Genomic DNA, 72,089 nt, shown 5'->3' on the forward strand with positions numbered 1-72,089 from the left:
AGAGAGAGAGAGAGAGAGAGAGAGAGAGAGAGAGAGAGAGAGAGGGGGGGGGGAGGTCGGGAGGTCTTTGGAATATATTTTTTTCTACAACTATATGTATCTCCAACATGTTTACAAATATATTGAGTTAGGAAATGAGTCCAGAGACATTAGGTTTTAGCAAATGAACGGACAATGTTACAAATTGAAAGTTGTGCTAATGCTTTCCTATAATTTGATGCAATATAATGAGACAACACACGTTATCTTGGATGCAATATATTGAGGCATGTGTAATAATGCTTTCCTCTTTTCATCGATTATTATGCCTTAGTACCTACACATGCTTATATCAGTGTAATAATCTATTAGCACCAGATTTTCTTTCACTTCCCCTTTATCTGTATGCATTGCATTATCAAATAATAATTTTTTTGTGTGTTGTTATGCAGTGTAGCTAACTCGTTATGCAAGTTCAGATTTTCATATTGGTGTAATTGTTTTGGTGTTATTAGAGTGAATGTTACAGTATGCAATTAAGATAGTGAATGTTACAGTTTTAATTAACATTTACTTTTGTATAAGTTTGTAGTACTAACTACTATCCTCTTATTATTTTGTGCATAATGATGTGAACATGTATCTTTCCGATTCTAATGAAGGAGAAGAAGAGGAGAACCTTGATATATTGAATTGGTGGAGGGTGAATGGGGTTTCTAAGTACCCTTTTTTGGCACGTGTTGCAAAAGAGATCTTAGCTATTCCCGTATCAACCATTGCTTCGGAATCCTCCTTTAGCACAAGTGGACATATAATTGATCCATATCGTAGTTCTTTAAGTTCAAAAATGGTGGAGGCTTTGATATGTACTCAAAATTGGCTTAGGTCTATCCATATTGCATTACATCATGAGCTAACCATTGAGGAGATTGAGTTCTGTGAAGAAGTTGAGAAAGGTAATTTTATTTATTGCACTTGATTTTGTAAGATTATTTTAAATAACATTTTAATTAGTATCCTTTCTTTAATTATTTGTATGCATAAATGGCAAGTGAAAGTTCAGAAAAAGGTGCTAGCTTGCCCCCTAGGCCGCCCAAGCGTTAGCAAGCAAATTGTCATTCAAACTTGAAATGGTTGAGCATTGATCTTGAGAACTTGAAGAAGTATGTGCAAAGCATGGAACTTTGGATGTTTAAGAAGTATGTGCAAAGCATGGAACTTTGGATGTTTACTTGAATTTATGATTTTAGTTGTAATGTTTATTTTAAATCAAATATTTATTTAAAGTTCAGACTTTGGAATGTTTATTTTAGATGTGGAAGACTTGAACTTTGATGTTTATTTTAAGTTTGGACTTTTGGAAGATTTGAACTTTGATGTTTATTTAACTTTGGACTTTGGAAGACTTGATTGTAATTGAAATTTGAATGTGTCTTTGATTCTATTGGAAATTTGGAATGCTTATTTTATCGATTATATTGAAATGGGACTTTGAATTTATTTATACTCATCTGGAATATGTATTACAAAATGGTTGCAAGCTTTGTTTTCTTAAGAATTTTTATTTCTATTGGGAAAAAAGAAAAATAATAATTGAACCAGGCTGAAACCAAACCAAATACAAACCGAACTGAACACAAACTGACAAAAAATCGAACCGAAACGAATTGAACAGTAATTTTGGTTCGATTTCCGGTTTTGGCAAAAAACTTATTGAGAATGAATCACACATTAATGGGAGGAAAAACCTTGCAAAGGCTTATAAGAGGTTGGACTACTCCCTATACTGCCAACTGGTTTTATGGTAGAACTTCAACTTCTTCATGGTATCAGAGCAGTTTGTCACACCTATGAAGTCAAATGGTCACACACGCTCCATGTCATCCCGTTGTATTGTCCACATATTAGGCTTAAATATTCTCCACACGTGAGGGGACATATTGAGAATGAATCCCACATTGATGGGAGGAAAAACCTTGCAAAGGCTTATAAGAGGTTGGGTTACTTCCTATATTGCCAATTGGTTTTATGGTGGAACCTCAACTTCTTCAAAACCGAACCGAACAGAACCGAACCCACCCCTACCCACTTTATAGTTGATGGCTAATTATCAAGACCTTGATCCTTTCTGACCGTCTTATACTGGTGTAGAAAATAAGACTACCATGGTAACCTAATAACCAAGTCTTATGTGTTAGATCGACTCGCCTAATCTTAATCTTCCTTTTCTTAAAAAATAGTGACGATCCTTCATGATTGACTTAAAAATCAATTATGCCTGGAAGTGCAAACATTCACATTTCACAAAGTGTCATATGCGCTTTCTGCATTAACTAAAACGAAGTTAATATTGAAAGGACTAAATAGAACAAGAAAAAAAGGACTAAATAGTTAATTGAAAATTATTTATAAAAAAAAAAAAAAAATGTTGGATAACCTTCTTAGATCCAATTTCTGTATTTTAAAAATAATGAAAGTACTACTTAGTTTCAAAAACAAAGTTTTATATCCAAACAGCCAAACAGCCCATAAAGTTCTTCTCTGTTTTACCAACTGATACATCAAAACTAAAATTAAAAATCTTTTAATGTTAGAGCAGAGCACAAAAGGATTAACATTTGATACATATATCACCCTCCTATTCGTAATCAGTGCTTAATTAGTGCTGTAAATCGGCCCGATACAACTCGTTTTCAAGTCGAAATAGACTCAAATTTACATTGGAGGAGCTTGGCTTGCAACAGAAACAAACCAAGCTTCGAAGGATCAATTTGAATAATAATTATAAAGTATGTATGCATTCATGATATATATGCATTCATGAAATTAATGTCGCCTACGTCCTTGTAACAATAAACTTAAAATCTATTAACAAAAAAGAAATTAAGTTTCATCCAATTCTCAACCTTAAATATATGAAATCCTCAGTGTCCAATAATGCTGTCACTTTTGTCATTGAGAAAACAGCTTACAACTGAGTATAATTTTCTGTATTAATGTTTTGTATGTATGGATAATTAGTAGCCTTTTATGAAGCTTACATTACACTTACACTGGCATTAACGTAACCCAAGATATATGCTTGATCACCACCAGAACTCACCAGAAATCATCAAAATTGACATCATGGAACTGCTGAGTCGTGCCTTTTGCAATGTCGAATAAGTCATCCATATCTCCTCTTTCAATCCCAAACATATCAGTTTCCTTCTGCTCCTGTGTTGCTGGTGTTGGTGCCAGTGAAGGCAATTTCCATTGTGGTGACAGTAGCACATCATTTGTTTGCAACTGCTTTCCAAGCCCAAAAATGTCATCATGGTTCTCTTGCTCCTCTGCTGGTGGTGGTAGTGATGGCGGTGCCAGTAGAACCTGTGGTTGAAGTTGATTTTCGCTCCCAAAAATGTTATTTCCTTGTTTCCCTTCTGGCGGAGGCAGCGGTGAAGGCATTTGCGATGGTGGTGAAAACAAAACCTGTGGTTGAATAAGTTGCTGCTGATGCTCTTCTTGTTGTATATAATTATGCAGCAATATTGGGAAATCGAAGTTCATATAACTTGCAACCTTTCCAAAGTGATTGCTTAGGGTTGGTTGCCCATTTTTGTAATTTGATGAAAAATGGTTTGATGCAAAAGTTGATTCGTTGCTTGATTGAGCACTAGGAAGACATACAAAAGTAGAACCAAGGGAAGGTCTAGTCATGTTACTACTTGGGTTCCGACATAGGCTTCTGATTTCTGGTTGATATGCTGTTGATGTGAAGGGTGATCGGTTTGGATACTGACTTGAAGAACCTCCTGGAAAGTTTAATGGTGATGCAGGAAAACTTGATTCTGTAGTTTCTCTGGCCTTCCTCATCATGATTTCTTCTTGTTCCCGCTTCAAGGAGAGGCGATACTTCTGCGGAAAATAACGCTTAATCAAGGATTACAGAGCAAAGAATCTGTTGATGTTTCTTGTTATATGAATTTGCGAAGAAACAAACCTGCAAATGGCTTGAAACATTTTCTTTCCTCAGGACAGGGACATTCATGTGCTGAAGTATTTTCTTTGGATGAGCACCTAAGTCAAGAAATAAATTAGCTACCATAATTCTGAATGGCACCAAAGCAAGAATAAAATTCAGCACAAAAAATAATATGAAGAGAATCTGCATACGTAGGTGCAACCTTATTGGCTAGAGTGGATGTGCTCTCCCCTATGAACCCAAGCTCGAATCCCCATCCCCGCAGCTTAGATTGCTTGTATTAAAAAAATAAGAAGAGACTCTTACTATCAACTCCCAGCAACGTAACAGCTTGCACGAATTTCTTATGAAGCTCGTTAGTCCAAAGCATCTTTGGCTTCTTTTGGGTACAAGTTGAATCAGAATTATCTCCTCCCTTATCTTTGTTCATCCCTTCTGGATTTTTCCGTTTCAGCAATTTTTGATGGCTGATCTGCTTCTCTTTCTTCATAATCGATTCAATCTCCAAACCCTCATTTGATGTGTACTCCTGTTGGAACTCACCACTGCTGTCATCTGCAGTGAGATCTATCACTGCATCTCTATTGTTGTTGGTGGTGACTGCATCTCTATTGCTGATGAATGCAAATTGCCATAGGTTTTTTAGGCTGTCCATTGTGAGTGGTTTAACAATGTAATATACTGCCCCTTTGAACAGCCCACCTAGCATGGCATTCTCATCATCATCATCAGACATAACTGCATAAAAATTAAGAAAGTTAAAATATAAAAAAATTCAAAAATTAGAATAGAAAGTCCAGCAACATATGCTATCAGAGAGGCCTAACTCTATGGATAGAATGTTGACAAACCTGGCTTGTTACATGTAAGAAGTAATTTTCTTCTTTAATGACAATGTGACATCATTTCATCGGATCAAAGTCACAGTCAAAACCGTTCTTTCTCTTTAATTATCACCGCTAAATATCATCTACAGAAAAATTTCATTAGATTCGGAGATGAATAAACATATATGGATGGCTAACCAGTCTCCAAATTCAATGAGATCTTTTATAGTTGATCATTAAATGATGATAAAGAGAATGAACAGCTCCTTTATAACATTTATATAAGTAAATGAAAAGTAATAGCAATAGTGTTGCAGACATTGGTTACGTAAATTGGCTAGGACTAGTGTGTATGAAGCCTTACACCCAGGTTTGAATTTCCTTTTCTATAAAATAGAATAGTTTAATATATTGTCTTGCCAACAAAAGAAAAAAATGGTGCCTTTGTGATTGAGGACTTACTAACAACTGGTAATTTGGAAACTGCTCTCATTCTTTCTAGGAGCTCATATTTGTCCATGTCAGCCAAGTGAACCTCAGTCAGAACAAGATGAAGCTCATTTTCCTTCTTCTGAGCAATGGATAATGCATCACAGGCTCTTTGTGCTGTCAAAACTGATAGGAATTAAGAGTAAATTATGTTAGAAACTATCAAGGAGAAAAATAATTTAAATATAATCATACCAAATTCAACCAAAAATAGAGGAGAACTGTTTTGTTTTCTGGTAGTACCTTTATACCCCAACTTACAAAGCATTCTTGATAGTAAAGTAAGACATGCAGAATCACCGTCAACAGCCAAAACAGTGACACCTTCAAATACTGGACTACAATTCTTCATAGATTCGACTGGGAGGGCCTTCTCATCATTCATGGCTTTGCATGATTGCCATAATCTTACAAAAGATTTTACGAGAAAAATAACCCGTAATTTATGCAGATATTTGAAATCCTTATACAGTACAAGTTTGGGGCTGAGTGTCGTAACTTACCTGAAGATAGTAGTGTTGTAAGTTCTAACAATTTGTTACAGAAAATGTATGAGAAGTATTGTTAATTACAATTATGAGGAGATAAACATTTTGTTTCTTCAGCAAATCAGGTATGTTGGTTATAGATTTGAGCATCCATAGTTTTTCAAATATTTTGAACAAGTAGAAGTTTCTTGGGAGTCCAAATTTAAAAAGAGACTGTAACAATAATCATTAATTACTATAACAAAGTCAAAAGTAAAATTGGCATGATAATCATACTTAGGAACAACTGCCGGTTATAGAAGAAGAAGAAGGTGGTCAAGGGTAACTAAATAATTACATACATGTGTGTTTTATTCAGTTACCCTCTTATTACGGATTTGTTTTGACCAGAATGTCATGTACGTTTCAAATCTTTTTATGGCATGTTTACTTACTTGGAATGAGAGAAGAATGAGATGAACTACCTTCCAATTCATCATTTAATCTTATTCATGATTTTCCTGGTTTTAATTTACGAATTGTAGCATGAAACCAACTTCAATGTAAATTTCAAGTAAATGAAATAAACATATATCATTAGCCACATAATTAAGCATTTCGGCGCAATGCAATTAGCTCCAACGTACAATCGTGATTCTATATGCGTTTCTCAAGAATTGGAATTTTCCAAGTAAATAATCATATGCCATTAGAAGCACAATTAAAAATTTCGGCGAAATGCAATGAGCTCGAACATGTAGCCGCGATTTTGTATGCGTTAGTAAAAGCACGAGGAGCCAAGAATCAAAACAATTTCAATATCTATTTGAACTAAATAAACATGCATTAATATCATAATTAACAATTTTGGTGTAACACAATGAGCTTAACATACAGTCGTGGTACGGAAACTTGAAAATTGACAGCACACACAATAATATAATGGAAACCTGAAAATTGGCGGCGCACACAATATTTTAACGGAAACTCGAAAATTGAAATGCACACAATAATCTAGAGAAAAGGATGAAAGATGGGGAGCACGACAAGCTTAGTGATAGACATTGTCTAGTTAAAACGTAACATGTGTCCCAAACTCATGACCATGCAGTGCCAACCAAAGGTGGTTCCTTAACCAGCTATTGTTCCACATATCGCATCAAATAAAAGAGCTACTTGCAACATGTTTTCCATAGCAAACTACAAGTTGTTTGAGATTTGATTTCACTAGATGTCAATTGGAACTTGGAATTTACATCAATGTAGTTCGATGATGAATCCATCAGACTTGAGGTAGCATTACAGCAAAACAAAAAGAGGTAGCTTTAAAAAATTCAAAAGAAACACACCAGAAATCTTGCTTTGCTCACTTAATGAAGATGCAAAAACCCTAAACCCTATGTTAACCTAAACCCTAATTTTTTACAAAAATACACATGGCAAGCTCATGACAGGTAGGACTCACTTAACCATACATCTTTAAATGATATTCCTAAATAGCTGCAGCAAGGGCCTCAGATCTGAAATTGCCATAGTCAAAACAAAAGATGACGTCTCACGGACTTAGGGAGATTTGAACTCGACGGTTTTCTCTTTTCTTTGCTAGTTTCAGTTCTGTCTCATATTGTGTTTTGGCAGAATGGAAAATTTTTGTGATATTTAGCAAGACACCTTCTGATCCTGTTGTTTCTGGCTTTCCATCAGTCGTTTTTCTTCTTTTCAATTGTTTCAGTTCCTGCAAGTTTTAGGCACACAGGCCTGTAAGATTTTGCTTAATTCATAACAGGACACCATGATCATTTAGTGCCCTTTAAAAAAGCCTTGTAAGAGAGTTGGAAAACGAAACCATAAATAAGAAAAAAGAACAATAAAAGGGGAGAGAAATTACACCTTCTCCTTCAAAAATCTGTCAACTTCCACCGGGAAAGCAGCATGGACGACGTTCATATTTTCATCGGTCAACAAAAAGCAACACCCTCCACTAATATCTATCGTAGGAACATCAGACTCATCCAATGCACTAAAGGATTCATCAACCTCCATAACATCATCTTGTTGCATATCTGAGTCCTCCGGAGGGATTGAGTAACTGACACAACCCATTGTAGGTGCAGCTATTTTCCACTTGACCACATAAAATTGGTGCCCATATCTTATCTTCAAGCGGTCTATGGAATTGAACTTATACTGCCCATATAATAAACTTTTCACGGGATTTTTAGCCATTTCCCTCAAAAAAAAATAGTTGAAAGCATAGGCAGCATCCTCTGGCGAATATAAGACGGTTCCCACCGCTGATGATAAGTCAAGAACTGAACCAGCATCTCAGTCTTTGGACTTCCCATGATACTCTAGGACCGTCATTTTCTTTGCAAAAAATTTAAATCATGATTGCTCAGTGAAAATGGCAAGATACATTCACAAAACAACATATGCAAGTGACAAACTCCTTTCTGAAAAACAAATGTTTTCTTGGGCCCTACTGGATCCATTCTATGTAAAAAAAAATTGTTCCATATTTGTACCAGTTATAGGAAGAATGTTGAAACTTACCATTGAAGTAACCATGGTTGTTGCGCAAATACATTTCAATAATCTCATCATTGGGGAAATTTGGCTCCAGTGCAATCTTGCTGAGAACTTTCAATCGCCAGTTTTCTCGCTTCTTCTGCTCCTTTTCCTTACAATCTTGGTAAAACCCTACACCTGATGGATTAGGTAAGTGGTGAAGTTGGGGGCAATATCGGCATCGTTAGAGTGGGGTGGGCCTGGCGATCTAAAAATCCAACAGGATGGAATACAGAGAACATTGCTAACTATTGTAACAAACACTATCTGAATTGGACTTATGATGGGCCCACTGTGTTGATATGATATAACATACTAGAAAGGTGATATACTCATGGTGATGCCTAAGTATCAGAATGGGAAATCAACGTACCATATCACCGGAAAAGACTGCATTTGAACCCCTCTGATTTTTTCATGCAACCCTCACCAACTGCGTTGATACAGAATTCATAGGAAGACTTGAAATGAGTTCTTTTGTTGCCGGGATGCCCAGAAAAAGAACAATGAGAAAATTTTGTCTTTAATGGGCTCTCATCCAATCTGGGTATGCTATCATCCACAGATCTCATACCACCATGAAAGAGAGAACCATCACCATTGCCTATTTCACATAACCTGCATGAAATGTGATCTTTAATTCATTTCGTAAAACATTTTAAGCAAAAATGAAACCAGTTAGTATCATACCCCTACTCATTATCTCTTCTTCACAAAAACTTTGGGCAAAAGGAAGAGCTGTATCAAGCCCAATGCCTTGGACCCCATTTAAATCGTGGTCATTTCCAACCAAAAGAGAGAGAGCAATCAAGTGGTTCCTCTTCAAACCAAGACCAGCTTCGATATCTGACATATAGTAACATTCAAATGGTTCCTGCATACAATGAGTTTCTCTTAGTGCCTGAAAAGATAGTAAGGCAAGAGAACTGGCAAGAGAAGACATATGAGTTCATATGCATAAAAATTATATAAGAAAAAGCAGAAACAATTGCTGAAGCTGGGGACAGTTCAACTTATTGACACTAGTACATGACAGCATATATTACCACATCAATTCCATCACCGGCATCAACAGCTCGTGGTAGAAACTATTCAATTACCACAGTTAAATGTAGCCCGTGGTAGATTACATTAATTCACCACAGTCAGATTCTGACCTGTTGTTAAAAGTGAATAATCTACAACGGTTATTAATCCCGTGATGGAATATCAAAACCACCACACAATATTCTCATTGTGGTTACTTCAAATGACCACACCGCCTTTTGAAAATTCACCACGTCATCGGCCTGTGGTGGATGTTTTTTTTAATATCTTGGAGGATATTAAAATCTAAAATCCCAATTATTTCCCTTCGCGTGAAACTGGACAAAAACCCTAAAAAGAAAATGTCAATACTTACTTTGGAATTGGATCGAAAGGTTTTTATTACACATTTAACCACAAAGAGGAATGCATCACTGTCAAATGTAATGCAAGCATCTACATGACCATCGCCATTTAACTGCGCACATAGTGCTTCAGCCTGCTTTTAAAACAGGACAAGGATTGTCTGCCCTCCCGTGCCCTCCTGTTTTGTGTGGTCACGGTTAAGCCACATCAATATTTTATATTGTTTTTTTTATAGAGATAATAAGATAAAAATGAATAGTAATATAAAATGTTGACGTGGCTTAACCGTGACCACACAAATAGGAGAGCACGGGAGAGCACCGGAAGTGGGAGGGCAGACAATCCTTGTCCTTTAAAACAAGCATCCCAAGAAGGTTCAAGTAGTTCCTATAAAACCACCTGTAGTAAATAACTGATAAGCATTCAAAATGCCTCACCAACAAACCAAAAGTTATCTATGTTGCCCAAAGAAATAATACCAATTCAAACAAAATTAAACTAATCGCAAAATTTTCAGGAAGAAAACTAATCATGGTGTTGAGCAAAAATTGTACCCAATATGTAAACAAATAATTCACTCGACACAATTTTACCCTCGTTCATTTTTCCAAAGAGGGTTTTATTAATTTGAGTTCAACCCATTCTATACTACGCATCTATTACAATCCTTTGTTAAAAAGGAAAAACCCTTTGATTCCAATATGAATAAATTGTAACTTGAGGATTTTGGTGTTTGTTTGATTTTGCGATTGTGCCTAGGTCGAGCCCTAGATTGACCACGTACCCTCTTGAGGGATCAAGTCACTCATAGTTCTTTTGATTTGGTTTGAGTTTTTTAGTGAGTGAGTGACCCACTAAAGAAAGATTTTGAATTTGGTGAATTTGGTTAAATGAACTTGGTAATGTGGTTAAGCTAAACCGGGATTCAATTTTGGGTCTTTGTCTTTATGTGGTTGCATCTAGGTTGAATCTCTAGATTGCCTAAGTATGCTTGGTGGAATCTATTTGTACCATACTTGACCTATCCCGAAACTACCAAGCACTGGTCAACTTCATACCTTCAAGGATCCACTGAGGGGTTTATGCTAAGGCACCATTGTTGAAGCACAAAAGTTTCCCTCCAACCAGGAGGCCAATCATAGCACGACACATGTCAACGTTAGAATAAAGTTCATAGAGTCCCACATCGAACGCGGACAAAAGCTGTAGACTCTCCTCAACTATAAAAGAAGATCATTCTCCTACAATGAATCCTTAAAGTCATTCTTGTACTTTACCTGGTTAACAGAACCTATTAATGATGATTATGCTTAAACTTATGTATTTGTGTAAACCCTTCACTATTAATGAGAACTCCTCTACTCTGTGGACGTAGCCAGACTTAGGGTGAACTACGTACATCTTGTGTTTGCTTCCCTATCTCTATCTCTTTACACATTATCATCACTAGGTGACCGAAGCAATTGAGCAAAGGTCACAAACTTTACACTTTATGTTGTTCCAAAGTCTTCATTGATTTTGTTTATCAACATTTGGCGCCGTTTGTGGGAATGACACTTATTCCTACTCTCTCCAGCTTAGTCAAGCTAGTTTCTATCAGTCGTACATTCTCTTTTGTTCAAGCATCCCTCTCCAACATGGGAAGCGAAGGAAACCACAACACGCAGAACGATACCCCTCTCGTACCTAGTGTGAGACATCGAAGGAAGGAAAGAAAGAAGTTTGATCTTCAAGCTAAGGTCAAAGAGCTTGAGGCTTAAAACAACAAGATAGCAATGAAGAATGAGATCCTCCAAGAACAGTATGAGAAACTCTTCCAGATGCTCCACGAGGCTAGGCAGACTCAATCTCACGAGCCCATCACCCATGTGGATGGTAACCATCACCTGTGCGCCTGTGACGACCCGTCCCTACTTTTCACCGTAATTTCTTTTTCGTTGGTGTGAGTTGATGATTTTACCCTTTTTGGAAAAAAGTGGAATCAGACGTGGACGTGGTTTTTAGCCTTCAGTTTCATTTTCTTGGTTTTGTACTAAATTACTACTCGTCGTCACGAACGCATGGACGCGAGTTAGACCCGAATCAGATCTGTAATGAAAGAGTTACGCTTTATTAAAATACATTAACTACGGGTATTTTGTACACGACCGTATAAATTAACAGTGTTGGAAATACAGTAAGAAATCAGATTTTGTACATTAGAAATTGTACAAAATCTGAAATTCAAAATCCAATCCTACCATTGATTGGTGGATCTGTGTCCCCTTCTTTCACAACCATCCACCAATCAAAACCCTTATTTTCCTCCATTTCATTCATTTTCCCAATTTCCCTCCACACTAATCAAATTGTTTCCCTTCAACTAACACCCAATCAGACTTCACCACCATTTTCTGTCTACCCAATGAGAACTCTCCCTTTCCTTTTTCTCTCTTTCTTCTTCATTTTCTCTTTGTAACCCGGTATCTCTCTCTCCTTCTCTGCAACATACACACATACATACATGCACACCGAACCACCAACACTATGAACTCCGCCACCGTGGTTCATTCTTCAATAGTCTCACCACCCTTGAGACCCCTCCATCTCGAAACCAGACCTGGTAGAGGTCCCTTCTCTTTTCTCTTTCCCTGAACCATGGAACCACCATTGTTTCCGAAGCTATTCCAATGAGTTCTCGTCGTTCACGGCTTAGGTAAGCCTCGGGAAATCCTAGCAACCATCATTTAATTCCTATGGGTTGATATTAATCTCGTGTACATATTTTGAACGAATGTTTTAGCACAGAAAACTCTAAAGGGGGAGATTGCTCAGTTTTCTAGCCAAAGAACAGTGACCATTTGGTCACTTTTTGCTAATTTTTCGGTCAACCTTCACCAGAACTGAACTCCTAATAGGTATAGACTTGTTCTCTGTATTCCTAACTTCAAAATAGCTTTTGAATCACTGAGTTTGGCTAGCTATTTAGAAATCAACTCTAAAAGTTGGGAAGAAATTCCCAAATTTCTAGACAACACGAACCACAAATGAACTTTCAATAGGGGTAATCAATGCACTACGTTCCTAGCTTCAAATTGGTTTTTGTAGCTTTGAATTTGATTGAAAATTGAGCTCGATATTAGCTCGGGAAGTTGGACCTTCAACCTGCAAAACGTAGAAGCTCGTGAAGAAGGCGAGTACGTTTGTACTCGTGGTGCGTGGGCACGTGGCTTCCTGTGCAACCACTTGTAGTGGCGCGTGATGGCGCGTCTGGCCAGCGTGTGGTCAATCTTTGTAGGTCCGTGACGTCGAGTAGATCAATTTCGTATATTCAAACACTATGTTTGAGCAATCTGCAAAGGTTTTATTTAAGTTTCCGTTTATGTGTTATTAATCGAAGTTAATTAGTAATTTCATATATAGGGGAAACGTATCTCGAGGGCGTACGGGGTCAAGCAAGGCTCGGAGACTTCATTTTGACTGCATATCGGTGAGTGGGCAGTTTGTTTTTATATCTATACATAGTTATAGTTTCCATAAATGCATATTTACTCCATTATTATGCTTATATTGCCAAGTATCATTATTGTGATATTAAATGTGATAAATGCTGCTATATGGTTGGGATATTACTGTCATGACATTCATACATAATTGTACATGCTCATCATTGATGCATCCCAGTGTTAGTACTCGTCCCAGGGCCAGGGCCAATTCTTCAAGCGTATGTTCACATTCGCATCGTTTGCTCGCCTTGAATCCAAGTTAGGTGCCAGTCCTGTCGTACAGATTGCATTAGGCAATTCTGACTAGTATGTGACCGTGCTTCAGCAGCAGCCTTCACGTGATTGTAGTACTAGAGCGTATTGATTACACCCAGTCTTGTTCGTGTTAGAAATTATTTGTACGAACTCGTGTGTTAGCTTAGATGGATGAGCACTTAGTTATACTTGATTATCACATGATTATGTTACCGCGACATTTGATATATCATGACTTGGCATATTTCTGGTTATATTACTGTTGTATTTTTGTTACATGCTTACGTAGTATGTTTTATGAAAACTATACTTATTTTACAGCGAGGGGTTACTATGTTCAAAAATAAAGGTTTTCTTACAAACGTTGTTTTGCTGACCCACTCAACTTTGTTTTTCACCCCTCCAGGTTTAGTAGATGTTATGTGTAAACGAGGATTCTGGAAAATCTCAAAAGATGGTTATCTTCAGTGGTATAACTATCATCCTATTTACTATACTGTCTTATGCTCAGACATCACGTGTGAAATGGGTTCAATCTCGCTCACCCACGTATTCTTTTGACTAGGCACTTTTAGGTTTAAATTTATTCACATACTTTTTCTACTACACTACACTTTATGGTTTCGTCACCCTTTAGGTGTCGACCAACACAACTAGATTCAGAGTCCAAGTGGACATTCCAGGTTGGGCTGTGTCAGTGCCCCCAACATAGAAGGTTAGTGGTCTTCAACATGGATACTCTTAATGAGGAACGAACTACCCATCAATGTGTTAATCAACGTGAGACTTCTCTCAACCCAACAGCTTCAACTTGAAGCATGAGAAGTGGAGAGAAACAGCTCATCACAGAAGAAGTAGAAGAATAGAATGCTGTTTATCGCAAATGTCAAGACGTTTTGAGGCAGCATCGAGAAAACCTCATATACATAAGCTTAAGGATCAAAAACCCAAAGGTCATCGAAGGGCTCAGTCCTCTACCACAATGTAGGCCAGCCCTCATTCTAAGAAAATAACGATAAGCCTTAGAAGGACAAGAAAGTGTAGGAGACTAGGAGGATTTCCAATGGGCACGTCCTGGAAACGAGTACGATGAATCCAGGGAAAGGTCACATGCCTTTGACCAAACTTCAATACTTCCAAATGATGAGGGAAACTTACGAAGAAGCGTTCTAATAGTACTTGACTAAACTCAAGACCCCCTTATCTTGCAACTCCTTGAAGAAGTGAACAGGCTAAAAGCCAAACATCAGGTTAAAATACCTGACTGGAATCAGCCAAGGCCAGGCCTTCTAACAAGGAGGATCATTTGCACCCCTCTACAAGGAAACATCTTTGAATCTACCATGGCATATCGAAGACACATTGATGAGGAACGATGTCTTATATTCCCCTCAACTTTCTTTGGTGGAGCTCTTAATTGGTATTGTCGTCTTTGCTGAGCTAAGAAAACTCTTTGTGGCTCAACACATCTTCCAAGTTGATCACTTACACTCCACTAATGAGTTATACACCATTTGTCAGAAGTCAGACGAGTCATTGAGTGAATATGTTGGTCGCTTCAATCATGAGTACTTTCGTTGCACTGAGGCAGATGATAAAATAGCACTCAGAGCCTTCATGGTAGGCATGCGTGAATGCTTCTTCAAGTACATGATCAATGTTAACACTTGGAAGACTTACTCTTAGGTGATGATACAAGCTTACAATCATGCCTTTGCCGAGGCTAGGACATACCAAGGGAACCCTTATATGATTAACCCTTACCAATAAGTAGGGAGTGGAAGTCAAGTTCTACCAAATGAGAAGGTTTTGGCCATCCAGACACCCATTGCATCCTCTCATGCCTCACTTAGTTACCCGCTAAGTCACCAAATGTATTCGTCTATTGGCAAGAGAAAGGATTTTTACTTTCAACAAGCTCATTACAACAAGAAGGATAAGGGTTCGTATTAAGATAACCAGGGGTGAATGTACCTTCAACTATTATGACCATGGGGTCAAGCCTCACTCTATCAAAATGGGGGACTAAGTGCTGAAGGAAATGCTTTTACAAGAAGGCATACGCATTACAAATGTTTTGACCTTCAACCGTTTGAGATCTTTTGTAACACAAGACATTCAGCAAATATTTAATGAAGAGGGAATTCAGACAACTTCATCTGAGTCTTTTACATTCCTAGCATTGGAACACTTTAACTCAGAGCTTCAACATGCATATTTGACATAAATTAAGTGAAACTAAGTGTTACAACCAACATGATTCACATATCCAAACAATGGATTCCTTTATGCATAGCAAAACATTCATAAGCATCACTCATGTCAATCAACATAAACATCATACATTTTAACACATTCATACATAAGCCAACTGAGCTTCGAAGGGGTGTCAACATGCATTTTGCCATTCGGTACTTGCTACAATGTGCCTCTGCAACTTGCCCTTATTTTCACCAACTAAGTGATGAAGGAACTCACCTTCGTATAACCAACCAAGTGGTTAAAGATACAACTAGTACTTTATAAACATTTTTGCCTTGGCAACTCACCACTCTTTTTACCAACTAGGTGATGAAGGAACTCACCTTCGTATCACCAACCAGGTGGTGAAGGATACAACTAGTACTTTAATAAACATTTTTTCCTTGGCAATTCACCACTCTTCTTACCAACTAGGTGATGAAAGAACTCACCTTCGTATCACCAACCAGGTGGTGGAAGATACAACTAGTACTTTAATAAACATTTTTGCCTCAGCAACTCACCACTCTTCTCACCAAACGGATGACGAAAGAACTTACCTTCTTTTCACCAACTAAGGAAGAACAGTACATCCTGCACCGGTGGATTCTTCGAATTCATAAGCAGTCGAAAATTTTCAAGTAAAAAATTTTCAAGCCTTACAACTCGAAAAAGGCATAAACTCAACAATGCCTTCCACACTCTTGCTCAAGAGTGTGGAAGCAAAATCATATTATATGGATTAACAAACCTCCAACAACTACAACATGTAGAATGCCTTCCACACTCTTGCTTAATAGTGGGGAAGCAAAATCTATTTATATGGTTCCTCTGAACTTTCAACTAGTACAACACGTAGATTGCCTTCCACACTCTTACTCAAGAGTGTGGAAGAAAAATTTATATATGTGGTCTCTCCCACACTTTCTTGTCCCAGTTCAAAAAAAAAAAAAAAAAAAAAAAAAAAAAAACAACAACAACAACAAAGAAAACAAAAAAAAAATGCCAAAAAAAAAATCCGACTTTAATTAATTAATAATTATTTCGATAATTATTAACTAAGCAATTAATTAATTATTAATTCTAACATGTGGAGAATGCCAACAAAACTTCAACACATAAGAGATAACTACAATATGTAGATTGCCTTCCACACTCTTGCTCAAGAGTGTGGAAGAAAAATCAAGTTATGAGGTCCTATAAAGAGCTTCCCACACCCTTGAAGGGAGAGAGCTTCCCACACCCAAGGGAGAGAGCTTCTCACACCCTTGAAGGGAGAGAGCTTCCCTTACCTAAGGGAGAGAGCTTCCCACACACTTGAAAGGAAAAAGCCTTCACACACTTTGAAGGAGGAAACCACCCACACCTTGAAAGGAGGAAGCTTCATACTTTGCCTAACTACAAATAATTTCAAAAAGCCTTCCACACTCTTGCTTAAGAGTGGAAGCAAAATCTATTTATGTGGTTCAAAAAAGCTTCAACCAAAACCTTCAACAAAAAATTTCAAAAAGACTTCCACACTCTTACTCAAGAATGTGGAAGCAAAATCTATTTATGTGGTTCAAAAAAGCTTCAACCGAAAGCTTCAACAAAAAATTCAAAAAGCCTTCCACTCTTTCTCAAGAGTGTGGAAGCAAAATCTATTTATGTGGTTCAAAAAAGCTTCAACCAAAAGCTTCAACAAAAAAAATTCAAAAAGCCTTCCACACTCTTGCTCAAGAGTGTCGAAGCAAAATCTATTTATGTTGTTCAAAAAAGCTTCAACCAAAAAGGCTTCACCCATAAAGCTTCAACCAAAAAGTTTCACCTACAAACATTCAACCAAAAAGTTTCACCTACAAAGTTTCAACAAAAAAGCTTCACCTACAAAGCTTCAACCAAAAAGCCTCACCTACAAAGTTCAACAAAAAAGCTTCACCTACAAAGCTTCAACCACTCAAGCTATGTGTCCAAAGGAAAAAACTTCACCTACAAAGTTTCAACCAAAAAGCTTCATCTACAAAACTTCAACCACTCAAGTTATGTGACCAAAGGAAAAAGTTTCAACCATTCAAGGTATGTACACGAAGGAAAAGGTTTCAACCACATTTTATTTTCTCACCAAAAAGAAAGAAGGAATTGGGCTTAAGAAAAAATATATATACTTGGACTACATTCCAAAAAAAAAAAATAAATAAAATAAATAAAATAAAATAAAAGGGAGGAGAGAATTTTTGAAGTCTTTTTTCTAATGGCTCAAGAATATCAAGCCACCTCCTTTGGCTATCCTCTTCGCTTGGAAACTTGGAGGACTCCCACTATGTGCTACTACACTTCGGTACTTAGAAGTTTCGTGATTACTCAGTGACTTGGATTTTTCAAGTCCCCAACCAAGCAACCAAGAAGCTTTCCTCACTCGGGAACTTAGGGGAGCATTGTTTGTACCATACTTGACCAATCCCAAAACTACCAAGTACCGGTCAACTTCATACCTTCAAGGATCCACTAAGGGGTTCATGCTGAGGCACCCCTGTTGAAGCACAAGAGTTTCCCTCTAACAAGGAGGCCAATCACAATACGACACATGTCAACGTTAGAATAAAGTTCACAAAGTCCCACATCGACCGTGGACAAAAGCTGGAGACTCTCCTTAACTATAAAAGAAGATCATTCTCCTACAATGAATCCCTAATGTTATTATTGTACTTAAACTGGTCATCAAAACCTATTAATGATGATTATGCTTAAACTTGTGTATTTGTGTAAACCTTTCACTATTAATGAGAACTCTTTTGCTCCGTGGATGTAACCAGACTTAGGGTGAACCACATACATCTTGTGTTTGCTTCCCTATCTTTATCTCTTTTCACATTATCATCGCTAGGTGACTGAAGCAATCGAGCTAAGGTCACAAACTTGACACTTTACGTTATTCCAAAGTCTTCACTGATTTTTTGCATCAACAGAATCAAACTAGCATAGTTCAAAATGTATTTGTTGGGATTTGATGCCTTGTGCAGTTTAGGCTCTTGCAAGCGAGGACTTTGAGTCACTTGGAGCTGGACATGGCTTCATGCCATTTGAGACTTGTTGCGGCTTTATGCCATTTGAGACTTGACGTGGCTTCTTGGCATTTGAGACTTGACGGGGTTTCATACCATTTGAAATTTCATGGGGCTTCAAGCCATTTGAAATTTGCTACAGCGTCATGCCATTAAATCGACTTTGTGCCATTTAAAGTGGCTTTGTGCCATTTGAGAGTCAAGTAAAATTAGGTGTATTTTGTGATGAACCCATTAACATTTTGGCATTTTGACTTTTGATTGGTACCATGTCTTTTGTCTCCGCATTTCAGGCTTCATGAATAATTTCAACTTGATCGAGGCCATATTCATAAAGTACACGAGTGTGGCATGGAGGTTCATCCATCCTTCTTTTATTTCTTGGACAAAAGACATAGAAGTAGCAATTGACATCTTCCTTTCAGAGGTTTTTGTCTTGTTTCTTAGTGGGGTCAAGTTTAAATAGTCTTTTTATAGGATTGGAACCTTATGCGAACATCATTTTAAATATGGGAAATGGATCCTCTCAGGATTCCCTCCACCAAGTCCACCAAGGCCACAAATCCGAGTCTTTGAAATTTGATCCAACGGCTAAAGTTATTCTAACTTTTAAAATAGGCTCCCGTTTGTAGCCGTTAGATCAAATTTCAAAAGCCCGGATTTGTGGCCTTTGTGGAAGGGATATTGAGAGGATCCCTTTCCTTAAATATGCTTTTGCAGGGACCTTTTTAATTGTAGGAAGACATCATTTCCTTTTTTGATTTCACCACTGAAGCTTCCTGCAACACCCACATATTTTTTATTGTGACCGGAATATGAGTGGTATACCACATGTTTTTACATAAGTGGTGAAAATTTTTATTTTTTAAGTTATTAACTTTTTAACACACATATCGCACCATTGGTATAGTGACACATGGTGTACACGGTGCTTCCGTCACACTGAAAAATCTCTCCACGTAATGAACACGATGTTTTCTTTCTTCTTTTCCCTCTTTATTTTTCATTTTCTATTGTAGCTTTCTTTGTTCTTTTGTTATCCCAAATTTAATGGGATCTTTACAAAAAACATACAACAACCCAGCAGCTATGGTCCTTGACATCACACTGAAGAGTGCTTTGTTCATCTTTATCACTTTTTCACTTCTAATATTTTTATGAGAAGAAAATAAATGAACGACAGTGAGTAGAGGTCGCCCTCCTCTCATTTGCTGCAGCCATCAAAGTTGGTGGTTTCTTTCCCCAGGTGTATACTCAAAACAAAAAAGGGTAGGATGACTTTCTTTTCTGCTATTTGTAAAGAACTCAACAGTTGTTGGTAGGGCTTTCTCCAGGACTTGTCACCAAGGAAAGAGCATAACGTTCTTTGCTGCAACAGTAGATGAATGTTGCCGCCATCGCTGTTTGGTAGCTGCATTGTCACTCTGCACGAGACTATTGCATCTCCGTTGCTTTTTTGCTTTCTTCAAACTCAAGCTATTCGTAGGAGTTTGGTTGTTGTGAAGTCGGAGGATTGCACGCATCATCTTCCTCGAGACAGAGCATGGACGATGGAGTGCATCAACCATTCCCTAGAAATTTATGGAGCTAACGACGATGGTATGGAACGGAGAACATCTGGCCGTGGAGCTTTGTCTCAAGCTTCAATAAGTGGTCTAGACCACTTAGAAATTCGTGGCAGCAACGGCTTTACAGGGAGCGGCAAGGACTGCTCATTTTTCTTCTTGGCTTAGGCAAACTTGCTGGGCAGAGAGGTCACAGCATGGCTACTGTTGGTGGAGAGTCCAAATCCTATTTTTCATGGTTTTCTTTTAAGTGTTTGCAGTCTTCAAAACCTTCGTGGTGTAGAGATATTAACTTTAAATTCCTAACATAGTAGATTTTGACCGTCCTCGTAAAGATCACCTTCTGACACCTCCGTGTCTACATAGAGACATGTTATGCTGCGAAAATGTTTGACGAGTAGGTCCTGGGATTTCTTGATGCATCTTTCTTTGTCTTCTAACTCATAAATTGCTGCTGGGATTTCTTGACCGTCTTTCTATGCCAATTGGTTGCATTTCTCCGAAAAAGGCAAATTGTTGCAGGATTTGGAGATGAATCCTGAGGCCTTGGAGAGTTCCATGGGTTTTGTCCATGAGTTTTGGTGGAGAATCCCCAAACAGGAAGAGAGACAATGTGTTGCAGCTTAGTATTGGTTTGGTACAGAGGTGTTTTTTTGTGTTGGGTAAACATTCAACTTCAGTTTATTTCACAGTTTTGGATGAAAAAAAAAGGGCTAAAAGTTCAAAGCAGCAAAAGCTAGCTTTAAAAAACCAGTTTTTTTTTTTCTTCCACAACTTCTGCGCAAACTTAATTTGCAAGAGGCGTTGAGCCTTTTAATGAAACTTTCAAACACCCAAAATGACCGTAAACAATTAAATAATTACACATAATACCAACTGGAAAACGTCGCCGACTTCATTAGGAGGTCGTCTTCATCTATCCCACCACAACGTCGTTCACTTCTAGCTTCAACAATCACCGTTATTGACCTTGAATTTCATACCCTAGGACGTTGTTTCTGCCTATCCTTCCTCCCATCTCTTTTCCGTCCTCTCTCACTCCCATGTCGACAAAATCGCGATGAGAAATACCACCATTTTTTCTGGCAAGGACCATATTCAGTTTTGGCATCGCAGATTTGCCTAGATTTCCCAGATTGCACCGCTTATAGGTGAATGATCTTCGTATTTCTGCAAATTAGGAGAGCTCAGATTGCCTAGACGGACACCAAAACTCAATTATTCCAAATACCCAAAATTAAATACAGGAAACTATTTTGTGTGATCAAATTCACACTATACAGTTTCAAAAAGAAAAAATGATTAGTCCCGGAAGAAGAAAGAAACCAGTATCTTGAAGCGTTGGCCTTACCCAATGTATATAATGAACTCCTCGAGCAGCAAGACCATGTATGTACTACAAATCAGATGATAGGTGAGAGAGATTAAGGAATGGAGCATAAAATGAAAAAGAAGAAGATGGAGCAAAAAAAATAAAAATTGAGAAAATTGGGGTTGTGGGGGAGACCTGTAGAGAGATGTTTTTTGTTTTTGGAAAGTCCAGTTCAATAGTGGGGTAGTGGGAGAGACAACTTGATGCAGATGGAGAAAATTAAATTAATGGCACATCTAGTATTATACTATTTTTGGTCATTTCACACAATTACAGTTGTTTTGCATAAAAGTTTACCAAACATTATAATACTACTTTTTTTTTTTTTTTCCATAAACACTTTTACAAAACAGTTTACCAAACACTTTGCTGCTTTATTTCACATTGGCTTATTCTCACAGCACATCAAAAGCAGTTTTTTTTTAAAGCATAGCAATACCAAACCAACCCTTAATTCCAGATTGTTTGAGAGAGAGTAGGATTTGATGGGTGCTATGTTCTCCTGCAAGAAAGGAGCAACATAGAAAACCGAAAGGGTTAATTGGCATTGTTAATTTACCTTATGAAATTCGTTGCTTTCTCTTCGAAGCTGTTGGAATGACAGCAACCTCATTCCTTTCTACCTCTTCGCCTTGTATATCTTGCCCTCTGCTTGCTTTTGTATTTTGTTTCTCCTCCGTGTGCCTCTAAATAATTAAGCTCATTCTCAATTCAAAGCCTCGAGCTTTATGATCTAAGCTAAGCAACAATAACAAAAACTGGCATTGTAAAAAACGACAGAAGAATTACTGAGAGTAACATAACTTATACCAATATCACCTTTCAATTTCAATTTTGAACCCCTCCACATTCCCCAAACCATTAAATTAAAACACAAAAAGCTCACCCCAAATCTTCCTTTTCTTTTTTTGCTTCCTTTCAACCAATCAAACATACGTTTTAATTTTTTTGCATAAAAATTATATAAACAAATTAAAACCCAATTCCAAACAAACCCAACTTTTGTTTTTGAATTTCTCATCTTTCTTCATAAAGCAATCTGAAAATGCAAGCGCACAAAACAAAATACTAAACCTTGGAGAAGAGACTGATGGTACGGAAGAAGGTGAGCCTGAGGAGGGGACTACGTGCGCGGTGCTTGAAGGCGGTTTCGTGCTGTACGATCCAAATGGAGAAGTCCACAGCAACCCGCTTATTCCTCAAGAAATCAAAACCCTCGTTTCGGGCGTAGGGCTTTAGCAAGTCCCAGAATTAACCCCCGACTCCCATTGCTTTTGGAATTTGCTAATATGGGTCTGAGAGAAGTGGCTGCAGAGTCGGCTTACACATTCATCGTCCTACTTACTGAGTGAGAGTAAGACAAAAAAGATGAACGAATCAGAAGAAGAATCTGTATTTGGTTTTGTACCGTTGGTGGGGGGTCAGATTTTGAACTTATAATCTAACAAAACTTATTGTTTAACATAAAAAAATAAAAAAGAAGAATCTGTATCGTTTGGTTTTGTACCGTTGGTGTTGGGTCGGGTTTCAAGCCGGTTAGACGTAGGTTTTGGGTTTGGATTCAATTAAATCCGCTTTCTTTGGTTGTTTGGGCTTTTTTCCCTAAACATACTTTGCAAATTTGAGTTCGGCTTGGGATGAATTTGGGTTCGGCTACGGTTTTATGAATTATTAGTAGCGTATTTGCATATCGATAATGCCAAGCAGATCATATTTTGTAAATTATATGATGTGTCGGCTAACAGTCAAATACCTTCTTATGATTTAAACAAGGAATTCAACCATAAATTATCACATCATGTAATTTACAAAATATAATTTAAGACTTCAAAATCTCTCCAACATCACTCAACCGACCATTTCCCCCATCCCTTTGATGTTTGTTGCCTTATATACGGCGTAGTCACATAAGACTCTCTTGTTTATTTCTATGATTTTAGTTTTGATGAACATGAATAAAAAAATTAAGATAATAAATCACAAAAGAAAGATATGCTCTTATGGAATGTATAAAAAAAAAATGCATGATGGCATGGAATTAAGAGGGTATACATTAAATAGAATTGTTATCACAAATAGTCCTTAAAATTAACTCACTCCATCAAGATGATTTCTGAAAGTTGAAAATCAATCAATGTAGTCCGAGAAAATGGATATCTCAAATAAATATGATCATTCCGTCATAATTTCATAAAAAATTCTATTATGTGCTAACGTGATACATAAGTGGATTCCAAAAATCTAATTAAATATTAGCATGTGAAACTAAAAATATGTAAATAATTAAAAACTTAAAAAAATAAAAATGGAAAAACTCGGTTGAGTTGGGTCTGGGATTCGACTCGCCACGGATCGAGTCCGGCGAGTTGGGATTGAGTCTGGGTGGGACAAACTTGGTTGAGAATGGTGTGTTGTCAACGAGTTCCGGTGAGGAAGAGAAGGCGATGGTTGTGGTGAAGGAATGGAAGCCACCGGAGCTGAAGCCTAAGAAAGGGCGACGCTGATGTTAACTGTTTAACCAACTAACCAAATTGGGGGTTGATCATGTGGTGGACTCTAGCAGCGAAAATCTATCTAAAGTGTGAAGGATTTCTCAAATCCCGAAAGCTTTAATAGTCAATGAAGGTTTTGAATTGGGGAGGGGAAGAAGAAGATGTCTGTTCATCTTTTTTTTTTTTTTTTTTTTAAGTTTACGATTATACAAAAATAAAAATAGTTTTTTTTAATATTTATATATTTTTAATTTCAAGTGATAATATTTAATTATATTTGTGCGATGCAGTTATGTGCCATATCACCACACAATAAAATTTTTGACAGACTTATAATGGAAGCATCATATTGATTTAAGACATCCATTTTCAGGGATTAGATTGATTGATTTTCAATTTTAAGGACCATCTTGATATAGTGGGTTAATTTTAGGGACCATTTGTGATAAAAAAATCTTATTAAATATGGAAAACAAAAGAGACATATAGGCAAGGTTCTAAAAGATGTTAAGCGCTAGTCGGACGGTAGATTGGGGCCTAGCGCCTAGGCAGTTAGGCGGAGTCTAGGCGGGCTCCTAGGCGGATTTAAGTAAATCTATTATATTTCGTGTAAATAAGTGTCTACTTATACTTAAAATATATATAATTTCATCATAAACTACAAAATAGAATGATATATATATATATATATATGATGAAGTATTAGAACATAATGAAAACATGAAGAACAAGGATATAATATGTGTTCATTTAAGTATGCAACAAGTCTCTTATAATTTATAATTTATTAAAAAAAATGCAAAATGAAAGTTATTTACTTTTTTGTCTAAACGAGTATGGCCTAGGCGGATGTCTAAGCAGATTTAAGCAGGTACCTAAGCGGGTCTGGGTAGGTGCCTCAGCACATCTAGGCGTCATTTCTTAATTTTCAAACACTTAAGCATTAATTGGGGCAGTGGTCAACTGCCTAGCACGTAGGCGGGGATTTTTAGAACAGTGCATATAAGTGTGGCATAATTTAAAAATGTATGGATGAGGTTAACAAAATTATAAATAAGATGAGAGGAATCATGAGGAGTTTATACGATATCTAACTTCTACAAATGGTTAAATGTAGTAATTAACAGTAAATTGAAGAGAAATGCATTCATTAATTATATTTAAGGTATTTCTCTCACTTGTAAGTGAGATGTTTTAAGTTTGATTTTCATGAACGAATGGTAAGTGTGACACTAATTATTATTCGTCCGACCGCAAACTCTATACTATATATTATATTATGTTGTAAAATCAACGGTGTGTGCAGTGGAATAAATAAAACAAGACACAAAATTTACGAGGTTCCTCTACAGTCAATGTGACTGGAGTACGTCCTCGAAGCAGCAATAGTGCTTTCATTATAATTTAGAATAATAAAAGTATAAAATAACTCTCTCTATTATCTCCTCTAATCTTCCTCTCTTTTCTTTCTTCCTCTTCCGTGAGCTTTGTGGCTTCTATTTGTTTTCTCTCATCCTCAACATTCTTTTTTATAGGCACAGATGATAATGCTTGCTGACTTGTTGCCAACTAAGCTACAGTGTTCTAAAGTGGTTGATATAGTCATCCATTACATCATTTAGTGGTTAGCACCCAATATTTACAACATTCTCCTTTGGATGACCACAAATCTTTGATTGACTCGTTAAAATCTTGATCTGTTTTTAGATGCTCACCCTGATAAGTAGTACCACATATGTTGTGCTTGTTGACTTTCCACATGCTTGGTCTTGAATTGGGTTGGAAGGCATTCTACTAGACTTCCTCCAAAGGTTTGAATTTACTCATTTTATCTGGAGCTGAATTTGATTTAAGGGTGGTGGACACTTGATCCTAAATCAAACTTGTGATTTCTTCAAGGGCCTTGGGACTTGTTCTTGAATGAAATGGGACCACGAGCAGCTCCACGTAACAAGTGATCTTTGGCTCCGTCGGGGATGAATCGGCACATGTTTTGTTGTGCTTGTCTCCACATGATTCAATGTATCATTTTCACTTGCCTTATCTGTTCCCCTTATAGAAGTGGTATTTTCCCCAGTTTTCGCATATACAGGTGTGACATCTTCTCTTGCAGTATTTGTCCCCTGATGAAGGAGTGAAATGCAACCCTTGCATTTGAATGGTCCTTCAGAACATCACTTTTCAACAACTCATCATGCTTAGCAGCTTCAGTGTAGATAACCAACATCATATCAACAATTGAAAATGAGTACTCGAGAACAATGCAAGGTAAGCAACCAGGCAAAGGTTCTAGGAAATCAGTTACAGATCGGGAACTTGATTCCATGTGGTGACTGATTGCTCTCTTTCTTCTTATCCTGCAAGTGAAAACAAGGACAAAAGAAAGGATATAGAGATTGCATGATATGAGATACTCTTGCTCTCATCCCTGATGATATGAGATACTCTTGCTATGGTGTGACTTGTTTGAAGAGGTATTCTTGAAGAGGAAGAAAACTGAGTATTTCGAGATGCTTTGTTGAAGATGCATTCTCGGAGATGAAGAAGAGTTAGATATTTTTGCAGGTCTGCCTTGTTATGAAGATAGAGGTCGACATATATAGGGATTTCCCAATAACAGGTAGTGATACTGTGCCTTTACTCTTGTCAGCAACTGTGGTGTAATTAGAACAGTAAGATTCACGTGTTTTCAACTTTATTAGAGATCTTTGACAAAGTTGCACGTGATATCCAAAAGCTAAGATTGCATTTGTGAAATGTTGGCGAACTTTATCCTAAAAATCTGGCTTTCGAAATTCGAAGAGCGATGTCTCTTAGATTTTTGAACAAGTGGCCATGTTGGTTCTTTTTTTATAGAGGCATCAATTGTGCTCAAAATGTATGCTCAAAAAACTACTGCATGTAGAATTTTCCTTTTCTTGCACTTTTGAGATTTTATCTGACCTTCTTTTTCCTTCATCATTTCTGGAAAATGGCTTGCCCATCTAACATTTGCTTAGATTTGAGTCTTAAGAGTGGTACAAACGAGCCAGGTCAAGATAATATATGGCGCCCGTCCTTTATATCTTCTAATGGTCCTCTTACGGTTGGGGACTCTGTGATGAAGAATGACCTAACCGCTACAGTGGTAGCTAGGAATCTTCTCACTCCCAAGGATAACAGAATCATTTCAAACCGGTTTAATAAGTCAGCCGTTCAAGACTCCTTGGCTCTCAGTATTCAGGGTGCGGGCTCTGTTTCTAATATGCGTCAATGCCTATTGCTCAAACTCACAAAGTTGAATTATTGATGGTTGAGGTAGCAAGTCTGAAACAAGAGATTAGAGGGCTCAAGCACGAGAATAAAGTGTTACACATGCTTACAAATAATTACTTGACGAGCATGAAAAGAAAGCTCGACCAGCTACTGGAATCCGAAGGTTGGACTCAAAATGACAATCAAGGGTTTCACCAAGTATCGAGGCTATTAATAATCAACCTCTGGTGCCTTCCCTTTCTGGGGTACTTCCGAGTACTGAGGCTTCACATGAGCAACCTTTGTGAATGTTCCCTCCTGTTTGTTTGTTTTAACTCATGTGTATGTAATTTCTCGGAGATATTAATAGATAAGCTTTATTTCACTCAATGTATTGTGCCAAATACAATAAAGCATATACTTCACTAAGATGTGGTACTTCTGGACCAAATATCAATTTATCTTTACCTTCACGAAGATAAATGATCATTCTTAGTGTCTAAATAATTTGAGTATTCAACTCATAATCTTCAATCCATATGATTCTTTATAAACATAATGGATAAGATTTGTGTTGGCATATTGTTTGATTTTGCAGTTCGAGACAATATCTCTCTCAACATTTTATAAACTTTCTAGACTCTTCAGAAGTCTAAATCTCATATTATCGACTTTTGCAAAAGATTTTAGTATGTTACAACAATATCATAATGATAGAACTCACTAAGGCAATTTATATCATCCATTGGTATTTAAGTACATATTTTATGTTTTACCCTTCCAGGGTTTTCTTTAAGCAATTTGAATCTTTCAGGGATTTTCTACAATTCATGACACATTTTCTTTTGGAATTTATACAGAACAACTTGCTTCCATGTATATTTGAGGGATTTATTTATGGAGATAAAATATGGACGACTCATAACCCTTCGTATATAATTCTCCATTCATATGAACTTGTTTATAAGAGCATAATTTCAGGTTTCAATTAGTAACCTTGTGTCATATCATGTGAGTGTAATTCACTGTATTACAAATGCCCATATGTAACCTCATTTGGTTCAACATCTTTTGGCTATTTGTATTATATACACATTTATAGGTCCATTTTTCCCCATTTTTACAAGATTGTAATAGAATTGCCTTTCTCCATTTTTGGCAAATAATATTTCCTTTCGTCGACGAACAAAAGAATGTGACTCAATAGTAATACAACTCATTGATGAATTTAGTAGCTACTTGTAAAATCCCAAATTACCATTGGTTGTCATCAATCATTGATCCCATATTCTCATGTGCATGCACATGCATAAAAGCTTTTCATTTCTTTGGATATCCATTGCATCTTCAAGAGCATTACACTATTTCTTCAAGGATAGTCATAATTTAGAGAATGCAGATCATAATTTTCTCTAGAGCGTTATAGAGCTGGGATTTTAATCTTCACTTTCGGGAGTTGAGTCATTGGAACTTATATGTCTATCATGCTTCATGCATGAGACATCAACATTCCCATGTCCGCGGAATGTCCTTTTTGGGACATGTATCCATACGGCGACTGTCATGTTTCCGGCATGCAATAGTTATGCTTTAGGAATGCAATAGTTCAGTAGTGTCATATTCTTCTTTTTTTCAAAGTACTGAACCTTTTGAATCTAAGGGCCTAACACGCTTCAGGCGTGTAACAGATTTGTCACCACATTATTTTGTCCAACAAGAACATCAATTCATGTAGGCACATTTGCAATAAGTATATGTGATTTTATTACTTTTGTTGCATCATTAAACGCATCTGGCATTTGATTTGCATATCGTTGCATCATTCAATTATTCTCACTTCATTTTTATATTGATTGCTTCATTAATCAATATAAAACAAATCCTCTTCGTTCTTCTGGAACAATTTTTTCTCATCATTCTTCTGGAATGATATTTTCTCATCATTCTTCTGGAACGATGTTATTTTCTCCCCCTTAATGGCGGGAAAAATGTCTTATCAAAATCCTAGTCTGCAAGCTGCGCGGTAAACATATCGTCAGTCAAGTGTTCCAAATGTTGAATGATAGATTGTGAATCAAATTCAACATAAATTTCAAATTTGCCTTCAAGCCTCATTTTTAGTACATCGTGGCAATGCAATAGGCACATAGATAATATAATCAAAAAACTCGTACATGTGTAAAATTTGGCTGGTGCCCAAATATGAGTTATACTGAGAAATATTGATAGTAGGTAACTGATCTCAACCAAACTTAATAGTGAATTATGTGTAATGGTATGTCCATATGTAGGAAAACTTGCAATCTTATTTTCATGAGCAGAGGGTGGGTAATCAATTTCATCCGCTTAATAAATGCTTCTGCTAAATCATTTTTGAGTATCAAAATGAGGAACATGGTGTTCAACATCAATGCCCAATGACATGCAATAATCATCAAAACTTCGAGATGTAAACTCTCCAACAAAATATATCATACATCAAGGAACTTCTGGTCCTTCTTTAATAGCCTATGAATTGGGACTCTCATAGCCTTAATTAAGTTGTGGCACTTCGGCTCTTCAAACTTAAGGTACTTATCAAGAAACTTCATATCCGATCTTGAGGATCTAGGGACTTCATGCCTAATCTTTTTGCATGACGGAGCTTCGGGTCCAATCATTTTATGTGATGAGGATCAAGAAACTTCAAGTTCTGATCTGATCAAGGAACTTCAGGTCTAATATGCACTCATCGTAACAAAAAGAAGTACAATAAATAAATTAAAGCAATAGGCGGTAATTCCAGTCATGATAAATAAATTGCTTTTAAGTAAATAAAGCTTGTGACAAGGGCTTTGATTCAGCACCATTCACATAAATATCAAAGCTTTAAAGTAAAGGGTAATAATTCTACCCACTATAAATAAATAGAGCTTGTGATAGGGCTTTAAACCAACACCCTGCACATAAATATGCCAAAACAGAAAATGCAATGATTAAGTCCTTATCTTTTGTTTTTTTCTTTTTCTTGGTTTGCCATTTTCTTTTATTTCATCCCTTTTACTTTTATTATTATTTCACAGTTCGAAGTCATTTTAGTTATCCAAGAAATAATAGTAACACTAATTTCCAATTGGTGTTCCTCCTCCAGTGAGTTTCAAAAAAATCGAAATGGTTCCCATAAGTTTTGGAGTCAAGAGTGTCTGTAACTTATGATAAGATCAAACCGTCATATTTAGTTCAAATTTTAGTATGATATCGACAAGAGGATACCGAACAACTTTCGTGAAGAAACAATTTTGATCTGTGCTATTGAAATGGAGTTTTGGTACTCATAAAGTGCCTGTCCAATTTTCTGCGGAAATTGAAAACTGGTTTGGTATTTCAGGCATCTGCGATGATCGCACCGTTGGAATTTTCTGAAAATTTGATATGTTGTAGGTACTGGGCGGACGAACAACTTTGAAGAAGAAAGTATTTCAATCCGAGGTCTGCAAGTTGGAGTTCCGAGGCTATTTACATGGCTGTCAGATTCTTTATGAATTTTGAGTCTGTACTCTTTTGCTTCTGCAATGGATGATATATAGTCATACAACAACATATATATATTTGCTTCAAGGAAATCAGTAGTACAAAGATTTTATGATGAAATGAAAAGATTTTCTTATCTGTGAGATTCCAGGCAACATAGGTGAACATGATTTATGGCTTTGTGTTTTCCACTGACACGAGAGTTTCTCGTGGAGATAATGTATTGTAAAATCGACGGTGTGTGCGGTGAAATAAATAAAACAAGACACAAAATTTATAAGGTTCCTCTATAGTTAGTGTGACTGGAGTACGTCCTCGGAGCAGCAGTGGTGCTTTTATTATAATTTAGAATAATAAGAGTACAAAATAACTCTCTCTATTATCTCCTCTCTTCTTCCTCTTCCGTGAGCCTTGTGGCTTCTATCTGTTTGCTCTCATCCTCAACATTCCTTTTTATAAGCACAGATGATAGTGCTTGTTGCCTCGCTGCCAGCTAAGCTACAGTGTTCTAAAGTGGTTGATATAGTCATCCATTACATCATTTAGTGGTCAGCCACTAATGTTTACAACATATTAAAGATAAATGTCATATTCTGCTCTGCTCCTCATTAATAAAAACATAACAAAAAAAAAAAAATACACACAAACAAAGTGGAAAATAATGTTTTTAAAATATTAACAACAATTGTCACTCAGTATTACGGTGTGGTGGTATTCCTCTTCACTTAGAAATGAGAGATCTTAGGTTCAAATTTAGTGGATGGTAAATTCGATACTAAATTAGGTTGCCCATTGTGTAACTTAACCGAATTCCCCCTCCTTCTAGTGTAAAAATATCAATATACTAAAAAATATATATCAACAGCAATTACCTATATATCATTTGCGGACAAGTTTTGGATACTTTGAAGCCAAGTGATAATCCTAACAAACTCACAAAAAAAAAAAAAAAAAAAAAATGGATGCATGCATTGGTATTGTTATAGACATTAGACACGAACACAAATTCATGACTCATGAGTGGCGCTGCACTAGAAAATGACAAAGTCATGAGTTAAACTGAATTAACTCTCGACATAAGTCATGGACAGTTTAACAAATAAAAAAAATATACAAATGGACATAATTTGTGCGCGGTGCTTGAAGGCGGTTTCATGCTGTACGATCCAAAAGGAGAGGTCCACAGCAAACCGCTTGTTCCTCAAGAAATCTAAACCCTCTTTTCGGGCGTTGGGTTTTAGTGAGTCCCAGAATTACCCCCGACTCCCATTGCTTTTGGAATTTGCGAATATGGGTCTGAGAGAAGTGGCTGCAGAGTTGGCTTACACATTCATCGTCCTACTTACCGAGTGAGAGTAAGACGAAAAAGATGAACGAATCAGAAGAAGAAGAATCTGTATTTGGTTTTGTACTGTTGGTGGTGGGTCAAGTTTTGAACCATATCGGTGACTAATCTAACAAAACTTATTGTTTAACGTAAAAAAAAAATGATCTCTCTAACATCAAGTAGATAATCTCTCTAGCATCATCTTTTACGTATTAAGAATGTGAAAAGTAAAAAATCAGAACGACATCAACTACTCTGTTAAGTCATCTCATTCCTAGTTTGAGTGTATTGGATTATTTTTTTGGGTACGTAGGGTATTGGATTAGGGGTTTGCTGTCCACACACCCCTTTTTCCTTCTCCCACACTTCTTGTTAATTTGTGTCCTTTGACTTTCTTCAATTCATCCGATCTGACGGCCGAAAATTGGAAAGGTGTGTGGATGTAAATTTCTTCCTCCTTGTTCTTGGACAAAATTGCACCTACAAAAACAAATAACATCTTAGGTCAAGGCCAAGAACCTCACGCGCCCACAATGAATGGGGGGGCTTTGGCCGAAAAACCTCTGATGCCAAAGTTGGAATTTAGAGAGAAAAAGTGTTTGGAGAATTTTGAGTATTTAGCAAGAGTGTAGACCTAGGTTTTTAGAGAAAATGAGGTAGTATATATAGGGCACAGGGTGAGAAGGTGGCTGGCCCTTTTGTGGTGTTTTTGAGTGTATTTTGTAGTTAATTGGTAGTTTAATTAGCCATTAATAGATTAATTAGGTAATAAATATATTAATTAGCTAATTAACATAATTTAAAAGGAATGTTTTGGGGGTTACCTTCTTGAGAAGATGGATGAAATAGGTTTTGAATAAATACCTATTTTGGGCACTTTTAACTTGATTGTGGGATGATTGTCTACTGCTCGCGCGTGAGAATTCCAGTGCTCCTCAAGGGTAATTTTGTTCTTTCAGACCAAAAATCCACGTGTCATCTATTGATTGTTTTTAGCTTCACAGTGTGTGAGAAGTTAAAAAGGATATATGAATAACACACCCCATTGGATTATTGTCTTAAAGGTGAGACACACATTTTGTTTCTTATATGTTAGTAAACTTGAAAATGTCATGAATCGCCATGACTTTCTTTCTTCTAATTCTCCTTGGAAAGAAAGGGCTAACTTTGTATATAGCCCCGCTCAACCGACCATTTCCCTCATCCCTTTGATGTTTGTTGCCTTATATACCGGCGTACTCACACATGACTCTTGTTTATTCTATGATACTAGTTTTGATGAACATGAATAAAAAAAAATTAAGATGATAAATCACAAAAAGAAAGACATGCTCTTATGGAATGTATAAAAAAAAATGCAGGATCGCATGGAATTAAGAGGGTATATATTAAATACGGAAGGCAAAAGAGACATATAGGTGTGGCATAATGTAAAAATGTATGGATGAGGTTAACAAAATTATAAATAAGACGAGAGGAATCATGAGGAGTTTTTAGGATATCTAGCTTCTACAAATTGTTAAATGAAGTAATTAACAGTAAACTGAAGAGAAATGCATTCATTAATTATATTTAAAGTATTTCTCTTATTTTAAAATGAGATGTTTTAAGTTTGATTTTCATAAACGAATGGTAAATGTGACACTAATTATTAATCGTCCAACCCCAGACTCTATACTATATATTATATTAAAGATAAATGTCATATCATTATGCTCTACTCCTCATTAATAAAAACATAACAAAAAAAATAAATACACACAAACAGAGTGGAAAATAATGTTTTTAAAATATTAACAATTGTCACTCAACACTATAGTCTGATCTTTTTCGTTTAGAAGTGAGAGGTCTTAGGTTTGAATCTCGTGGATAAGGAATTTGATACCAAATTAAGCTGCCCATTGTGTGGCTTAACCGAACTCTCCCTCCTCCTAGTATTAAAATATCGATGTACTAAAAAAAAATATCAACAACAATTACCTATATACCATTTGCGGACAAGTTTTGGATACTCTGAAGCCAAAGTGATAATCTTAACAAACTAAAAAAAAAAAGAAAGGGAAAAAAAAAAAAATATATATATATATACACACACACATATAGCAAGGATGCATGCATTGGTATTGTAATAGACATTAGATACGAACACAAATTCATGACTCATGACTGGCGATGCACTGGAAAATGACAAAGTCATGGGTTAAACAGAATTAACTCTCGACATAAGTCATGGACATTTTAATAAATAAAAAAAGATACAAATAGATAACATATCATTCTATGCAGTTATTACATCCCAATTATTTTAGTGTATTCATACATTAACAATTCAATATCGGTTCGCTTTATTAAGAGCAGTAGGTAACACGTCTCATATATGTTTTTATTTTATTTCCGCAAATGAGAATGGTTGTATCGAACAAAATTTCATTCTCACTACTTGAGAATCTCAAGAGGTATGACATTCATTAATGGATGAAATACGTAAAAATCGTTGAGGATTAGGTGCATACAAAGGGTCTCGATAAAAACATTGCTAGGGAATTCAACTCGTTCGAAGAGAAAAAGGGTGTCCCACACTAAATAAATTAAGGGTTACTATCCTAAAAAAGAAGGTCCAAGATTACATCAGAAGGTTCTTCAAACCAAAGAATAGGATTACCACAATTCAGACTCATCTGTGCTAACCTGTGAACGACTTTACTCATCTCCGTCCACTGAATTCAATTCTCCATTACTGCAAAGACTTTATCATCTTTCTGGTGTCGTGTAATATATTTCCAGACGGCGAAAAATCATCCTGACCACCATGTTTGAGGGCTGCCATGACAAACAGTGTATCACCCACAAAACCGTGGCTTGTGGTTGTTTCTGTCTAACCAAAAACGTTGCATCCCTTGCTGTCATAGTCTCGGCCAACATTGAGGAGGAAATGGCATCATGCATGATTCGTCCATGGTGATTTTCTTTTCTCTTAAATTATCTGAGTTGGTAGTGCGTTCTAGCAAATCCGTCAAACACAAATCTTCACTTTATACGATACTCGAGCCCTCCACAAAACTTTCAATAAGAATTTAACCTGACTACTTAAGCTAATTGTTTTTATCACATGATATCTCATGATTCTGAATGGTTGTCATTTATGATCCTTCTATCGCCCTTTCTGTTTGGTGTAACTCAAGATTGTCGTTGCTCAGTTATAGGTAATTTCATTATGGATAATGCTTGTGTTTCTGATCTTTGTTAGAATATAAGGAATGGTTAGGATAATGCCAGGTGTCATTAGTAGAGTAGAGAAGATTGAATTAGTTATAAGGAGGTTGTATTTATGAAAACATACAGAATATTCTTTTGCTCATCCTGTTGGTGCTCGTTCTTGGTGGTAATTGCTCTCATTACTTCGAGGATCTCAATCAGTGGCTGAAACCCTAAGAAAATTTGGGGATTTTTCGTCTGTGAGTCGGTGGTTGTTCTTCTTGAAATTACTTTGTTAATTGTTGCTATCTTGTGTTGCTTGAAGGTGTTGTGTGGTAGTTTTATCGCCATTTTGTCTCGCTCATTTGCAATTGTTGCTTAAATTGAATTGTCACGATTTTCTGGATCTCATCTGGTTTGGAGAATATTGTGTTGATTGATCTGGTTTCTTGATGCAATTGTTGCTTGCATAAGTATTGTTGTTCGTCTGTAGAGAATCCGGTTAAAGAATTGTGTGATTTGGTTGTTTTCTTAGTCTTGAAGATAAGTTGACCTTTTGCAGTTCTCATCATGGTTACCATTAGAGGGAAATGGAATTTTTGGTTTTGTGGATGGATCCATTCCTTGCCCGGATAAATATCATGGTTCTGATTCTGAGGAAGAAACTGTTACTAATCCACACAATGTTATTGATGATTACAAAGTATGGAAGATTCATGATAAAACTCTCATGACTCTCATCACTGCTACATTGTGTACTGTTGCCCTGTCCTGTGTTATTAGTTGACAGAGTTCGCAGGACATGTGGAATAATCTGAGGGGAAAGTTTTTCTAACATGACTAGAACCAATATTGTTCAAATGAAGATTGATTTGCAGAACATAAAGAAAGGGTCAGAGTCCATTGATCTGTATCTGCAGCGAGTCAATGACTGTAAGGATCAACTTGCTGTTGTTGGAGTGCTTATTTCAAATAAGGATATTGTCATTATTACTCTTGAAGGTCTTCCTCCTGAGTTCAATACTATCAAGGCAGTTATAAGGGGCAAAGAGAATCTTGTGTCTTTAAAAGAATTGAGATCACAATTGAAAGCTAAAGAGGCTACTTTGGAAGAGGTTATTAAACAAGCTCCTCTAATATATGCCATGTATGCTTCTAATTTAGTCTATGATGTTGGGGGATCATCTAGTGGTGTAACACATAGCGCATCTCAACATTCTTTCAGTCGATCCCATCTTTCGATGTCTTCAATCCCAATGTTCCAACAAATGCCATTTCCAAATCAAATGTTTCAGATGAATAGTCATCTTGTCTTTGTATCTCAAAGTGGTTCAGGGACTTATAACAATTTCAGGAGGAATAACTTCAAACCAAAGGGGAAAGGAAAGAAATTTTATAATAATTTTCAGCAACCTCAACAAACTGATGCTCCATTTCCATAGCAGTCTTCATCAAGTAATTTTCAGGGCTTTTACTTTCAGTTTATCAATTCTCCTATGACTACTAAGCAAGTGTATCAACCTTTTCAAATTTGTCAAATATGCAATAGGAAAGGTCATAGTGCTCTTCATTTTTTTCAAAAAGGATGTCAAATCTGCAATAGGAAAGGGCATACTGCTGCAACTTGTTTTGATAGAAATAGTGGTTCTTCTTAAATGGTGCCTCCACAATTTTATTCATCAACACAAGCATTCTCTCTAAAGTAGTTTCAACCCTCTGGTTCTCATTCTTATCTCAACTCTCAACAGGCTACTTTTCCTGCACAATTTCCACCTTCAACTTTGGTTAATCCACCTCAGTTTCATCCTGCAATGATGAGCTCTCAAAATCATTCTCTGATTGTTATAATTGCAAGGTCTACTCATTCTCCCTCTACACCACAACAAGAGTATCGGTTACTTGACTCAGGGGCCACACATCACATGACTTCTGATTTGTCCAACATTCAAATGGCTACTCCTTACTCATCCTCTGATACTTTCATTGGTGCTAATGGAGAAGGTTTACATATTGCTCATATTGGATAGTTTACTCTTCCACTACAATCTTAAAATCTTTGTTTAAAATCTATCTTACATGTACCTCAATTATCACAACATTTATTGTCCATGCATCAACTATGCAAGGATAATAATTGTAGGTGTATTGTTGATGAGTTTTCTGTGTGCGTACAGGACAAGGTCACTCAGAAAGTTCTGTATCAAGGATTGAGTAACAATGTTGTCTATCCTTTACCAGTGTTGAAGTCTTCTCATGTTTCTCCAGTAGCATATATTGGACAAAGAATAAATTCTACAACCTGGCATTGTAGATTGGGTCATCCTGCTAATTTAGTAGTCAAGGTAGTCCTTTCTAAGGCATATATTCCTTTTACTTGTATGAACTCTTCCCATACTTGTAAAGCTTGTTTACAAGGCAAGTTTACCAATCTACCTTTTCCTTCTCTGGCTTCCAAGTCTGTTATTCCTTTTGAAGTCATTCACACTGATATAGGTATTATGTGTCCTTTATTGATGAATGTACTAGGTACACATGGATATTTCCTATCATGAATAAAGCTGCTGTTTTTGGTCTCTTCGTCCAGTTTCAAGCTTTTGTGCAAAATTTCTTTAATGTTCATATCAGAATCTTGCAAAGTGATGGTGGTGGAGAGTATATTGGGATTCATTTTCATAATTTTCTTAAGGACAAGGGTATTTTGCATCATAAGTCTTGCCCTTACACACCTCATCAAAATGGGCTGGTAGAGAGGAAAAATAGGCATATTACGGAGATAGTTGTCACTCTTCTTCAACAAGCTTGTCTTCCTCCTAAGTTTTGGTACCATGCATGTGCCACTGTTGTATATCTCATTAATTGAATGCTTACTCCTGTATTGTCTATGAAGTCACCTTTTGAAGTGTTATATCATTCTTCACCCAAACTAGATCACTTGAAGATTTTTGGTTATGCTTGTTATCCTTCATTGAGGCCTTATAGATCTAATAAGCTTGAACCAAAGACCAATGAATGCATATTTTTGGGATATGCTACTCAGTATAAAGGGTTATCTGTTTTAATCCTAAAGACAATAAACTTATTAACTCTAGGTGATGAAAGTCATTTTCCTGCAACATATATGGCTAGTACTTTCAACTTTGGTTTCAAGTCTGCTTTCATTCCTTCCATAGTACACCCCAATACCTTTCATCATCCTCCATTAGTACCTATACCGTTTCCCCAAGGGTTATCTAGGGATTCAAGTTCTCAGCATAATCCTCCAGTATGTTCTTCAGCAACAAGTGAGTTTGTTTCTTCTGGTACCAATTCCTCATTACCAGTGGATACTTCTTTTTCAATGGATCACATGTCAGGTGTGGATTCTTCTAGTCAAGTCATTTCTGAGTTACATCCTGATACTTATATGTCTCAAGTTTTTGAGTTGTAACAAGTTTCTATTGCTGCTGTTAATACTCATCTTATGTAAACTCGATCCAAGTCGGGTATTTTTAAGAAAAAGAAAGCTTTTTCTATTGAAGTTCAATCTGGTGATCAAGAACCTCAGTCCTTGTCATGCCCCGAACTCGAGGTCGGTGGAAAAATAAGGCTCCTCGCCCGAAACGCGAATAAAAGTAAAAATAAATAAAAGGAAATTTGACATGGGTTGAAAAATGAACTCCTCTTATTAAAAATAACTTCAAAATCCTTACAGGGTTTACAAAAGTAATAAATTAAAAAATCCTTAAATTTCTCCTCAATCACAACCTCAGTTCTTCCAACATCTGCCTTGCCAAAAAAAACACATGTCTTACCAAGTAACTCATCTGTAAAATAATAGGTGAGGGGTGAGGGGTGAGCAACAACCACCGTTGCTCAATGAGTAGAATATATAATATGCCAGTCAAGCTTGCCATTTTAATCACACTATAAAATAGGATAATAATATCAAAGCTTTAGCCAAATAATTCCATATCACATCATCCCTTTAAATGTCCATTATATCCTTCATAAATTGTAACTCACCACGTGACTCCTAATGGCCATTTTCCCTAATGTCTCTGTGTGCAGTTTACATTTATTCCTCGGATTAATGCAACACTAAAGTTCTCATGCTCCATGAACAGTCTCAACAACACAAAATGTATATACTCATCAAAATATTTCTCGAAAGCTAACATGCTTGACTTGAAAATAGATAAAGGTTTGAAATATAGAATACCCACAATAGCTCGTGGTTTTCGTTTATCAGAAAATAAGAATATTTTAAACATATTACATAAACCACTCACCTCGATAATCTAAGCTTTGGCACGACAACCCAACTAACATCTCCACAAACCTCAAACCCTAGCTCACTATCTCTCTCTATACATATATAATATATATACCCTCACACATACATACATATATATACATCACCTCTACGTAATGCATGCATTGCATGCTTCTGTGGTTTCAAAAGAATGGAGCCTTTGCTCCTATTTATAGGGAAATAGAACGGCTCCAAGACTTGAGGTCCAAGGAAAATATACAATAAAATATATAAAATCCTATCCGTAAACTTCTACGTGTGTATGAAGGTGATACTTTCCTTGCAACACCTAATGTAGCATCAAGATCTTAGTCACTAGTTATGCAAGGTGTCAGTTGCATGTGTGCAAAGGATGACACATCCAAGTAAATAGCCTTGAAAAATTAGCACACTAGATTGCTTACTAATCACCTGTTTCTCTCTCCCAAGATAAATAAGTCGAGTACTGATAGGAGCTAGGCACGTGGTAAATAATAATAACAAATATTTATTTTTAAAAATATGAGATCTTACAGTCCTACTCTGCGGCATGTAAATTGTCACAGTGGCAATGAAAGAAGAAATGGACGTTCTTATTCAACAGAAAACTTACACCTTGGGTCCTCTTCCTCTAGATAAGAACTTGGTTGGGTGTAAGTGGATTTATAAGATAAAAAAACATCCTGATGGTATTGTTGCTAGGTACAAAGCCCGGTTAGTAGCTAAGGGGTTTTCACAATCAGCCGGGTTAAACTATTATGAGACTTTTAGTCTTGTGGTTAAACCTACCACAGTAAGACTTCTACTTTCTTTAACTGTTTCTAATGGCTAGAAACTTAAACAATTGGATGTAAAAAAATGCTTTTTTACATGGCTTTCTTGAAGAGGAAGTCTATATGGCTCAACCTCAGGGTTTTGTAAATCCTATCCACCCAACACATGTGTGTAAACTACAGAGATCTCTATATGGGTTGAAGCAAGATCCACGAGCCTGGAATGAGCGTTTTACCAAATTTCATCTCACTTTGGGTTTTCAAATCCTCTTATGCTAATCCATCCTTGTTTGTCAAGTATGAGAATCAATCTATTGTTGTTCTTCTGTTGTATGTGGATGACATTATTCTTACAGGCAATAGTGTTGCTAAGGTTCAAAGTGTGATAAATCAGTTGACTACAGAGTTTAATATGAAGGATCTTGGTTTACAGATCGAGTATCAATCCAGTGGTATTTTTGTTCATCAATCCAAGTATATCAAGGATTTGTTACACAAGACCGACATGTTCCATTGCAAGCAGTGCATTACTCCATGCCATCCTAATCACAAGTTGTTGAATCATGGCATTCCCTCATTCTCATATCCTTTCAAATATAGAAATATCATTGGGGCTCTTCAATATTTAACCTTTACTAAGCCTGACATAGCCTATTCAGTGAAACATGTATGTCAGTTTATGCATGCTCCTCTTGAAGATCATTCCATTGTTGTTAAATAGATTTTACGATATCTCCGTGGAACTATGCATCTTGGTATTAATTTTACACATGGATCTCTTGATCTTAAAGCATATACTGATGTTGATTAGGCTGGGGACCCCAATGATAGGCAATCAACAACTGATTTTGTAGTGTTTTTAGGTACTAATCATATTTCTTGGAGTTCCAAGAAACAACATATAGTGAGCCGGTCATCTACTGAAGCAGAATATCATGCTATGGCCACCACTACTGCTGAAATTGTATGGATTCAACCACTGTTACTGGATTTGCATATTTCATGTCAATCTGTTCCACTCCTTCATTGTGATAGTCTTTTTGCCGTGGCATTGGTTACTAATCCTATCCTTCATTCCAAAGCCAAACACATCAAGATAGATTGTCATTTTGTTCGAGAACGAGTTCAACAAGGGACAATCATGCTTCAGTTTGTCTGTACAACAGAACAATGTGTTGATGTGCTAACCAAAGGTTTATGTTCATCTCAGTTTCAGGTTCATTGTTCCAATCTTATGTTGGGTTCTTCCCTTCATAAGATTGAGGGGGAATGTTAGAATATAAGGAATGGTTATGATAGTGCCAGGTGTCATTAGTAGAGTAGAGAAGATTGAGTTAGTTATAAGGAGGTTGTATTTATATATAAGTGATTGATGTAAACAGATTTTGATATATGAAAACATATAGAATATTCTTTTACTCTCTCTCTCTCTACTTTATCTCACTACATTCTCTCTATGTACATTTCTCCATTACTATTATCAATCTTATGGGAACGTACTTGTCCCCCACTTATGATTAACGTATTTTAATTTATAATCGGAACCGTTCATTCTCTTTATTATCATTTAAAGATCAAATGTATAAATAAAAATAAATAAATAAAATCAATTTGGAGATCGTTTAGCCATTTATACATGTTAGACAAATCAACGTGTCATTATCCCTTGAATCACAATATGACACAATGCACTAGTAACACACAAAAATCATAAAAGACAAGACATGTTTATACAAACATATCATATTGTGGGTTATCTGAAAGAAGGAATGAATCCCTACAATACAAGAAGTAAAGTATTTTCCTTTCGATCTTATAATCACTTATTACATATTCATGTATCGTAAGAAATAATGAATCCCTACAATATGAGAGTAAAGTATTTTCTTTTCGATCTTACAATCAGTTATTACACTTTTTTTTTTCTTCAAAGAGTGTTGCATCATACATGATGCATCAATTTCTCCATCAATGGGAAGTTGAGCCATACAATGTGAGCATTTAATGAACATGTCAAAACCATTGATGGCATTCCATACTCCATTGATGAGCTTGTGCACTAGCATAGCGACATGAGAGACGATTGCTGCCATGAAAATCTTGAACAGACTCCACATTTCTCCACCGTCAATTGGGATTCAAATGCAACACTGGATGCTCATATTGTTGGGTCCCACAGCCAATTGCATGAATAATAAATAATTAAACTCAGTTCGCCACGTATGCTTGCCTGAATGACCTGGCCGTGAGCTAGTGGACAAGTTCCAAATATTTTGATAAAGATCCTCAAAGGACAATGCAATTGATCGATCATATCATATACCCATATGACCATGCTTGCAACGCAACCTACCATAGATTCTTTTCTGTGTTTGTGGAACATCAAGCAGCACATCACGCGTCATAAAATAAATATAAAAAAATATCATATTTATAGTGTTACAATAACAATAAAAAAATTACTCATGTTTCATGTTTATATTTGTACAAAGATCTACTAAGCATTATGTCACGGTAAGGGGCAATTTCTTTGTCATGTTCACATATACTAACCATTATATGTGAACAAAAATCTACAAGATCAAACAGTTAGGTTGATAGACTAATAACATATCAAGCCAATCGTTTGAGAGAGTGGAACATATTCCTTGTACATCATACCATGATCAGTATCTTTTAGCCTAATTATATAGTACATCAAATCAAATTTGATGCAAATTTGCTCTATTAATCACAAGTACTAATCAAGACACTGTCAGAAAATCTCTCTGCCAATTGCTAGTGGCAATAGGACTAATGATCATAATCTTTCTAGAAATTAGTAAGGACAGATTGGGAACCATACAATCAATCTCCATGTGTTAGTAGTACAGATCCAATATCCTGCATGTGAATGTATGATCATGACTCATGAGTCTTCTTCAGTTAAACTAGTTCGAATGAATTGTAATCACTCACAATTCGATTTAAATTTAATAAAATGTGATGATTTATATATATATGTATATTTTTTCACATTATTTTTTATTATTAAATTATAATCAAACAGCAGGTGAATCACAATTTTTTTGAACCATCGGGTCCAGAACAACGGGACTCATGTACTCATGCTACACAAAGTACAGATATTTATCAAACATCACAAAAATATGATTTAAAGGGGTCAACCCCCCTTATCTCAAAAACCAAGAGATCTCCCAAAATCAACACTCACTGACTCACTGACTCAGTCAGTCAGAATCAGTCTCCTTCCACTTTAAATTAACTGCAAAACAGAAGCATCCACCCTCTACACTTTTGTGTCATTTTCCCCAAATTTTTTTATTTATTTTCCCAATTTTTTATTCTCCAATGCATGATCCACACACTTTCTCAACATTTTCTTTTACTTAATTAACCCCCCAATCAAAAGACATTTTGCATGGATGAATAGTGTACTACCTGGAGATCCTCACCCCAAAGAAGTAAAAAGCTACCTCTCCTTTTCTATTCTACTTCTCATCATTTCTCACTAACCCTTATAAATATAACCCCCTCCTTCCTATCCTCTTCCAATTTCATTCCGCACTCTCCCAGTTCACTTCCCCAAAATATTTGCTTCACTTTCATTTGTTCAATACTTCCTCTCCACTTGCACATTCATGTTCTAATTGTTCTTTCATCTATTTTATCGTTTATTATGTTGCTTTTGTCATGTTAAATTGATCATTGCGATCGTCCATTTTAAAGGCTTGAAGTATTTTGATTTGTGAGTTGTCAAACTACATAAATTCCTTGTTGGGTAACAATTATTCTCTCAATTTCTTCATTTATTCATCTTCAAAAAATAAATGTGCATGACTAACATCAAAGAAAGCCTTTTTCCAATAGAGCGCAGGCCAAGAATGCTTCTCAAAGATTTCCTCGGTGAAAATTCTAACTCATGTTCTTCAAGTGGTTTCATATCATTTCCAAGACAGTTACCATCCAATCCAAGCAATGCCCCCAAAACCCAAAATTCATGTTCAGAAAATACCACTACCATTTCCAGAAAACTACTCAGAAGCAGATCAAGGGCTGCCTGGACCACAATCTCAGCATTCCACTCTCTCATGAATGCAGTTAAAAACATGCCATTTACCGCGGTAAAACCCCCCTCGTTTTTACCTAGAAGCCTCTCAAGGAGGCTGCTGCAGTCAAAACAGAACTCACCAAGATCATCAAGGAAGCAAGGTAGTCAAAGCCAAGTCCAAATTACCGTGAGAGTCAAAGACATCATACGGTGGACATCCTTCCGCGATGAGAAGTTGCCTCCACCTCCACCTTTGGATTATGTTTCTTCACCTCTGCACTGTACCTCAAGCACCACCATAACAGGCTCCACCACCACATGTACTACGTGCAGTAGTAATAGCAGCAGCAATGGGTCGAGCTGGTGTGACAGTGATTTTACCTCGGAATTTTTACAGCCTTGGGGTGGCAACTCTGACCCTGACTATCAGGAGGATAGTAAAAAATATTCACCATGTGTCGGCAGGGATTCCATGGAGGCTACATCAGGGACAGGAAGTTACGCCGCATTGGGACCCAAGGTACGTCAATTATTTAGTGCACCGCGATCTAAATTTATGTTGTGTGTCTGCTGTTGAGGATCCTTAGATGCTAAGCTTTGGCTGTACATGTATCGGAAATGTCTATATTTAAATAAACATGATTAGTAAAATTGTCTTTAGTGAAAAACAATGGTTGCTTAAGCTCTGTTAAACACAATTTGCACATAAACGGATGACTGACAACTATTAATTTTATGTTATATTTCTTGATTAACATTATCTTTAATTGTTTCCATTCAAATTTTTGCTAAGCAGTTGCACAGTGCATATCAGACAAAATGCAAGTCACCATTAATTTAAATAAGTTTAGATCCCAAAGTACTTCTTGTTAATTGTTTAGGATATTCGATTCAAATTTTTGCTAAGCAGTTGCACAGTGCATATCAGACAAAATGCAAGTCACCATTAATTTAAGTAAGTTTAGATCCCAAAGTACTTCTTGTTAATTGTTTAGGATTTAGTTCTGAAATATACAAAAGTATACCAAAACAACACTGCCACTATATTTTTTTTTTTTTTTTTTTTGTCAACACGATTGAATATTGTGATTTAGTTACTTTTGAGGTAACAACACTTCTATTTGACCAAAAGGACTCTCCAATCTGTCTGCCTAAATTATTAAGGGCGTTCTTCCTTACTCATGATGTTCTATATTTGATTGTCTCCCTTTCTTAATATCACTTGTATAAAACGATATGATAATGTTGACTATCAAATTCAAATTTTGTGACAAGCATTTATATTCTATCATGTACGTACTGAATTGAATTTTGTATGTGGCAGGTTGAGCTGCCACTGTGTGATGAAGAAGATGAGCAGCACAGCCCAGTTTCAGTGATTGGTTTTCAATTTGGGGAAGATGAAGACTCGTCATTTTCAAGTAATTTTGATCAAAGCCTGGCCAATATGGAGAGTACGTGTCTTCTTCCTTCTTTCTCTCTATAACAAGCATTGAAAATCCCGACTGAAGTAAGACAAGTCATTCATTTTACTTCAGTCTGGACAAGTCACCCAAGTCCCCTAGTGAAATTACTTGTGGTTCAAGCCTTATTTAGTCGAGGAGTTTTTTTTTTTTTGGTAACGTAATTATTGTAGGTTTTCTTTGTTAAGTGTGAGTAGCGACCTAAGTGGTCTAGGCATCCTTTATTAAATTTCAAAAGCCTAGGGATTAATCTGGGCAGTAACCAGCCAGCTAGCCCTTGGGATATTTAGAATAGTTGTCCTAGTGGCATAAATTGTGTTGTGAGCCCTTTTTTCTTTCTTTCTTCAGATTGCTTGCACAATTTTTTCTTTCTTTTCTTAAGTATGATGCTAACATTGTATCAAATTTTAACAGGGACAAAAGAAATGCTTATGCAAAAGATCAAGCTCTTTGAGAGTCTTGTAACAGTGGATCCTATCAACTTAGACACATCAATGTCGTTCGAAGAAAGAACCAACTTTGAAGAAGATGACGAAACAGCAGAAAGGGCAATGGAGCTGTTAAATCATTGCAAAGCAAGCTGCTCAGACCTAAAGAGCTGGGAGCTGGAACTAGTAGAAGATCAACTATTGTTTGATTTCTTTAGAGAAGAAATGAGTGCTCAAAGAAATAAAAAAGAAGATGGGTTTAATAGGGAAATGATTAGCAAAGCAAGAGCTTGGATGAGTGGGGACTGGGGATCACTAGAGCACAACAAGGAAGCTTGTGTGAGAGATATGCACGAAGGAAGGAGGTGGAACAAGTTTGAGTTTGAGCAAGAGGAGCTGGGTTTGGAAATAGAGATTGCCTTGTCAGAGTATTTGGTGGATGAGCTTTTGCTTGATCTCTTATCAAGATAAGAAATCTACCTCTTGAGAAGGACTTTGATGCAGGGAAAATTAAGGGATTATTTTTTAATTTGTAATAAATTAGGATATATAGCATGAAAACCCTAAACTCTTAAGGAAAATATTAAAAGGAAATATTACAATATCTTCCTCATAAAACAAGTTTTTTATTTTTTTATTTTTTTATCTGAAAACAAGTAATCTATAATTGAGATAAAATATGCTAGGATAACACCGTTATTGACAGAAATAATCCACTTAGAGGTGGGTTGGAAAAACTGAAAACTCAGAAAAAGTTGAACCGAACACCAAACTAAATCGGAAAAAACCAAATCAAACCAAAATCTATTGTTCAGTTTCAATTTTAGTGGTTCAAAAACCGAATTATCTTAAAGAAATGCGGTTTACAAATTTTACACGTAACCTTACCCCTATCGCAATTTGGGAGTTCCAAAGTCAAATCATCGGTCGCTGCAAAACAAACCTTCGTTGTCTCCACCCCATCTCTCTTTCCTTTTCTCATTCCAAAACCCAAACCATCATTTATGTAAAAATCATTTGCTTCCAAGGGTCTTTCCCCGGTAAACACGAAATTCATGCGACAAAGGAAACAAGAACATGTGTATAAAATAAATTTTGTATTAATGTAAAATGTAGGGTTACAATCTCTGTTACAAATTTGATAACTCTGATTCGATCTCCGGGGTGAAAAGTGTGTGTGTTGTTGATCCAAGGTTCGCAGTAACTTGATCTCAAATGAACGAACAACTTAAAATTTTGGCTTGTGGCGATAGAGGAACTAGCACCTGTAGGGGTGTTTGGTGGTTCTTCACTAGTGCGATGAAGAATGAAAAGAGCTTTCTGAATCTTCTGAGTATTTGAGGGTGTTTGAGGCTTGAGAGTTTGAGCGTCTAGGTGTGGGGATGACTTATGAGCCCCTTTCTTTGTCTTGGAGCCTCGTATTTATACGCCAAGTCTTGCTTACTATTGGTTTTGGCCTTAATTATGGACTTGATTCATTGACGAAAGAATCATGACTTGTTTTGAGGATTGGTTTGTGATTTGAATTCATCAAATAATCTTTTATTTAATTGAATAATCTTTTATTTAATCAAATTATCTTTGATTTAATTAAATAATCTTTGATTTAATCAAATTATTTTTTATTTAAATCAAATAAATCAATCACATTTCATCCTTAATTTGGAATTTTAAATCAATTAATTTGATTGATATAAATTAATAAAGATAATTCCTTAATTACTTTTCGCCAAGTGTCAACATGTGTCCCTTTGAATGACTCGTCTGATTTTGATGAAGCACATGTCATGTGTGATTTGTTAGACACATAACGCATGCCACGCAAGCCTCGGCACATCAAAATTTTTATGTGTCAATAAGTATTTATTTCACCGAAATTTGCGTGTCTACACTCCCATATGCTTTTGTGGAGACTAGTTAATCCCAGCCTCCTTTTGTTGGATTTTATCATTCCTTGCAAAGGTGCAAGATCTTGTCAATCCTTGCATTTGTGCAAGGATTTCACCGGCTTTTCTAGCCTGGTTTTAAGTTTGTGCGACTACGTCATCTATATGGGTTCTCTTTTTTTAATTTTTATCCTTTCTTGGTGGTGCTACTGATTTTCATCTGATTTGGAGAAATTGTGTGGCAATATGTGTAAATCTCAATTTAGAGCGAGTTGTATGTTTACTCTCAACCAATATAAATAATATTTATAGAATACTAAAACCTTTAGAAAAAATTCCCATGTGCCTCACCCCAACCGACATAACCCGATGAGTTGATTTCATACTACATATTTTCCTCTATCCTTAGTACGTTTTGGTAATTATTTTGGTGAGATTTTGATACTTTGCGTTATATTTTTAATGTAGGACATGCGATTTCCTCTTAAGCAAAAAGTGACCAAACGGGGAAATTTTGGAGCAATTCTAATTGGAGATGTTCATCAGTCTCTCAAATTGTTCGTATCAAAGTTTCAAATTTTTCTACCAAGCGGTTAATTTATGGTGAAGAATTCAAGGACCAGTGTGCAATATTGTCAGATTAAGTTGTAGGCCTTATTTGAGAGATTTGGCTGAAAGATGATGGTTTTTGGGTTCGAACTCTTCTGCAAAGATGTTTAAAACGTCCTAAGTTGTAGTTCAAGTCATTTTGGGCCTAATTTGGAGGACTGATGGTGTAGAAACATGGCTTGTTCTTTACTGGCCAGATTTTCTTAGTTGATTTGGACTGTGATTTTAAGTTAGCCTTTTGTTATTTTGTTTTCTAGATTTTAGAAGACATTTTCTAGGAAGGATTGTATTTTGTAGTAGTATAAATAAGGCCAATTAGCCCTTCGGGTTTTGTACGCACTATTTTGGAGAAATCGGCTTAGATAGCATTTGACGATTCAAGTTTATTTATAAGGTGTTTTCTATCCATATTCTTAATACTATTTTTCTTCATGATTATGCATAACTAGTCTTTTTGCTAGGGTGAGGCCACGAGCCTTAACATGAATATGTGATTTTATTAATTTGCTTATTAATTGATGCATGCTTGCTTTGAATTATCGATTACCATGTTTAAACTATCTAATTGTCTTAATGATTCGCGACCATTAGGGTAATTAGACAAGTAATGTGATACACTTCCGGTTGGAACATCACCCTAAAATTGAGGAGGGCTTCTTGTGATTAGTAATTGTAAGTTCACTTAAGCAAACATCATGCTCTTAAGTGTTGCATGGTTTTTCAAAGGGTTTCCACAAAACTTAATGAGTCTTGCATGTTTATATTTAATCTGAACATGACAGACGGGTTGCATGCTAAATATACATTAATTTTCACCTGAATGTCCCAAGGAAAGTATGCATTAGGAAAGCCTAACCTTCAAAGCATGTATGTGGAAATTCATAAGTAATTGGAAAAATTGCAATATGATTGGTATTAGTGATGGCGGAACCCTGGTGTCTTTTTAAATTGATTTTCAAAAATGTTTTCTTTTAGTTATTTTTCTCTTGCGGATTTATTTAATTATTTTTATTAAAATTCATTTTTATTATTTTAAGTCATAAAATCAATCTTTTTTAAACTTTATTTTGAATAATTAATTAAGGATTAATTTAAATACAAATTATTCATTCAATACCTAAGAAAAAGGATTTTGCTTGAGTCGTTCATACTACAACTACTTTATTCTCTTGCAAGTATTTTTAAGTGTTTTTAACCCTATTTGTGTAGGTACTAAAAATCCTATCATAACCCATCCACTTTTCTATCTAATAATTCATCTAATTCAATTGAACCCTCAATGACCCTACTATAGTTTTCTTTCAATTCATCCTTTCTTTTATTTTTTTTTCAAAAGATAGATTTTGTTAGATTAGGTGTTAGATTAGCCACTGACGGGATTTGAATCCACACTGTCATGCAAGGGATCAACACCACCGTTCTTTTATGAGAGTTTTAATGAAAAGGACTTAGTCTAACTTTAATTTAACTAACAGCAACACTAAACTATTATTTAACCAAAAGAACTTAAAATTTAATCTTAAGGACAAACTATTCATATACCAAGCCTGCAAACATGAAAACTCACTGCTGAACTAAAAGTCCAACACAACAAACATTTTTTTTACAAACTTGCCGCTAACAGAAAGCCTGTTACCCTTTTTATGATGGAGAAAGCATGTTTTTATTTTTATTTTTTATTTTTTTTATTGGAAGACAGAAAGCATGTTACCTTATTAAATATGAAGGTCCTCTGCCGTCCACCATTCCCCTTTCATTGTTCCAACTACCACACGTGGCAAACTAATAAACAAAAAGGAAATTTTATTTGAACTCATCTAATTTCTTTCTACATCCAACTTATTTTCTTCATCTATATTTTTTTTAATTAAAGAATTAATATCTCTTTAAACCCAAATTTATTACCTAAACTACCTTCTCAAACCTAATTCAAAATGTAAAGTTATCTTTACATCCATTCCCTTTATAAAATAATATCTCTAACTGAATGTTTTTTTCTTCAAAGAGGCGTCCTTTGCCCCTGTATAATTGCACATGACTAGCATTTCCATGGCTATTTTTTTTTTCTGCTACCAAACTCATCCATAGACTTGGGATCCAAGAGATCCTTCCATAGATTTAAATTTGCCAGAGAATGCGATGCATGCTCCATCCTTGCATTACTAATCAGAAGTCCTTGCAACGGTGTTTTGGGGGCAGACAGACAGCAGAGAAAAACAAATACAATATTATATGAAATTTAATCCAAAGAAGAAGCAAACAAACAAAATGTCCATAAATCGAGTCATACCTTATTTGGAGGATTCAAAACTTCAAAATCACTATCCATCAATAAAAAAACTTGTTTTTCTCTATCAGAACTATTAGGGTTTTAGCCGGAATGGATGTAGGATAAACAAAGGGTGATGCTATGATTTAATTATAGTGTCTGGGTTTATTAAGAAATTTGAGTTTTATTATTAATTTCATTTTGTACTTAATAGTAATTATGCAATAGGGTAAAATAGACAATTAACATTTAAAATTTAAATTGGGTGTAGAAAGAGGTTACATGGATTTAAATAAAATTTCACTAAACAAAACCAACCGTCCTTGTTTCACTATGGGGATGTAGGAAATTTGATTTTTTTAAGTGAGCTTTTGAAGATTTTTGTTTTTTTTATTCATAGAATATTGCTATTTTTGTATATTTTTCTAATTCATAGAATATTGCTATTTTTGTATGTAAAAAGACTTAATGATCCTGTAATTTAATTGCACTCAAATTGTTTATCTATTTTTGTTGCTCAGGACACTTTCGATACAATTCTCAATTAATGGTCCTTATTTCAACTTTTTTTTTTCCCAGACACTGCTCCTGACGGAAGAATCCCAAAAGGGCCATGAATACAAAAAAGCAAAAACATATTTATCAAAATATTATATGTTTTTGAAGCCCATAAAAAAAACACCATAATTTTACATGAGAGAGAGGAGAGAGAATAGAGAAGAGGGGACTGAAAACTTCATGAAGCTGAATTTCAAGCTGTTATACATAGCCAAATCAAAAGTAATCCATATAATAGATTATACATAGCCAAATATTTCATCTCTTTTCATCATGCAATCCCTCCCTTGCTTTTTGATGGTCTTTGATTTGGAGTAAGCAGATCTATTTCAGTTGTTGAGAATTGATTTTTTTTTTTTTTTTTTTTTTTTTTTTTTTTTTGAGAAACATGAATTGAATACTTTTGATGGCTTATATATATATATATATATATATATATATATATGAAATTTCAATCATTTGTTTTGAATGTTTATTGTATAACAATATAGAATCAGTTGAATTTGATGAGAAAATGCTTGTTATTTGTTGCAGCTTTACATTACAATGGAAATGAAGTCCAAGAGCAACTCCCATCGCCTTCATCTATGGATTTGGTTGTCATTCCAGTCCCACAAGATGATCATGTTTTCTCGTTATGTTTGCGCTACTAGGTCAACATGCCAAAGCAATATCTTCCCCTTTCAGGCCATCCAATTGCATTATACAGTTAACTGACTCACACTCTCTTAGTCAAACTACTTGGGGAACTTTTCTAATTTTAGGACACAACTTATCAAACCAACTACAATGCGTTAATTTTTTTTAATTAGCTGAATGTTTATCTGGTTGATTATAATGATGAATAAGCACTTTTAGTTTGTAACTTTAGAAGGATTATAAAATGAATGAACTATTTAGAGTATTTGGCTGCAAGACCCAGTTGCTTGTTGATGCCAAAAGTTCCTACCGACAATACCAAGTTTGAGTTGGTGGATTATTGGATGCCAATTTCTAGACACAGTTACTCTTTTGTGATTGAAACCTGACCTCTTTGGGTCTTTATAGTTCTAGTTGCAATAGTCCTTTTCAGATTCTCTTGTGTAGATGCGTAAAGTGAAATAAGGGGTGCATAAATCACTTTATATTACAATGAAAATGAAGTCTAAGAGAAATTTAACTACATTTGAGATGTCACAGTGTACATAACTCACTTTATTTTCTTCGCTAAATTAATTTTATCTATTTTATTTAGTTTTAGTAATTATTGTGATTTAGTTTATTTGTATGCACATATTTTTGTACATCACCTACAAAATTGTTTTGTGTTGTACGAAGTTAATACTACTTAACTTCGTACACTTTTTCTTAAAGAAAAGCTTAGTTTCCCGTTTGAGAATTAGTTGGATTTCGTGCATGGATGCAAAAGCATGACCAATTAGTTCTTGAATTGTCCCATTTTTTGGACAATTTGGGAATGCATAGTTATGTGTTGTAGTTTGTGGTTCATAGATTAGATTTCGATAATGGAAATTTTGGTAACATTTCTTAATGTTCTTCGAGTACACTATGGATATTATGTATCTATGGCGTGCACTTGAAAAACTGTAAGGAGATGTTGCCGAAATTAGCCCACATCGAAATTTAATCCATTGGAATCGTAAATTACGACACATAACTGTGCATTCCTAAATGGGATAGGGCCCTTACCGGAGGAATAAGGTGACAAGACAATAGTTGAAGTTGTTGTAATTCTTGTACTTTTATTGAGATTGCAAACAAAATGGACATATAGTGGATACATAATCATAATAGATGTGTTGTTGAGTACTTGGATGGAATGGATGAGTTCATTAAATTCGCAACTAGACACAACCTGGGTTCAACTCATATCCGATATCTGTGTAGAAGGTGTAACAACTCAATGTGGGATGATGGAGACCTATACTACTTGGTATCATCATGGAGAACGATTAGACCAAGCTTCGTCTTCATATGTGACACAAGTGGAGACTGTTGAATCTAATGTGGATCCTAGTGAACAAGTTATGAATATGCTAAATGACGTTTATCCATACGTCTCGAGCAACACCAATCAGGAAATAGGAGATGACGGCCGTCCAACCATGGACAGTGAGGCATTAAAAAACTATGAAAAGCTGTTGAAAAATGCAAAGCAAGAATTATATCCAAGTTGCGAGAACTTTTCGGTGCTCACAGCAATTATGGAGTTAATGCATGGCAAGATCAAGTTTCGTTTGTCAAACAAGTGTTTTGATTACTTTTTGGGAGTTATCAAGAGGATGTTTCCAAAGGAGAATTGTTTACCTGAAGATCATAAAAGTGCCCAAAAAGTGTTGAAGGTTCTCGGATTGGGGTATGAAAAAAATTCACGCATGTATAAATAATTGTATATTGTTATATTAGGAGAACAAACAGTTGGATAAATGCCCTGTCTGCAATGAGCCGAGGTTTAAAATGACATCATAGAATAGAAAGACCAAGATTCCACAAAAAGTAATGCATTATCTTCCATTGAAGCCTAGATTGCAGAAATTGTACATGTCGATGCATACTGCAATCGACATGAGATGGCATAAAGAAGGACGGGTAAATGACGATGTTATGACGCATCCTACAAATGGAGAGGCATGGAAAGAATTTGATTAGATGTACCCTGATTTTGCAATTGACGCGCTCAACGTTAGATTGGGACTTGAGTGCGTCACTTGGCCGGTCGTCATGTTTCTTTATAATTTGCCGCCTTAGAAGTGCATGAAAAAGGAATACATGATGTTGACTCTATTAATTGTCGAAGATCTAGGAAAGTTCATTAATGTTTATTTGTGGCCGTTGGTTAATGAAATAAAAGATTTATGGGAAAACGGTGTTTGTACATACGATAAATATACTGGGCAAATGTTCACCATGCGAGCGGCATTGATGTGGACAATAAACGATTTTCCCACTTGTGCAATGGTTTCTGGGTGGATGACTAAGGGTTATTTGGCATGTCCAATATGCAAGGAGAACATAACATCTTGGCATGCGAGAAAAGTTTGTTATCTTGGTCATCGTAGATGGCTCATTTGGGACAACGAGTGGCGTCAGAACGATAAAGCCTTCTACGGCACAAAAGAGACTCGGCCAAGACCAAGAGAATGGTCCGGAGATGAGATTTTGGATCAGTTAAACTTTTTGGAATTTGGTCATTTCGGCAAAGGGGTTAGTAAACCCAAACCAACTACACATCTGAACTGGACGCATAAGAGTATGTTATTTGAGCTCCCGTACTGGTCGAAGTTAAAATTGAGACACAACCTCAATGTTATGCATAATGAGAAAAATGTGTTTGATACTTTGGTCGGGACAATTCTAGACATTGAAGGAAAAACGAAGGATACAATCGAAGCTCGCCTCGATTTGGAACAAATGGGCATTAGGTCATCCTTATGGATGAAGAGAGTGGTGCATTGAAGAAAAGCCATCCCTTTTTTATAGTTAAGCCGAATGGGATGAAAGAGTTTTTCAAATTTATTTCTTCTGTCAAGTTGATTGCAAGGTGTTTGCAGAAGTTGGATGTTAAACAATTACAGGATGACATTGTGAACGTCTTATGCAAGTTCGAACAGATATTTCCCCTAGCTTTCTTTACAAGTATGATTCACGTGATGATTCACTTGCCAGATGAAACATTGCTTGCCAGACCAGTGAACCGTCGATGGATGTATCCAATAGAAAGGTACTTAATCAAGCATCTATATATATAATAGATTCACGATCAGCGAGCGCTTTGAATAATTTGTAGCATACCTTTTATTTGTGCAGATATTGAAAAAGTGTGTTCGAAATAGGGCAAAGCCCGAAGGATCACTCGTGGAGGCATGGGTCGTATATGAGTCACTTACTTTTTGTGCAATGTATCTTCAAGATGTTGAGACAACTTTCAATCATCCTCAACGCAATAATGATGGTGGTGTCAGAAAAGAGAAACTGCCTGTTTTTGCCCAAATTGCATGACCATTCGGCGATCCTGTAAAAGGCGAATCATTTACCAAAAAGGACATAGAGGTAGCGCATTGGTTCATACTTAACAATTGTGACTAGGCTATGCCACACCTTGAAGAGCATGAATAGTTGATGAAGCAGGAACATCCTTCACATTTATATGCCAAAAGCACCGTGACTTGTTTCCTTCGTGGTTTCACGCACATGTAATTGTATGTGGTTTGAATTGAGCATATTTTCCAACTTGTTCATGCCGGTATTTAAATTTGGTTACACTAACAGGTTAACTTTTTGTACATGTTATATTAGATGAACAAATTTAAGGAATTGAGTTCATCCTCTTACAATGAAGAATTATACAACTTGGCAAGAGGACCGCTTCACGTTGAATTGTTCTTAGGTTGTCATGTCAATGGGATCAAGTTCTTGGGGGCAACACGTGATGACAAGGTGTCTACTCAAAATAGTGGTGTCCATGTCCCAGGTGCAGGCGACTATGAAGACATTGATTTTTATGGCAAACTAATTAGTGTAGTACAATTGTTTTACAAAGACAGATGTCAAGTGATACTGTTTAAGTGTCTTTGGTTTAATACAAATCCACATAACCGAACGAGTATTAAGCAATACCATGGTTTACTATCAGTAAACACTACAAGACATTGGTACGATGAAGACCCATGCATTTCGGCAACTATGGCGAAACAAATATTCTATCTAGACGACCCTAAAGCCGGCAATGGTTGGAAAGTTGTTCAGAAGATTGATCGAAGAAGGCTATATGATATTTCAGAACTAGATCATGATGACAACGACGACAACATCGTTAGCCAACAGTTATCATCTTCGATAGAAATTGGTGAAGAAACACTATGGGATACTAATATTGTCCAAGAATCGTTTGATGTACCTAAAGTTCCCAAATTTGAAATATCAATTGACCTTGGTGATCTGCCTCAATACAATGCACCGGAAGAGGCAAACGAAGATGAAGACGAATGGGAATCTGAAAATGATAGTAGTGAGGATAGCGAGAGTTATTATTGTAGTTCGGATGAGGATTAATATAAACTTGTAAAGGAAAAAGCAGGAGGCTGAGGGTTTAACACCACTTCTCATCTACCCAACTCTAATATTCCTAACAAATCGTCTAATCGTCTCCATTCTTTGATTAGGTATTTCTCTGATTTGTTTCTTCTTTTTTTGGGCATTTAATACATTTGCTAATTTTGCTTCTGATTTTTGGATTTACATTATTATTCGTGCATTAAAGTCATAACAAATAATTGGTGATGTAATCGTATGAAACTCACCTTCTACCCCTTTTCCCATTCTTTGAAAATCATATTTAAAGTCATAGTAAGAAATACCCTAATTATCTTTCTTAGTTGGTTCTCATATGATTGCACATGCTGAAAAGCTTTATATTATCTAAACCAGGTCAAGAAAATGATAGTGAGGTTGAAAAGCTTCGTCAAGTTAAATCAGTGTTTAAGGATGTATCTATTTTATTTGAAATTTCTGCTTTTTGTAATTCAATGTATTTAGTTATAATTTCTCTTTCTTTTTCTTTTTTTCATCAAGAATTGAATTTACCTTTGTGCTTTATAGGTTCATGTAGTATAAAGTGATGGGATGATCCAAAGATTGCTTGCCTACATGTTCCAAGCAAGTTGTAGGACCGGCCGGAGGATTGGCAATGGCTTTGCAAACATTTTACGTACCCAAATTTTGTGGTTTGTACATAATATTTTAATAATAATTTATTATTGTTTTACTTATTTTTTATTAATTTATTTCAAATAGTAGCACTAACATGTATATTGTGTGTTTAACAGAAGAAATCTGTTCTTGGCAAGAAAGCTCAGGAGTCAAAGAAACCTCTCCACCATTCCGGTTCGATGCCCTTTTCGTATAGGCTTGAGGCACAATGTCAAGTAAAAGTATATTAACTTTGAAATTTTATACAATTTATTTATTATTATTGATTAATAAAATTTTCTTAATGTTTTTTTTTTCTTCAAGAGGGTTCTAAGTTCCCAGAGATTGACATGTTCAAGGACATTTATGTTTGACCTGGTAATGAGACCACTAAGCAGCTTCATGTAAGTATATGTAATTATTATTATTCTTATATGTGGCATCCCGTCCCGACATTATCGAAACGTGCTTGTGAAATGACCCTTTTACCCCTAGCCTGTTTTCGTATTATTGTTTGGTGGTTTGGGTGGTGTTGGCAGGTGTTGGGCCACACACACACCCTCTCACACTCCCTCTCTCTCTCTGCCTTCCTCCCTGTCTCTCCCGTATTCCCATTTCCCTTCCCCTTTCACTGTGTACGTACGGACAAACCCACAAACACCCTAAACACTAGCAGATCGAGGAAACTAGGAGCACAGTTGTGATCGTGAAGTTCGTGGGAGCACACTCGTGCCATTTTCAGGTGTGTTGGTGAGGTCCCAAGGAGCTTGGGAGTGCATTGTTGGAAGTGTTTTGACGTCGGAGAAGCTTGGTTCGAAGTTGGCCGAGTTTTGAGTTTTGAGACAGGTGACACGTACCCCGAGGACGAGCGTGCACACGCGAGGCAGGGGGGCTACGACCCTTCTACATACCAGTGAGTGGGCCTTTGGTTTTCCGTATATACCTATATGCTATATTTTTCCCAGAACTTGAATAAATGTTTATTCGTTATGCCATGCATTACATTATCGTTTTTCGTGCATCGTTGGGTACGTTATTAGTTGCATATATTTATTCATATGCATATTGGGTGTTGTGGACGCACAGGTAAGTGCCAGGTAAGCGTTATTCACGTTTATGTTTCAATAATGGTTTGAGATAGTTAGAGAGCTCATAACCTGCACCCCCGGTGTTAGTGCTCCTGCCCGTGGCCAGGGCACAGTCCTTCACGTGATGTTCACCTCCCGCACCTTATGCTCACCTTGGACTCAAGGTAGGTGCACAGTCCTGTCGTACAGACCACTTTAGGTGGTTCCGACTCGTAGGTGACCCACGATTATTTGCCCAGTCTTCACGTGATCGTAGCACTTGTTTACACCCAGGCCTGTCGTACAAACCACCTTGGGTGGTTCCGACTCGTGGGCAGGTTTAGATATTGAGATTGAGATTTGAGCTCTAGATGCAGCCGTACAGGTCACGTTAGGTGACTCCGGCTGCCAGATTACATGATATTGATATGGTTAAACCCGGGCACTTGCATATCATTATGATATTTCGGCATGGCATATTATTTGAGCATGTTTGGCATATGTATTATGTGTATATATTTTCTGGGAAGTATACAGGTTTTACGACGAGGGGTTAGAAAGTATTTTATAAATGGTTTTCGAAAGCTTTGTTTTTGCCCACTCACACTTTGTTTTGCGCCCCTCCAGGTTCTAGTTGAGTAGCAGTTCCGGTGGTTTCCCAGAGGGCTTGTTCGGCACTTCTGACAGACACCTATCATTGTAGGGTCACCTTTGGGTGTACTTTTGTCGCAACTTTCTTTTGGACTGCTGTAGACCTGCTCTGAAATTGTCTTTCACTTACGCTAGCACTTGTTTAGTACCTTGCATGCTAGTTTTTAATTATTCGTACTTTTATATTACTACTTTATTGGCTTCTGCACGTGCACATGGCTACGTCACCTTCGTGTGACGGCCAGCACGCTCCGATCTCGATCGGGGTGTGTCATTATATGTATGAATTGTTCAAATATTATTTATATTTTGTTATTAAACATTATATGTTTTTCTTTATTATTACAAGCTGTTATGGTGGAAAAGAGCATTGCTGTTCTCCAAGAAGCAACATCGCAACTTCCCTCGGAGACCCTGATCGAGTACGTCACGGTACATGAGGATGTAGGTTTTCAGATCATGACTGATGTCCTGGATCAGAACTTCGATCGTCGTCATGGCAAGGTTGTTCGATGTATGGGGAAAGTGGGTTCGTGAGACAAGTGCCTCTTCTTCCAGATCAAACACAACAGAGGTCGATGCATTGAAGGAGGAGGTGATAACCCTAAGGGGTTAGCTTGCAGTCCAAGAAGAGTAAATGAGGGCCCAGGGCGAGGAGATGAGGAACTATGCCAGGACAGTGATAGACCTTGTACGAGCCATACAAATGTCCTACCTTCAAATCTCGCTACCAGCACTTCATCTTGCTCCACCTTCGACCTCAGAGCCACCTCGCCCTGCTGATACCCAATAGTCTGATGTATCAAACCTAGAAGACTACTTGTAGTTTTTTCTTTTTTGTTCAGACATCTTGTATGTACATTTTCATATATTTTATAATTAAGTACTTTTGCTTGGTTAATTAATTATTGTTTAGAATTTAATTACAATATTTAATAAAAATTAAAAAAAAAAAATTTTCACCAAAATAAAAAAAAGGGTTTGCGCAACGCATGACTACATCGCGCAAAGCCACTTTGCACGATGCACCTCTTATGTCATGCAAAGCCACTTTGCGCAACGTAGGTTACATCTTCGTCGCGCAAATCCTTCTATCACTGCCTGGGCGCGACGGTTGGCACGCGACAAAGGTTCGTTGCGCTAATGTTTGCTTGAAGGTTTTTTGACTTTTTGCGACGAAGGACCTGCGTCGCGCCAAAGTGTTTTTGGTAGTATTTTGTTCCTTTCCAGAAATAGTGTGGGTTATTTTAGTTCAGTTTTCAGAAGTAGTGTGTAATTTTGCTATAGTTCCAAAAATAGTATGGGTTATTTTGGTTCAGTTTCAGAAATAGTGTTGATTATTTTGATGTAGTTTTAGAAATAGTATTTATTTTGTTCCCTTCCACAAATAGTGTGGGCTATTATGGCTTAGTTTCAAAAATAGTGTGAGATAGTTTGTGGTTTCAAAAATAGTGTGGATTATTTTAATTTTTTGTTTAACTTGAAAAATATTTAAGTATTATAATTGAGTAGAAGCATAAAGGCATCATTCCCCTTCATGATAAATTCCAAGGAAATTTAAGGATTCTCTTTAGTGTGGGTGAATACGTATAAACGCGACTAAGCATAAAGGCCTTCCTGTTTGTAGCTTGATTCATTCCTTGTTTTAATATAGTCATGATGATGTTTTCCTAAGGTCATCCATCGATTCCATCCCTCTGTACATGCAAGAGATGAAGAAGCTAATTAATGCTAACAAAAGTAAAGAATGTAAAGAAGAAAATAATAAGAGAAAAAAGAAAATAATATATATACACACACACATACAAGATGCAAAGTTGGAGATTGTTGAGCTGCCGCTTATTTTGTAGGCTTTAAAATCTCGCTTTCTTCTTCACAAGAAGGAATATTTTCATTCAAAATTACCTCAGCCATCTCCAATCACATGTAAACGTAAGCAGAAAATTCACTTTCGGAACATTGAATTCTTCTCTTCGAAAACAAACTGAAGAAAAAAATCCGAAGAAAACCAAATTGAACCGAACAATAATTTCGATTTAATTTTTGGTTTTGACAAAAAATCGAACGGAATGAAACCGAACACAACCCTAATTCACTAGTTGACTTGGGGCTTTAATTTCTCTTTTTGAATCTTGGTAGATTCATGCACTTACCTACACCTTTCGGTATGTTATATGTTAGTGTCCCGAACTAATGATATAATGTTATGTGTTATACTATTCCCATAGAGTATATTGCATCATTGGTCCCGAATGTTGTTGAACAATATATCTTATGCTATGGTAGCGTATTGGGATGGAGGCAAGTTCCTCTCTTAGTTCTAGAGTCTCCTCACTCAGTTAGGGCCCATTGGCATAATGGAGTTTTAGGCCTATGAAGTCTGAGCATTTGCTTTGGCGAAAGTGGCCTAAGATACGCCATGGATATTAGCAGTTTTCAATCGTGCCCTTCTGCTTAGACCAAGGATGGAACGAGACAGAGTCGATGAGTAATTGAGCCTTGGGTTTAAAGTGACCATCTTTTTTGGTTTCCCTGAGAATTTCATCTTCTGTAAACTAAAGACAGGATGAAAATGAATGTGAGAGTGAGAGGCATAACTTATGCCCATTTTGTAGGGTCTGCATTTTGAACATTTGTGAAAATAAAGAAATGTGTAATAAGAATCAAATTCTCTTAGAGGCTATTGATTTTCACGTTCTATTGTTAGTTTCCTACCATTCATGTGAAATGGACATAACTAAAAATAAATGTCAATATCGTTACCCTAAAACAAAAGGTAAATGATAAACACATTTTTCTTCTCCTTCTACACACATATGTTGTTTTCACATCTGTTGTTTGTTGTTTTCGTTTGATCTATTTAATTTGATGATTAGTAATAAAAAAGAGTGTGAAAGAGACAATATATATATATATATATATATATATATATATATATATATGTGCGAAAATCATTTACTACAAATATGTGAAGCATAAGGAAGTGTGCGAGAAAATGTCATTTAATATTTGGGCTTTCGTTTCATCTGTTTTGCCAATCCTAATTGGAAAGCATTTTATCAAAGCAATGTCTAAAATGGGTTACAAGTATTTTTCTTTTTCTTTGGATTTCAAGTTGAGCCCAATATTAGCCCAAATAAAAGAAATATTTGTTTCCTTTTACACCCACAGACATACACTTGTACTGATCAGGTCACTGTTAGAGGCACTTGCATGGTTCATTTCAACTCCTTAAAATTTTTCCTTTTCCCTCATGGTTAATTCAATGCATCACATTTAATTAAACCTAAATCAAACCAAAAGAGTCAGCATCGAAAAATAGCCACGTTCAGGTGCATTTTTTTTCAAACCAAGGACATTATTCCAAGGTATGCTTTGGCACATAGAGAAGTAAACTGACATGTGAGAGGTACTTGGCTTCCATCCTTCACATGCTCTAATTAAACAGCATCAACCATGCCAAAACATAATAGTCTTTAGTTTAATTGAAAATGTATTTCTTCCCTTAGATATATATATATATATATATCACTAGGAACACTTTTAAAACCAATTCCGCCTGAGCTTTATAAACAGGGCTGAGCCTTTTTTATTGACTTGCCTAGCCTTACGATTTAGGGCATTTTGCCCATTACGGTTGTATCCTCCCAATTTCTTCCACATGCAAGAAATCTGAGTAACTTTTGTTCGCCACTGTCTTCGGCCTTACGGTGGTATCCTCACCATGTTCTTACACATTCCAGTAGTATCCTCTCAATAAACTCCCTAGACCTTCGGGGATAACAGACATGTGTTTGCTTTTTGACACATGGTGGCCAGTGGACTTTTGACCACCTCAAGAAAAGTTACCCAACATACTCCTTCATCGGCTAAATTTTATTGTCACGATGACATATTTGTTCGTCGGTTAAAACATTTCCTTCTTGGCACCAAAATTTTATCTTATGAATTGTTTCTTCACCTACAAACTATGGTCGTTGTGTAAAGACTTTCAATCAACCAAAATTTTGATGACTAACGTTGCCGTACCGTCGCTATAGTCCGTCCTATAAGAAATGTTTAACCGACGAAATATATTTCGTCTCCCAATATTTGGTAAGGCAAGCTAAAATTTCTGATAGTGTGTGTATATATATGAGTTTGGTTTAAATATGAAAGGGTTGGAGTCATAAGTTCTTTTTTTTTTTTTTTTTGTTACAAAGGGGACTCAGAGCCCAAGCATTACCGCTAAACAAAGAAAGACACCAGTCCAAGAATCATAAGTTCTTTAGTTTATTAAATGTTTCTCAATTCGAATTAGACATGATTAAAAACTAGCTAGATTAGATTAGTATTAAGTCATTTTGTTTGTTTAATTAAATATGTAAGATTAAAATTGATCATACTTCAAATCATTTGGGTGCTTACTACCTATCCGTGGCGGGTAGGGTGTACCCTGTTAGGGCTAGAGCTAGGTTCAACCTTTTCATACACTCATTCTATTGATTTATTTAGTTACAAACCTACGTTACTAGGCCTAGTGTTAGATTAAAATTGATTATTAAGGAGATATAAACCAAAAAGGACATTTTATGACTCAATTAGCAAAGAAAAGGCAATAAATTACATAAAAGATTGATGCTTTGTTCATCAATCTGCTTTATTTATACGACAGTAGCTGTAGTTTTACACTTTATGTCAATAGGTTTCACCTTTCAAGTGTGAAGCCTAAGAAATGTCGTCGATTAATTATACACCCCTTTTCTTCCCTTTGTGCTGAAAGCTTTCAAGAATTAGCTTTCGTGTAATCCTCTGACTATAACACACCACCGACTTATAATGCGACTATTTTTGTCAGAAGCCCAACAAAGTCCAAAAAGCTTGGTACGAAAAGTTAATTACATGTTCGTAGCCTTTATCTAATGAACACGTATTGGCCTTGGCTTTGACCACATTTTACATAATTAACATGCATGTGTCGAAATATAGCATCCTTGTTACGAGGAAAGGGACACCAGCACTGTTACATTGACATTCTTGTTACAAGGAAGGACTCCGGAAGTTACATTTTCTTGCTATATTTGCTGTTGCTTGTTTGATTAGTAATTAAGGCAATAATATGTACTCGGCTTTTCATATCGCTAGCGAGAGAGACTTTTATACTTTTACTACTTTTCTTCATCAGCTGGATGATAGTGCTGGAACTAGGATCCTTGCCGGATCCATTCCTTAGGGATCACACAATCATGTCCGTTTATCGTATATCGTGCGGTTAGTTTTCGTTAGGTATTATTTATATTTGAATTTTAAATTTTAAATTTTAAATGATTTATGACCGTACGATATACGATGAACAGACATGATTGCTTGATCCCTAGGGAATGGATCCGGCGAGGATCCTGGTTCGATGGTGTTGTGCGTGTGTTTGTGTGTGTGTGTGTGTGTGTGTGTGTGTGTGTGTGTGTGTGTGTCAACTAGCTTATCGTACGAAGAGTTTGCGGTAATTACTGAGATTAGTGGACAGCAAACACGACTTAAATTTTACAAAATTGAGATTGTCGTTCATAGAATAACTTACTATGACATGATCAGTAAGAGTCTAGTAGCAATACTTACCATGAGCAAACATTTGTAAATTCAATACTGAATTCATTAAGTTTAACGTCATGAATACACCTAAATCATAGTACCTACATGAATGCACCTAAATCATAATATCTAGTCGAATGTGCTTAAATATTTGTACCTTAGGTTCCATGGCAAAAAAAAAAGTGATGGCATTACAATATACTATATAAATAGCCCTCTTAATTTTAGAAAATGAATTACTACTTCTGGATGATGAACTAAAATCAGTTTGAAATTTGAATGAGAATAAAAAAAAACTACTGCAAAGTATCATATACATTATACATCCTAAAAAAAAAATATATATATATATATATATAAATAAATGACGTCCTATGATTGTTAACAAACAAAAAAACGTCTTCGTTATCAACATTCACAAAAGGGTATAATTGGAATAATAAAACAAAAACCAACAGAGAAATAAATGACAACCTAATGTGGAATTATGTAGGCTGATGTGGCTATTTGGTCAGGAACTTAATTCAATTGTTAATCTTGCATACGGTATTATTCTAAATTAGATCTTTTTCAAGGATTAATATCCAGTTTCCTAAAAAAAAAAAAAAAATACCCACATCAAGTGTGGATCATATATGCTCATATATGGAATTTATTAGAACGAAAGCCTGTAAATTAATTTCCTAAGATTCTCATTTTGGACATTAGTACAAGTTGGTGGACTATCAATTTGAATGATACCTTCTAAATATGAAAATTTCATCTGATCTTGAGAGTATGATTATATGACATTTTGGACCATGTGATATAAGAAACCAGACGAGGAGAGCTTACTTTAATGATTCGATTTGGATGGATGTATTCGTGTACCCTAACTTGGTCATCGTTACATCTCACAAACATGCATGATTGGCTGAGCAGAAAAATAGTAATTAAGCTATCCAAAAATAAGATAATAGTTTCCCATGTTGTAATCCGATCTCAAATTCATATCTGCGAAGCATTGCGTATCAGATAGTTTACATCAAGAAGTCAATAGAAATTGGTTTGCTAATTAATTAGATTAGCATTAGGTGGCTCCCTGGCCCTGAGTGTTAATTATTTTGCTGAACGTTTGAAAGAGTAGTATTCACATCTGATCCGTCCCACCAAATAGTGTCTACCAAGTTAGAATACATGATATTCTAATTAATAAGACTGCAGCGTTATTAATTAATCTAAACAATCAAAATTTATAATATTCCTTTGCATTTTAATAAATCTAAGAGGTTTGAACCTAAAAATAGCAAGAATGTCTCCAGAAGCCTACAACCTGGGCAGATCACATAATCTTTGGTGGGACTAATGTTGTCCCCTACCTAAACAATAATTGATCATGAACCTGAATTTGCTGGTTTTCAAGTTTTCCATTCATCTGGCTACTGCATGTAGTTTTACTCATCACTATAATTAAATTTCTCGTATTCCATTCAACATAAATACATATACGCCCACAGTTGAGAATTAATCCAGAGGAAGCATACTCATATAAAGCATGGGCAATCCAAGTTGATAGAATAGTTGGATTGCCTTGCCTATATTTCCTCTTTTCTCTACGTTGTAGTGAAAAAATCGCAAATTTGGTTGAAAAAAATTGAATAGTTTGTTCAACTTCAAAAGAATAATTGTGCTAATTGAATTAAACATAAAATGGACTACAATGAAATTCGAGCGAGTTCATATTTTGGTCACCACCCCATTTTGTTGACTGTGGTGTCCCACTATTATATGAAGTTGTCCAAGATGAAAACTAAAGTACAATCCTTTTTTTTTTTTGTCTTTAATTTATAATTTTTTGGATCTGAAATTCAACTTGTTGTCAGTATTGCAATAATTTATTAAAAGTGAGAATGGATTATACATGAACAAATTTATAGTATTGTTAACAAGGCATTCTTTGTCAACAAAAAACCCATTAAATCACAGTTATAACCCTTCACAAATAATTGAATTTAAAAATAAGTTAACTAAGGACCTGTTGTTGTTGTTGTTGTTTTTTTTAATTTAATTTAATTTTATATATATATATATATATATATATATATATATATATATATATAATTGCACCACTTTAAAGTCTAACAATAAAAAAGTATTTATTAAAAATAAAATATCCTGCATATTTTAAAAGTAAGGGCCTCTTCAGACAATAATGTTTAAGAGCAACCTACATATTGCTTTTAAAAGCTATTTTTTATAAAAAGTGGAGTTGAGTCTTTGATAAATATTTTCAATTCTTGTAATACCATCATTACTTTTTTTTTTTTTTTAAATGATACTAGCATACGGACACACACAAAGTGTGTGAGAAATTTTTTTTATTTTGAAATAAAAGGAGAGAGGAAAAGAGTGATAGAGAATGTGGGAGTGGAAAGTTTTTATTTTTTTTTAAAATTAGAGATATGTTAGGATTATATGTAGGTGAGGATTTGAAGAAAAAAAAAACACAAAATTTGGTTGTGTGAAATTACATTTCTGCCCTATATTTCTTATTCATGTTATGTTTTAATTAGAGGGTTAAACTGGTAATTTCATAAGATTTTGGTTGACAATGAGTGTTTTATTGATTAGTAGAGATTATTGTTCATTTTACACACATTTTATCCTTTGATAAACAAAGTGAGCCCCACCATCTACCATTACAAACACTAACCTTACACCATCACCTACATTACCACCACTACCTCCAATACAATCACAATCATCACTACCACTACCACCATCGTTGTGGCCACTACCACCACCACCACTAGTATAACCACAGTCGCCACCACTGCCACCACAACCAGAACTACCACCTTCACCTCTACCACTATTATTACGTTTGGACCCCAAACACAACCCTCCATTATTGTCACCACCATCATACTTCCAACATTATTGCTACTATCAACACCACTGCCCTGGGCATAAGTATCTCCACCACTCCCACCACCATGCCCATTCTTGTCATTATAAATAATTATATTATTAATAAAACATAGTTTGTAAACCAAAAACCTATTAAATAATAGTTATAACTCTTCACAAATAATTCAAAATTTTTTTAGTACATTGATATTTTACATTAAGGAGAGGGGGAGTTTGGCTAAACCACACAATCACTACTACAATATATGCTATCACTGGCGGAGGAAAAACCAACGAGAAATCAAATTTCTGTCGGAAATTTGGCACAAATCCGACATTAAACAATGTAATGTCACATTGGAATAGCGACACTATTGCTAGCGTCGCGAAAGGGCTTCAATGTCGCTTTTTGGGCTTAATCCGCCACTACACAGCGTCGGTTTAAAGCGACACTAACTTTAACGTCGGTTTAAAGCGACGCATACTTACACGTGCATCAACTATTTAATTGTAAAGTATACAATGTATTGTCGCTTTTAATCGACATTATAATAAAATTAAATAAATAAAATATCCCTTAAACCGACGTTAGATAACAATTAAATAAATAAAATATAAAATCTAGTAACGGTCTTAACCGACACTATATTTGTTAATAATAATAAAAATAGATGGACAACTGCATGCAATTTCAATTAATTCCAACTAAAATAAATTATATAATCAAAATAATAAATTTTAAGATCTAAATAAACATTAATGAAAATAAATAACAAGAACAGTAGTGCCAAACTGTACATCTAACATTCCACATAAAATACAAAAAGTCATCTGTCGTAACAAACACTAAATCCGACATTACAAACATAACATAAAAAAACAAAAAGATAGAACGATCATAGTGTCATATTTAACCGACAAGAAAATGAACCAAATAAACTACCCAACCGAATCTGCGCCTGAACGTCGTCCAAATCCTTCTACTTGAGAACCTTCTCCTTGAGATCCTCCTCCTTGAGATCCTCCATCTGATCCAAAAATCCTCGACAGGTCCACATCAAATCCAACACCCGTAAGCATTCCAGAAAACCCCCCAGCTGGAACTTCAGGATAAAATCCACTAGAAGCAGCCATCTCAGGTCGATATACTGGCACTTGATAAGGCGGCTGCTGCATGTATGGCATGGGCTGCGTAGGCATCGGATACATAGGATATGGAGGTTGCTGATTATGGCTAGCATACGGATATGCAGGGGGAGGCTGACTTTGGCCCGACTGTTGAGGAGGTTGACTATGGCTTGATTGTTGGGTTCCCGGGCTATACGGTGGTTGTGGTTGAAATCTTTGAAAAAACCATGCAAACAACTGATTTTGCTTGTTCTCTAGGTCCGAAATCCGTTTATTATTATTTTCGTCCCTCATTTTCAACTCATTATTTTGAGTCATCAGCAACGCCATTGAACTCTTAGATGATCTCCTGGAGGAAATTGATGTAGAAGATGAAGAAGATGCATAGGACACCATATCAGGAGTCACACCATGACCGTATCCTCTGACTCTATTATGCCTCTCAGGACCCATAGTATCAACATAAACTTGGGTCCTAAGATCTTCATTATCCTTCTGGCCCGACTCAATCAATGTTTGCAGATTGCTCTCCATTGTTGCCTTGCATTACAATTTTTAAAAACAAAAATTCAATCGTAAAACAGAAAAATAAGCTATAGATAATAAATACTAATAAAATCAAATACTAACACGAAAAAATCAATTACCCCTGTACGCTCCGATGTTTCATCAATCCATGTTTTATCTTTTCATGTATGACATTCACGAAAAAAGGTTACAGGATCTGCTTCTTTCCCATGCTTCTTCCGCTTTATCAAAAATAAAATTTCATACAAACAACTTAAGCAAACCTCATACTAAAAATAAATATGATTATTTAAAATTAATCATTTCTTCAAAATGTACAATCCATACATATTCTTCCCGCACTCTTGCAAAGGATTTTGTACCAGTAGTATGGTTCATTGATTTCAAACCCCGATTAATCTTATTTTTTTCAGCAACCTCTTGGAAAAAAAAAAAAGAAAAAAAAAGATTATATTAGGCAACTTTAATGTTATAACGAAATAAATCATGTAAGGTTTACCCTTGTTTTGTCTCTATTCCAATATGCCAACAAATCATCCCACTGGGCAGGAATCACATCAGGAGGAGGCTCGCTGCGTACCTCTTCTGCTCTTTTAGTATAATACTTTTTTTTTAACTTATTTCTAAACTCTTTGTGCGCATGCTCCGCAATCTTAAGCGTCATATGACGGATCAAAGGCATTTTTACTATATCTACATCTTCAAAAAAAATATTTCCCTACATCCATAAAAACAAAAAACAAAAAAAATCATGCTAGTCAATTATTATTACAATCATTGACTTATTCTTCTATTTTCAACTAAAAATAAAAACACCTATACCTTTATTCTATTCCAGAAAGCTTCCTTATCTTCTTCCGTAACCTTACGCCAATCTTTCTCCAACGGGAGATTTCTATAGTCCCTAACCTCCGCTGCTACCTGTTTTGAAAAAGCACTAGCATTATCACTAATGCATTTTCCAGACGAATCAAACGAACAAAGTTGTTTTGTCCATTTAGGAATTGAGGGTCCACGCCTCCATTGAGATGTACCTTGTTAATACAAAAACACAATTAAAAACCAGGAAACAAATGTATATTTTCAGTTTAGCCATAATAATAGTTCAAACACACACAAAAAAATAAAAATAAAAACTGAGATTAATAACAATTCAAAAAAGAACCAGCATCACCCTCGTCCTCTTCCAAATGAAGTTTCTCAGAACGTTGATCTTCATGAGAATTATCCATAGCAAAATTTAATGGAAGGAGAAGGAATATGGCTGAAATGGGGGAAAGAGTAAGCCAGAAATGGGGGATAGAGACGAGAGACAGAAGTGGAATCACGGAAGTGAGGGGAAATAAAGAAGATTAAATATGGATAAAAACTTAGCGTTGAAATATGAATACATTGCGTCAGTTAAAACCGACACAAGGTCTGACTCGACCTAGACACACGTAACCTGACATACTTTTGACAGAAAGCCTGACATACTTTTGACAGAAAGCCTGACATACTTTTCAGTGGAAGACCATTGCGTCGGTTAAAACCGACGCTATCTTGCATATCGTCGAAATAAGGTCCTAGTGCGTCGGTTAAAACCGATGTTAGTTTGCATAGCGTCGAAATAAGAACAAGTTTGTGTTGCTTAAAACAGACACTATGTCTGACTCGACCCATCCATTATAGCTTGACATACTTTTGACTGAAAGCCTGACATAGTTTTCACTCAAAGGTCACATTGCGTCGAAATAAGGTCACATTGCGTCGGTTAAAACCGACGTTAGCCTGACAAATTTTCATAACGTCGAAATAAGAACAAGTTTGTGTCGAAATAAGAAAAAATTTGCGTCGAAATAAGAACAAATTTGAGTAGTGTCTCTGATAGAAAATCCATTGTAGCAGGTAGTCTCGAAAGTGTATAATTTTGTATCGGTTAAAACCAATATAAGCATGACTTGACATGACAATGACTGACAAAGGTCTTCCAATCCATTCCCCCGTGCAAAAAAACCGGGAAAATTCCCGCCCAACATAAAAAAAAAGTTTTAACTTACAAAAAAAAGGGAACAAGGATAAAAACAAAAACAAAAAAAATAAAAAAGTTTAACCCAAAATTAAAAAATAATCAGTTATGTTATCTCATATAATATTTTAATAAATAAATTTATTAAGTTGAATCAATTTTTTTTGCACTGTAATTGTTATTTTAATTTGTTGTTATTTTGATAATTTTTTGTTGTTATTTACTAGAATGGATTAGATGAACATAATTTGAGTTGTTATGAGAAAATGGAATGAATAATATTTATAAGCATTTATGTTAAATTAACAATATTAAATATAACATAAACTTATAATATTTAGTAATATAAGAATATATTATGTTAAATTAACTTTTTTTTGCACTCTAATTGTTATTTTAATTTGTTGTTATTTTGATAACTTTTGGTCGTTATTTACTAGTATGGATTAGATGAGTATAATCTGAATTGTTATGAGAAAACGGAATGATTAATATTTATAAGCATTTATGTTAAATTAACAATATTAAATATAACCTAAACTTATAATATTTAGGAATATAAGAATATATTATGTTAAATTAATTTTTTTTTGCACTCTAATTGTTATTTTGATAACTTTCATAACATTTGGTTGTTATTTACTAGAATGGATTAGATGAGCATTTCTCAAAAGTTTAAACTTTGCCAATGTAACTCAAAGCTTGCATTTTATTCTTTTACAAAATCTTCAATTTTCATTGATCATCATGACATAAAATGTAGTCTAAATATTTTAAATTGAAGATCGAATTCATCCATTGTATTCATATAGGTTCAAGGAGTGTAGCTGTAAAAAATCATCAAAATCGGAC

General features: G+C 35.8%; 1 protein-coding gene, 2 long non-coding RNA genes and 1 pseudogene across 3 annotated transcripts; 2 read left to right on the forward strand and 2 right to left on the reverse strand.

Moving 5' to 3' along the window:
- Nucleotides 1–7,261: 7,261 nt before the first annotated feature.
- Nucleotides 7,262–12,336, reverse strand: LOC137719837 (flap endonuclease GEN-like 1; annotated as a pseudogene).
- A 9,288-nt stretch (nucleotides 12,337–21,624) lies between these two features.
- On the reverse strand, nucleotides 21,625–23,085 carry LOC148699200 (uncharacterized). The gene is made up of 3 exons (XR_015954673.1): nucleotides 22,720–23,085; nucleotides 22,205–22,378; nucleotides 21,625–21,669 (listed from the first exon to the last, which is right to left on the reverse strand). It is a non-coding gene; the product is annotated as an uncharacterized LOC148699200 (long non-coding RNA).
- Nucleotides 23,086–43,946: 20,861 nt separating this feature from the next.
- LOC137719454 (uncharacterized) lies at nucleotides 43,947–47,025 on the forward strand. The gene is made up of 3 exons (XM_068458488.2): nucleotides 43,947–45,017; nucleotides 45,822–45,951; nucleotides 46,375–47,025. The coding sequence occupies exons 1-3, from the start codon at nucleotides 44,277–44,279 to the stop codon at nucleotides 46,857–46,859; spliced, it is 1,356 nt and encodes a 451-aa protein (XP_068314589.1). The 5' UTR covers nucleotides 43,947–44,276; the 3' UTR covers nucleotides 46,860–47,025.
- Nucleotides 47,026–57,648: 10,623 nt separating this feature from the next.
- On the forward strand, nucleotides 57,649–60,017 carry LOC148699201 (uncharacterized). Its single transcript, XR_015954698.1, has 2 exons — nucleotides 57,649–57,802; nucleotides 59,466–60,017. It is a non-coding gene; the product is annotated as an uncharacterized LOC148699201 (long non-coding RNA).
- Nucleotides 60,018–72,089: the final 12,072 nt, after the last annotated feature.

Source organism: Pyrus communis, chromosome 1, assembly GCF_041283825.1.
Source record: "Pyrus communis isolate YQ-2024b chromosome 1, ASM4128382v1, whole genome shotgun sequence".
NCBI classification, from domain to species: Eukaryota; Viridiplantae; Streptophyta; class Magnoliopsida; order Rosales; family Rosaceae; genus Pyrus; species Pyrus communis.

Coding starts and splice junctions, on each gene's coding strand:
- LOC137719454 (XM_068458488.2), top strand. CDS start 44,277: ATGTGCATGACTAACATCAAAGAAAGCCTTTTTCCAATAGAGCGCAGG. Junction 45,018..45,821: donor ACGCCGCATTGGGACCCAAG/GTACGTCAATTA, acceptor TGTATGTGGCAG/GTTGAGCTGCCACTGTGTGA. Junction 45,952..46,374: donor AAGCCTGGCCAATATGGAGA/GTACGTGTCTTC, acceptor AAATTTTAACAG/GGACAAAAGAAATGCTTATG.